A 60948-nucleotide genomic window follows, 5' to 3' on the forward strand; every position below is an offset into this window, starting at 1 on the left:
ATATGGTGTGAATAAATGAATGAGAGCCATATAGGTAAAAGAGGTTAAGATCACAGACTCTAAATTCAGAGTTGTCAGATTTAAACTTTTCCTCTCTCTCTTTCTAGGCAGCTCAGTTCCTTAATAAAATGGGCATAGTAATAACTCTCTCATAGAGCTCTTTCAGGTTTCAGTGAGATAATGCACAGTTGTTAATATTCTCATTCCATCTTTATTTTGTGCCTTTGTTTTTCCAACTAGACAACATTAGGGCCAGAAAAGGTTTGGAAGCATCACCCTCCATTTTATTTGTTAGTTACACCAGAGACATGAAACCAGCAAATCACAGCCTCAGTGTCTCTGAATTCCTCCTCCTGGGCCTGTCTGAGCAGCAGAAACAGCAGCCCCTCCTCTTTGGCACCTTCCTAAGCATGTACCTGACCACCGTGGTAGGGAATGTTGCCATCATCCTGGCCATCAGCTCTGAGCCACGCCTCCACACCCCCATGTACTTCTTCCTGGCCAACTTCTCCCTCACGGACCTGTGCTTGTCATCTACCGCGGTCCCCAGGATGCTGCTGAACATCCAGGCCCACAGGCACACGGTCTCCTACGCTGGGTGCCTGTCTCAGATCTACTTCTTCCTGGGGTTCATTGGTCTGGACGTTTTCCTCCTGGCAGTGATGGCACACGACCGGTTTGTGGCCGTCTGCCACCCGCTTCACTACGCCTTGGTCGTGAGGCCCAGACGCTGTGTGCTGCTGGTGGCCATGCCCCTGGTCCTTGCTCATTCCTGCTCTCTGACCCACACCCTCCTCCTGGCTCGGTTATCCTTCTGCACTCAGAACATCATCCCCCACTTCTTTTGTGAACTTCTCCCCCTGTTGACGCTCTCTTGTTCCAGTACTTATGCCAACCGCTGTGTGCTGAGATTCTGGGGAGGGGCTTTAACCATCTTGATCCCCTTGCTGATCATCATTTCCTACATCCGCACTGTGGCTGCCATTGTGAGAGTCCCATCAGCAAGTGGGAGGTGGAAGGCCTTCTCCACCTGTGGCTCCCACCTCTCAGCAGTTTGCTTGTTCTGTGTGTCTGCTGTCGGGGTGTACTTCATTCCCTCTGCTGCCGACTCGGCCGGCAAGGACAGGATTGCAGCCGTGATGTACGCGGTGGTCACCCCCATGCAGAACCCTTTCTTCTACAGCCTGAGGAACAAGGACGTGAAGAGCGCCTTGGGGAGGCTCCTGAGTGGAAGGGCGCTGCCGTGCCCGTGACGCCAAGGATAGCACCCCGGGAACGCAGGGGAAATCAGCTTCTGCGCCTACATCCAAATCTTGCATCTGACACGTGCTAACTTTCCAATCTGTGACAAATAAAGTAGCCTCGTTAAGGCACAGTTTCCTGACTCCTAAAAGGAGGTAATACAATATTCTCTATCATGATGTTTCTAGAAGGATTAGAAGAAGAGAAAAATACATATGTATATGTAAATTCACTTGTTCCACTTATTCTTCGATCTTCATTGTCTTCAGCAATATTCAACGTATTTCCTTTGTTACGGAAAACTGGAAAACCTGGACTGGATCCCTGAGGAAGAACCAAGCGGCACTTGGAGGTCTTGGAAGGCAGAGGTTTATTTTATGCTGGCGGGCACAGAGCAGAGTGCTCCAAGGGTCTGAGCCCTGAGTCGAGCAGGGCCGTTACTTTTATACATTTACTACAAAGCTAGGGGGGAGTTGACACCCAGAAACTGTTGCAGTAGGAGCTATTTGGTCACTACAGATGTATTCAGGATGCTAGTTATAATTTAATTTTCCTGTAAAAGTTAGTCAGATACCGTATTATAAACTGATGGGCTTCCCTGACTATGATTAACAAGCCGTTCCATACCACTGAGTCCTGGTGGGGGGGGAATATATTGTTACATTATTTCAATCCCAGGCACCCAAGCACCTTGTGGTTTCTTTACATTCTTGAAGCCTCAACAGAAACCCTGCTTCCTTGGCTTTCTTGGCTTCTCACCACACCTGCTAAGAGGGGGAGGGATTTGAGAACTTTCAGAGTATTTTCTCATCACCTTGAGGTAAATATTTTCATTTACAGAAGAGAAAATACAGACTCAAAAAAGGCTAAATTATTTGCTTGAAGGACACAGCTAACAAGAGGCAGAGCCAGACTTTGAACCCAGATGGCTCATTCCAAAAAGCGTACCCTTAAGGGTCACACCATGCCTACAGACAGGAAACCCACATATTTCCCTCCAGCACTAGTTTTCCTCTTTGGTGCTTCCTCCACATTGTTTGCATACATAGTTCCAATCCACAACTCTCAATATGAGCAGATTTGAAGATCAGGGAGGCAAATAAGCTCGAGGATGGACATGTAAACAGCCTCAGAGACTCTGATGCTTCCCCAAGAGGGAACACTCCCTCTGCCTGAGCTTGCGTCTCCAGTTAGATATTCTGAAATGACCTGTGACTCAAGCCACGTGGTCAGAGATGAGGGCACTTGCACCACGTTATTTGGGATTCTCACCGAGTTTCTTTTGCTGAACATCATTCTTCAGCACAATGACAACGGTCTGTGCTTAGATCTATTTTACAATACAATTGTGTCAATTTCATCACGGCATCTTCCCCAGGGATGCTGCTAAGGGGATAGCCTAACAACCAGCAGAGGATTTTTCAATAACCTACAGGAGAAATTTTGGGACTTGGGCTACACTCTGTCGATTTCTTCCCTACATAATTGTGACCCTGAGATCTCAATGACAAACTCAGAATTCTAAAATACTTTTTAAGTGAAAATAATACTTACATTGGAGCCAGAAATACCTAGGTTAATATACCGGTTCTACCATTTTATTCCCTTGTGACTTTCAGCAATTTATCAACCTCTCTGGGTGTCAGTTTCCAAATAAAAACAAGTGAAAAGTAATAGTAACTACAGTAACTATCATCTAAGGTTGTGAGAAATCAAAAAGATAACATGTGAAGTGCTTAGCACAGAGTCTTGACACATAATGCTGCAATCTTTAAGTTCTGCTTAAAACACAAATCACACTCAATTTTCTCTTCTCTTCTCTTCTTCACACTTCTTTTCCCTTCCTTATTCTGCCCTTCTCTTCCCTTCCATGCCCTCTCAGAGAAGCTTGAGTTTTGCCATTTGAAATGCACAAGGTGACATGTCTATCCTAACTTTTGTGCTAGTGAATGAAACTTCGCCAACAGGAAATCAGCCTCCAGCTCTGAAAAGTTATTGGAGAAATGTCTCAATACTGAGGCTATGTCATGGCTCCAACCACCTTCTCCTTGCACGGGGCGTGCAACTGCAATTTTCTGCTACTCCTTGTGTCCGTCAGTGGGTCCAGTCAGGGCGACAATAACAGCAGAAAATCCTTGACTTTTCCTGCTGCCTAAAGTCTAGCCAAACATAGACTTCACTGCTCTCTAGTGTTTGCGGATCAACTGAATCATAAGCAAACACCGACTAAGGAATTAATGACCAGGGACCATTGTAAGTGGTGGTTCCCAGTCTGCATACAATGTAAACTATGTTAAGGAAATGACTGGGGACTCTTGAGATCAGGAACATTAAATCCCCATGTCCCTTGCCTACAGAGCAGTAGCTTCCCATTTTCCTTTCTTGATATACATCTATGCATTCCTCCTGCCTTGAAAAACTTCTCCTGTTTTTTGTTTTGCAGTGGCCTACCCTCATTTAAGACCCATCACAAATGTTACCTTCTGAGTGAGGTCCCCCTGGATTCATCTACCCAGAGGGAGTTAATTATTCTCTCCTGTATGTACCCTACAGACCTTTGCAACGTTCTCTATAAAGCATTTATCTCACTCTCCTGTAAAATTCATTAATATTTATCTGTTCAGGACCATATGTTATCTGCTTGAAGATGGAAAGTGTCTTTAAATACTGTGATTAAAAAAGTGAGGGACTGGTGAATGAATAAACAAATAGACAAGTGACTAGAATAGAACAAAATATCCAGAAATATTAACTTAGTGTATGATGAAGATAGAACTTAAATGGCTGGTACAAAGAGACACTGTTTAATAAGTGTACTGGGACAAATGGGTAGCCATCTGGCCTCCAAGTATTACAAGGCAACAAGATAAATCTCTAACTTCAGTGGTGAGAACAGCTTTCATTCAAAATCAAGTGGCCATAAAAATGGATAACTTTCAAAAATTTAAAACTTTTCATGGCAGTGAAACACTGTAAACAAAGTAAAAGACAACTGAAAAACTGGAGGAAGATATATATATATGCAATGTATGTCAGAAATAAAGGCAAATAGCATTTTAACCAAAGCAAAAACACACATCACCAGTAATAAAACACACCAACACTATTTACTTCCTAACATGACTTAGTAGGAAGGATAAGATTTCACTTTTGTGATATGTCAAGATGGCATAAACTGAGTTCAATCCTGAGGAAACACCTAACAACAGCAAACAGAAGAATTTTCTACAAAATAACTGTCCAGTGTTCTTCCAAGTGTCAAAGTCATGAAGGAGACAGACAGAGGAATTATACACAATCGAAGAAAATTGTAAGAGAAACGCAATGTGAAATCCCAGATTAGATCCTGAAAAGGGACACTGCTGGGACAAGTGACAAAATTCACCTGAAATCTGATGATTATTTAATAGAATTTTATCAATACTAGCTCCTCAATTTGGATAACTGCACTGTGGTAATGGAGGAAGCTGGTTATAAGGTATATGAGAATGCTTTTTACCATTTTTTGCAAAATTTGCAAGCCTAAAATGAGTTCATAACACACAAATGTGAAAAAAAAACACAGAAAAGGAAGAAATAAAGAACTCAATACCTATAAAATATGTGGGAAGGTGACAAATATCTTAAGATTAGCCACCACTCTTCTCAAAACCGTATGAGTCAAAGAATAAATCACAAGGGAATTAAAACAATGTTTTGACAGCAAGATATTGAAAAGACAGCACATTGAAGTTAATATGCTTCAGTTAAGCCAATGCTTAAAGGGAAATTTATCACTTTAAATACACTGAGGAGACATTGATTCCTTGCTGTTCAGATGGTAACGAGGACCATACTGGTGTTAGTGAGTGGCGCAGGGTTAACACCTAGTGTGTGTACCTTCATTATCAGTAAGACTCCCCATTGTGGTGGATTGGACATAGGTAGAGATGGAAGGAAAAGCATCACATTAGGCAGTGCCTCTGCCACTTGAAAAAAGAGGCAGTTTGAATTTAGTTCGGTTTTGTTCCCTTTCCTAGACTGAAGGACAATGGCAGACTCAGGTCAGCCAGCTGTCCACTGAAGCCATCTAAATGGCTGGCTTCACATACGCATTTAAAGAAACAGCCGAAGCATGGCACATCTTGACAAGGTCCAGATTTTGACCATATGAGTTTGGGGAGCAAAGCCCTAGTAGGTCTCCTATTCTGAATTTGGTGTTTTGAGAGGGGAAGGGTGGAAATGAGATGTTACTGGGACACGTGGATGGAGTGCTTTGATCTTTAGAATCATTTAAGTCCTGCAGGTGGTTGGAAGCATTGCGCATCCCCTTGACAGAGAAGAGCAAGGACCCACTGCGTGATTACCACAAAATGGTTTTATGGTAGATTTAGCATTTGGCTACAACTTCCTTCTCTCTCTGATTTCACATCCTTGCAATGTGAGTCTGTAACTCCTCCCATCAAGAAGTGCAATTTGCACCCCTAGAATATGCATTGGCCTTCAGTCTTGCTTTTGGTGGTAGGGAAACAACAGATCTGACACAAGGAAGAACTTGAAAAAATGCTTGTTTTCTTGTTGTTCTTGGGACTCTGGCAACATGTGAACAAGCATAGGCCAGCCTGTCCTATAATGAAAGACGTGTGACCCTGTCTTGCGCCTAGTGCTCCTCAATCTCCAGTAGAGCTCCCAGGTTGATGGGCTGTTGATTGCAGACACGTCAGTGAGCCTACCCAAAAATCGCTAAACCAATAGCCCAGCAGAGAGGAATCTAAAATGCTAACCCATAGAAATGTAAACTAAGTAAATGGTTGTTGTTTCCTAAACACTAAGTTTAGGGGGACTTGTTGTGACCCATTTGATAACTGATAAAGCTCTCTTCTAAGGTGGATGATGCACACAATGTGTTAGCCTTAAAAATGCCTGCCTCCCTCATTCTCTCTAGACCAATAACCTGGATCAGATTTCAGCATAGACCCAACAGGCAGTAGCAGTCCTGGCTTCACTAATCATCAGAGGGGCGCAGGATGTGGCTCATCCGTAACGATGGGGTGCAGGAACACAAATGGAGGTGTACCCTCAGGTGCTGGACAAGGACGTCTTGAAGGTCAGGCTGGGTTGTTTGACACGGGAGCTCTCTCACGTGACTTGGGAGACAGGAACCCCAGTGTGAGTTCTCATACACTGCTGTGATCAGTGATAGGGGTGGAAATAATGGTGGCCTAGGGTCAGGGGCATGCAGATGCTAGAACACGTTGGCAAAGCACTGAGAAAGGGGTCAGAATATCAGGGATGTTGCTGTAGTAGCATGCATTTATTATCTGACTCTAGAGAGACTGCCAGCTAACTATGATCCCCAGCAAGGGGCAGAAGACACTCCCTTCACTCCAGTGATAAAGGACATTAGTGAAGAGGACCACAGAATCACTGAAAAGTGGACTAGGGGGTCCTCCTCCCTGGGACAGAATTGATAGAAAATGTTAACATGGAGCTTGGCTGCCTGGAATCAACGGGGATAAAATTATTCTGGGGTATCAGAGACCAGGGGGCAGCATTTAGCCATGAGAAGTCATGTGAATGAAAATACTTAATACGGAATTGTGCAGCAAGCCAGATCTCCTAAAGGGACCTGTTGAAATGGCTAATAGACCATGTTTCTAGGGCTGAGATAAATGGGAAGTCACAGAGGGAACTGGTTAAATTATATAACAAAAAAAATTTTAAATAGTATATAGAAAGTTGATGGTTGCTTTTACAATAAAAAATCATAATCCGTCACTCAGCCTCAGCCAGGTGTAAGGTGCAGAGCAAGCCATTAAACAACGGAAATGCTCTGTTTGGGACTAGGCTGGAGCAGGTCCAAGGAATGAAAGGGATCGGCAGCCCAGATCCCCATGTTCTCCACCTCGGCTTCATCTTCCTTTCATTCAGCTCACACTGTTGGCTTGTTGGGGTGAAACACGCCTGAACCTGGGATACGGATTAAATCAGGACCCGTTGTGCTGAGCTGAAAATGGATGGATGGATACCGCCAAGAATGTATTCTGCCATGCACAATCCCACCCAGGGGTGGCTCTAAAGAGCAGCGGTGAAGGGAAATCCTTCCAGGGGGCAGAGTGTTAAGCAATCCACTTGCTTATCTTTTTTGAATGTGGGTAGAAGCAAAAAATAAGAATATAAACCGACTCTTTGGAAGTGATGAACGCCTCACTCTGATAACAGTGTTAGTATAATTTAAAATAATGCCTAAATGTGAACTAAGCATTATCCAGGGATAGAACTGTGCATAGTATGCAGCAGGTCCTGAAGGACTTTTACGGAGAGGTAGAGTATTACAGCAGACCAAGAATAAAACATTGAATTAGGTATAAAAGGATTAAACCATGATTAAGTAGTCAGGGATTTCTTGATGCTGCCAACATGCTCTATCCTACACTGATTTTTATCTCAATAGCATAAATAATGAGCTAGATATCATCATACCTATTTCATCTGTCCTTTGGCTGCCAGGAAGGAAATCCTACATCAGTATTCTCACATTTGGTTGTACTAGGACTACCTGCTTTTTTCTGTTCTTATGAAAGATGCTAGAGTCTTTTCTCTAAAGAGTTCTGGAACTCCAAGATTCAAAAGCATTAATCTGCAGCCAGAATCCAAAAGCACTGGCAACAGAAAATTGGGAGAGAGAGCCACAAAGAACAGAATTGATTAAAATGCTTTAAGGAAATGGAACTCGGAAAGAAAAGGTAAGATCCACATTCAGAGAGAGAACCACTATGAAATGAAACGTTTCCAGGATTGGGCTGGGATGGCTCCAAACACTAGCATGACCTCTCATGGTGAATGCCTTTCCCTATGGAACCTTCACTCTTCTTTTTGCACCAGTTTAAGTGAGCTCAGATTTTAAGGCTCAATAAAATGTCACCTTGTGGGTAAAACTGCACCTGAGCACATTCGGGCAGATTATTTTCCTTTCTTCTGTGCTCCAAAATTTATTATGGCAACTATGACCATCTGACTTCATTAACACTAAATTGAACACGTATAGGCATCAGCACATGTGTATTAACTTAATACGAATGTCTCTCAGTACAAACATTAGCCCTGAGAGGCAGGATTCTAAAGCCTGTGAGAGTTTGGACTCCAAAGTCAGACAAGAAACAAATCTCAACTTTCCCTTTTTTTTTACTAGCTCTAGTTCCCATCCGTAAAACATGATAATCATAGTACCTAACCCAAGATAGTTATGATTGGGGAACTAAATGGCATAATATATTTAGAGAGTTAAAAACATGGAATGAAATAAATAGTATGACTTAAGGACAAGCCATCATGATTGGACCTGCACCATGGTTAATATACATGCAACTATGTATCACATGGAAAGGTGTGACTGACACTGTACCTGGCAAATGGGAGCAATGAAAAAATTCTGATTGATTTTATGTTAAAAGTAATCACAGCTTAGAATAACAGAAAGCAAAAGAAGTTTTAATTGAGCTTGCACCCGTTTAGCTAGGATCACCCTAACACGAGTGAGATATTTATATTGACAAGACAGTACAAGTCCTTTATGAAATACACTGACCACATACAATATCAGCTTTTGAGGTTTAAGTGAATGAGTTTGGATCACTTTTCCAATAAAACCTAAGCAAATATGATAGGGGATGATACTACTTCATAAACACATGGATTGGCTAGAGTATAGCTTCAAAATATGGGTATGAGATTAAAGCCCTTGAGAAGACAATGTATGAGTCACAAAAAGCTTCCTCAGTGCTGTCTTCATATCATTGTTCCTGAGGCTGTAAATGAAGGGGTTCAGCATTGGAGTCACCACAGTGTAAAATACAGCTGCAACCCTGTCCTTACCCGCGGAGTGTGGTGCAGGAGGACACAGATAGACACCGATCGCTGCGCCGTAAAACAGGAACACAACAGTGAGGTGGGACCCACAAGTGGAGAAGGCCTTTTGCCTGCCAGAAGCAGCTGGGCCCCTGAGGATGGTGGAGATGATGTGTGCGTAGGACAAGATGATCAGGGAGAGTGGGGCAGTGAGTATCAGGGAGCCCACAGTGAACAGGGCTACCTGGTTGGTGCTGGTGTCTGAGCAGGAGAGCTGCAGCAGAGGGACCACGTCACAGAAGAAGTGCCGGATGGTGTTGCCTGCACAGAAAGAAAGCCCAGCCATAAGCAGAGTGTGTAAGAGGGCAGCGAGGCTGGTGAGGACCCAGCACGTCACAAGAAGGAGCACGCACACAACAGGACTCATGAGTGTGGAGTAGCGAAGAGGCCTGCAGATGGCCACATAGCGGTCATAGGCCATCACCCCCAAGAGGAAGTCATCCAGTGCCCCAAACGTCATGAAAAAGTGCATCTGGGCCAAACACCCCCCATACGGTATGGTCTGACTATGTGTCTGGATGTTCACCAGCATCTTGGGGACTGTGGTGGAAGAGAAACAGGCATCAGCAAAAGAGAGGTTGGCCAGGAAGAAGTACATGGGGGTGTGGAGGTGAGGGTCAGAGCCGATGGCCAGAATGATGAGCAGGTTCCCCAACACGGTGACCAGGTACATGCCCAGGAAGGTGCCAAGTAGGAAAGGCTGCTGCTCTGGCCTCTCAGAAAGACCCAAGAGGAGAAATTCGGTGATACTGGACTGGTTGCTTTGGTCCATGACACCATTCGTTCTAGAAAGGGCAAAAAAGAGGTATAGGAAATTTGTAGAAACAGGTATACTTGTGGCCCTCAGTGACAGTCATCTTCTACTCAGTAGACATGACTATATCAGGTCCCTATACCCTCCCTCCTGGATCACCCCTAACTCTTCCCTACTCCTTGATCCACTCAGGGAGGGAGAGCAAGCAGACAATGGCATTAGAACACGAAAGCAGAGTGACAGGTACTGGTTGGGGAGGTCAGCTCCAGGTTCCTTCCACCTTGCTAGGCAGCACGTAGACATTAAGAGCTGCCATTCGTTGAACCCAAAGCACTGTGCACTGCAACACCTAACTGAAGGCTCTGCGATGAGCATGCTTTCTTACCTGCGTATCACAAAAGGATAATACAAGGCTCAGTGATACAAAGTCAATTGCAGAAAGTCACAAAGAATACAGTAAATACAGTTGGGATTCTGAGGCCCATTCCCATGCCCTTGAACACCCTGCATCACGACCACCTCCGAGTTTAACCTCTTCTTCTGTAGGTGGCAGACAGGTGACTCACTCTCCAAGGAAGTAGCTCCCACCGCTTAACTCAGGATGAGCTGAGAGACAGGAGGCAGGCATTTTCGGAGAGAAAATATACCCCTGCCCCTTGCAGCTCTCCCCATATTCATCTGGCCCAAATAGCATTTACCACCCAAGGAGCCCACCCTGCTCCCGGGCTCTCCCTCTTGATCTCACAGGACCATGCTTCAGGCTCTTCTTGGCTTCTGGTAAATGAGAAGGGTGAGGGGACCCTGGGCTGCAGGCTGCACTGCGCCAGCTGAGAGCAGCCACCCAGGTTGAGTGACGGTATTAGACGTGCTTTGTGCATGTTGTCACAGAAGGGTTTCCAGGTTCTGGGCCTCTGGAGTATGACTTTCCTGGCTGGTCCTCAGAGACAAACATGAAATAATTGCTCTAGCTTCATGCTTTGGCTCCCAAGGAGCAGGGGAGGAGGGAATGCAGAGCACAGCTGGTGGTTTCGCATTTGATAAGTTTTGTCCCCAGGGATGTTTGTGGATCTCTATTCTTAGTGTAGTGGTTGCTCTGGGGTATCTCCTGGGAAAGCTGGAAACTGTGGCAGAAGGGAGTCAGAACAGGAACTGGAGCACAGCACACTCGGATTCCAAATCTGGCCACATGATTTCCTGGCCCTGCTACCTTGGGGTGGATTGTTTGACTTGGATGAGCTTTAGGGATTTCAAATTCTTGCTAAGATGGTGATTAGCTTAAACTGCTAGCTTCCATCTACCAAAATAATCTTTGAGAAACAGTTGAGCAAAAAAATATTAGGAAATCACAAGAATATCAAAACAGGAGAAACTCATGGGGATAAGAAAGAACATTATGAAATGGAAGTAATGTGGCGGCAGAAAGCTAGGTTGAGACTTTGATTATGGAGGAGTTCTATTGCTTTTCTATGAAAGGATATTGGGAAAAAGATTAATTCAAGTCTGCTCTTGCCTCCCTCTGACTCTGCTTGGGTAATTACACTCTTCCCCTGACGTATGAACGGTTGACAGAAGTTTAGACTTCTACACCAAAGTCCTTCAGGATAATGAAATTGAGGAAAGTAGATGTCGAGTGACTAGTCTAAGTCATTCCCTCTTCAATCTCCCCACAAAATACCCAGGGTTTAAGTATTACTATGAGGAGACTTCTTTCAAATCATTTCTGTTTTATCCTTGTGGTTTGAAGGTAAAGATATGTCAGAAAATGTTGGTGAATGGGATGCTAAAAAACAGGAGAAAATAACTGTTGTTCATGATAAAGGCAGCTTTCCCACTCAAGGCTCATCCTACCTTCTTCTTAAATTCCCAGGATTGACAGGGATTGTTATCCATTCCATCTGCACATTTCCAGAAAGAATACCCAATACTCCTTGGGGAATGTGAATGTACAGGATAATAATCAACTATCTCAAAAGCAAAACAAGAAGTAACACAACATAGAGTATGAAACCAGAGGACCAATAGTTTAAAATGCATGCAAGGAAACAAAAATGCATTCACAGGAAAAACCTAATTAATAGAAACTATCCCTAAGTAAAGTATAAACGTTGGTGTTACTAGATAAAGAGCTTAAATCAACTGTCTTTAAATATATTTGAAGAACTCAAGGAATGCAGGGAAGTAATATGTCAACAAATAGAGAATATCTAAAAACGGATAGAGTTTAAAAAGGAACTAAATAGAAAGGCTGGGGATGAAAAGCCCAACATTTGAGATGATAGATAATAAATACACTAGAGGGGTTCAACAGGAGTTTTAAGCAGGCAGAAGAAAAAATCAGCAAACTTGAAAAGACGTCAAATGAAATCATCCAGTCTGAGGAACAGAAAGAGAAAAGAGTGAAAAACAAATGAAAAGAGCTGGAGAGACTCGTAGGACACCACAGAACATACCAACATATGCATGTTGGGAGTCTAAGAAGGAGAGAAGAGAGAAAAATAGGCAGGAAGAGTAGTTGGAAACATAATAATTTTAAAAACTCCCCAAATTTGATAAAAGTCATAAATCTACACATCCAAAAAATCTCAAAGATCTCCAGGTGGGTAAATGTTTAGAGACCCACACTGAGACCGATTACAATCAAACTGTTGAATACGAAGAGTCTTGAAGGCAGCGAGAGAGAAGCTGGCCATCATGTACAAATGGGCTTTAATAAGAATAACAGCTGATTTTTCATCAGAAAACATGGAGTCCATAAGGCAATGGGATGATAAAGCTAGAATTCTTAGAGAAAAAAATGTCAACCAAGAATTCTCTAGCTGACATAAACAAACAAACAAACAAAAAATAAATAAATTTCAAAGATGAAGGAGAAATTAAGAAATTTTCAAATAAGAAAAAGGTTAGGGTGTTTCTTTAAGCAGTCCTGCCCTATAGAAATGCTAAAGAAAGTCCTTTAGGCTGTAATGAGAGATAATAGACAGTAATTCAAAGCCATATGAAGATAAAGCTCACTGGTGAACATAACTACATAGTTAAATATAAAAGCCAGTATTATTGCATTTTTGGTTTGTAAGTCTTCTTTGTTTCCAATATGATTAAAAAACAATTTTATAAAACATTAACCATAAATCTATGTTAGTTGACACACAATCTATAAAGATGTCATTTGTGACAATACAATATAAAAAGGGAGGGATGGCAATAGATAAGAGCAGGTTTTTGTATGCTATTGAAGTGTATGTGGTACTAACTCAAACTACATTGTTTTAAATTTAAGATGACAATTAGAACCTCCAAAGTAACCACTGAGAAAAATATTTAAAATATATACACAAACTAAAATATACACTACATTAAACACCAAAGGGGGCACTATTAGAAAGTTTACCAATAAAAAATAGCATGTGAAAACCAAATAGGAAAATGGCAGAAGTGAGGACTTCCTTATTGATAAGGTAAATGATAATTATCTAAAATGGAAATGGATTATAATCCTGATTAAAAGGCAGAGATTAAAAGGCAAAATGGATTTTTAAAAAAAGGGTGATCCATCTATATACTGTTTATGAGGCACTCATGTTAAATACAAAGACACAAAGGAGTTGAAAATTAAAAGATGGAAATAGATACTCCATTAAATCATAACTGAAAAATAACTAGGGAAGCTATGCTAATATCAGACAAAATGGACTTTAAGTCAAAAACTATTACAAAAGACCAAGAAGAATATTTTATATTGATTAAAATGTTAACTGTGAAGATGTAACATTATCAACATATGCATCTAATAACAGACCATGAAATATATGAAGCAAAACTTGACAGAATTACAGGACAAATGAACCTGATATAAGTTGAATAGACATTTTACTAAAATAGAAAAGATGCCCAATAAGAGCCTTTAGGAAAATGCAAATCAAAACTACATTACATATCCACTAGGATGGACATAATTTTTTTTCAATGGAAAATATGAAGTATTGGCAGCCATGGAGAAGTTGGAACCCTCATACCATGTGGGTGAGAATGCAAGTAGTGTGGCCACAGTGGCAAATGGTTTGGTTCTTCCTCCGTTAGATAAACATAGAACTGCCATATGATCCAGCCAACCTGAGCCTTCTGGCATATTCCACCAATAAGAGGTCACCTCTGTTGTCCTAAGTCCCTTGCCAGGTGTCATGCCAGAGGAGGTCACATGTCTCCTGGATCCTCTGGCCACCAGAGGAGCCCCTTGGACTCAACTAAATAAACAGCAAAGGGAGTTCATATATGTCTGAACGGTAGTGCCACAACCACACAGGATGGAGCTGCATGAGGGATGCTGTGTCACTCCTCAACTGGGATATCCCGGATCAAAGATGGGACCCAAGGGTCAGTACAACCGGCCAAAACCCAGGCAGCCATCTTGGCATTAAAGGTTGCTCTGAGACAACCTGCCCCAGTTACACATCTGCAGCAACTGGTTGTTGCCGCTAGTCTGGTCATTGGGTCTAGCCAATGGGAACAATAATTTCTTATTCAGGGTTGCCCTTTTTTGGTAAAGGACTCTGGGAATTCCTTGCCTTTCAAATATCAAAGGAACAAATTAAGATCACACATGTCTCTGCACACACCTAGACTCAGACGACTTAAGACCAATACGATGCTTAAGCTGATAGATATGCACAAATTTTAGAGCCCAAGGCCAAACTTTCTCAAATGACAGTCTGGTTTCCATTTCTTTCCTTTTCTTTCTTTTCCATTTCTTTCCTTTCAATGGGCCTCTGAAATGCCAGGTCACAGAGGAGCCTCTGGTCTTCAGTCTCGGGCTGCATGGCAAAGAGAAATCCTTTTCCTCTGTCGTGGCTCCAATGGCGACAAACCCATGCCCCTGTGTGAAAAGGCCCATCACTAGCTATACAACCACTGGAGGGACATCCCTGCAGATTCCACAGTGTACTGGGAGGTAGGTTTTATTGGGCCACTGACACCGAACTGCCAGGGCCAACTGATAATGCCTTGACTTGATAGATTTCTACCCTGGCATCTTACCCAGCCCCCCAGACATTGACAGCACAACCTACTGTACAAGGCATCCCTAAAGCACTCCTTCCGCAGTTCCAAACAATGCTGATAATGACCAAGACACTAACTGGACTCAAAATGCACCATACTGGGCTCTTGAACAAGTCATTCAATGGGACTTCTCCTTCCCTACTGGCCCCTGGCTGCCGGTTTCAGAAAACACCACAATGACCTGCTTACTAACAATTATGAAATAACATAGGCTTCTAAATGGGTATGCCTGGTGTTAATGGCCCTCTTTATACTAAGTTCTGACCCTTGAGCCTCTCTACTTCATATCAAAATGAAATAAAACACTCTAATCACCTATCCTTGCTCTCTGTAGTGATATCTAGCACGTCAGAATTTGTGAAGACAGTTTTGAACAAGGCATTCCCCTGTTAACTCCCCTTTCTCATTCTATCCCCACTACAATTGGGATGGAAGCCAGACTGAGGACAGACTGTGAGTTATGAACCACTCACACATGTCCATGGCAAGATGCTATAGCTGTTCTGCCACTCTGATAATATGCTTAGGTTGCAAGCTCTGCCAAAATTTTCAGGCTCTCTTATTTCATTAATAATGCCAATCATAATCTCACTCAGAAAGTGGAGTTCACTGTTCCAACCTACACCTGCGACAGTGTAGATCGCAGAGAGGCCAAGAAATATTAAAATTGGTCTTATCCAAATGTACCTTCCTTTAATGAATGCATGCTCCCCTCAGCCAAAGACATCTGGAAAGAGGGTATCAACTAGTCCAGACTATCCCCTTTTTAGCCAGCATCCCCAAGTGCCACAGGTCATAGCACCACATAGTACAGATGCTGTTACTTAGACTTCATGACTTTAATAGCCTGGAAACAACCACTTTGGATAATAGCTTTGGCCTAGTACACTGCAAGCTGTTGGGTAGACCCCACCTAGCAATATGACAGCCTCTGGGCTATATTTCAGCCATGCTGCCTCCCACAGTTATTTGGACTGTTCAACACCACGGCCATACCCAGTCATTAGCTGATGCCATAATTGCAGTTCCATGTTGCTGGTAAATTTTCTACAGAGTTGAAAGCAGTTCCTATTGGTCATTCTAAACTCACAAGGCAGCCACATCACACAGGATGCTTATTCATGCCCCAGTGTTAAGTCTCTTGATTTAATGTCCCTATTTCCAGACCTCATCTTTCAAAACACATGTCAGAGCATAATTGAAAGGGGAATGGGAAACCTAAGGTTGGGATGCAAACAACAAGCCCCTGTAGAATTATTTTGTCTCCAACGTCTTGCCAATATAGCAGCAGCTTTCCTGCATCAAGGGGTGTGTCATTTTCTAGCTGCTTTTATACATTTCTGCACTTCCCTGAGCAGTGAGGCTTTATGCCTCAAAGATTGTTACACACTCAGTGAGATCCATGACCTCAACCAACACCGTGACAGCCTGAAGGGCCACCAGATGACATCATATGACATTAATGAGATCTGCAGCTGGGCCCTGCCTGAGGATGTCATCACAACTACGTCTGGACTTAACACTATTGATGACATCAGACTCAGCTGGATTCATCCCTGCATGTAGCAGCAAACCGCAGCTGGGCCCATGCAGTATGATGACGTCAGCCCTACAGCTGGACCCATCCCTGAAAATGAGGTCAGACCCCCAGCTGCCCTCATCTGCGATGCTGACCTTGATCCACCCACTGGCCTCACCCAGGTGGAAGTCTCTGTGATCTGCAGCCCTCTGTGCGTCTCCATCAAAGCTCCCTTCACCCTCTAACCCCTCCTGCTCTTCTATCCCTTCTTCACCATCCCCACCCCAACCCCAAACATCACAGGCTACTTTCCCCTCTCCTTCCACCTCTGCACCTCAAGCTCCTCCCCGAGACTCTGCCTTTCTAGCCCGGCTCTCTGATAATACCGCTGTTACCGCTGTTATTGAAGGATGCATTACACAATAATTTTATGTAAGCCATTGTGAGTGAAAGCCATGTTTTAGAGCATAGGAATCTTGGGGTGTGCCACAGAGAACCCTCTCAACTGCCAGGCCATGTTGAGCCTATCCGACTGGTCTCAAAGAAGCCTTCAGATTAACACAGCCCACCCTCTCTCCATCTCTCTGGTGGGCCTCATTTCTGAACCTAAACCCTGGAGGGTCTCCTGGCCTTGCCCTTAGACACTAACCCCAGCTACCCGGAGCAGCCCCGTACTTCATCCTTATCCAAATGCTCCCTGGCAGCATATTGGCTCTTGGCTGCCCATGCGAAATGCTAAGTGTGAGATTGTAGTCCATGAAGGATTTTTTTGTTTTTTGGCTAACTATCCCTCACTCCTATGCTAATTTATTCTTCCAACTCAGGCTTTTTCTCATAATTTGATTTACACTCTGCATTTTGAGTTCTTGCCCCTAAACAAAGTTCACCAACATTATTCTCACCTGCAGGCCCTCATGCAATCCAATTACTCAGTTGCCCTTGTTCTGCTGACCAGTTGGGGGTCACGGGTGCTGCCGTGGAGGCCACAACATTACACGACAAATGAAATCATTGATGCCAATCAGGAACTGTGCACAATAACATCCAAGTTGCCACAGCCCTCAGAGCCCCGAATGAGGGCAATGCTCCCTGGCAGCCTGTCTGCTGGTAGCGCCTAGCCTTAGGTCATCTGCTGGCCGGCCAAGGGGGCTTTTGTCTCCTTAGAGGTCTCTATTGCTACATGTGGAAAACAGTTAAGGCGAAATTGCTCAGGTAGCAGAGCACACGGTCTCTTTCTCCAGAGGAAACCTTTACTCTATCCCACCTCTTAGGCACTACAAAGTCCAAAAGCCAATCCCTCTGCTTTTACTAACCCAACTCAGACCACCCAGCTCTCCCCGAGGTGTCCTTTGTGTGAGTAATAAACATTCTCCTAAATTCTCTCCCTGCTGAAGAGTGAAGAGCTTCTGACACATGAACTAAATCATGTGCCTTCTGATAATGTGCGCGGTGGTGTGCCTACTGAGATGTATAGTCTGAATCTAGAATTCATGCACACACACACACACACACACACACACACTCACACACTAAAGCAAACATGGTAAAACGTTAGCTGTCACGCAGTGCGGAAGAGGGGATACAGGATTTCCTACTATGATCCTTACAACTTTTTTCTAAGTACGAAATCATTTAAAAATTAAGTTAAAAATAGTCTGAGTCACAGCTAGAATCATGTCCAAGAAAAGTTTGAACTTGGAATTGTGCCCGAGAAGAAAGGAGTCCAAGACATATCTGGCATTAGGGAGCCAGTCCCATGTGACTCCAGTTCCCTCTGGCTCCTGGACACACGGCTCCCGACCAGCAGTACGAAATTGGCCAATTAACCTGTGGTGGCTCCTCCTTCACTACGAAGATAAGCTGATGGTCCAGGAGGCAGTCTGCAAGAGGGGTGTAAACTCCCCAACCATGAGAAAGGTGAGAAGAAGCTGAAATTCTGTACTTGGTGATGGATCTGCCTGTGTGCTTGTGGATTTGGGTACGAGTATGTCTGTGCTCATGAGTATGTGTGTCTGCATGTGTGTTGTAAGTTTGTGTACATGATGTTTGCCAAATGCATGTGTGTGTGTACTACATTAGACTACAGTCTGACTTTTTCCTGAGTTAGATCCAGTCTGGGGTCTGTGTTAGTGCAAGTACACAGGTCATCAGTCATCTAACGTGTGACGAGGGACTCTGGATTCATGCCTGTGACGCTGAGTATTTGCGTATACATTTTGCAGGACTGGGGCATTTCCCAATCAGGCAGGAGTCACAGCTGAGCGGGTCAGAGCCCAGCCCCGGGGGTAAGATTGCTGTCTCTGCTGTTGGAGAAGAAGCCTCCCAACCTTCTGAGGAACAGGGTCAGGGGGCTCACACCTCTGCTTGCAGCGGGTGCTAGTGCCATGTGACTGTGTGTCGGGAGGCGTCCGGGTGTGAGAGCAGGACATGTCCTGTGTGCTGGCCTCTATGTATCTGCACCATGTGTGTGTTACCACGTGCATGGATGCAGGTGGTGGTGTAATGACGGTGCCTGTGACTGAAGAGGCTTACCTGCCCCCGCTGACAGCCTCCTGGGGAAGGGGGTGGGTCAGAAGTGGTTGAAACTCGCCTCTCAGTGATGGGAGTGTGTGCACTGCTTGTTGTAGTGAGTGTGTGGTGTGTGTGTGTGGCTGTTGTTGAAGCATGCTTCTTGTGAGATTTTGCTACCGTGTGTGATCCTGTGTGTTTTTGTGATGTGTATGTACAGTGATGAGTTATGTATATGTGGTGTGTGACTTGTGTGTTTCAGTAGATGTGTTGTGCTTTTCTGTCAGTGGTGCATTGTGAGTGTATATGTGGGTGACACATTATTGCATATTGTGCATGTGTTAGCTTGTCTGTAATTTATGACTTTTACACAAATGAGTGTTTATGAATGAAGCACATACTGGTGTTCCTTCCCTCACAATGGGAATCAGACACACATGAATGGAATCCTCATCTCGGAAGTGTACATGTGTATGTGTGTGTGTGTGTGCATGGTTGGGGTCTTCTAACTTGCAACCATAATCTCAACTATGTCCTATGCACCCTCCCTGTGGGGCCCACCAGCTGAGATAACCGATGCCCCAGCACTCTTTCCTGATGAGGACCTGCTGTCACTGTCATACATCTGCGTGTGACTGAGTCCCTCAGAGTCTCCTAACCCTTCATGTGCACTTACCATCCCAGGCAAAGATAGGCACCATGCTGGGTGAAGTTAGACGGCAGAAGCCACACAAAGTAGCTGCAAGACCTTCAGAAGGTCCCTAATCCCTGTGGCCTCACATTAAGGTCTATAGAATGGAAGCTTACAGGCCCTCATAAACATCTGTGGCTAGAATTAAAGTTAATGTATCAGAAGGCCTTTTCTCAACTGGAAAATATACAGATATGAATGAAGGAATTACCTAGCCCGAGCACTAGGCAATTTTGGACTTCAGGTTTCTTGCAGCCCTAAGATAACACATGGTATAGGTGCTCATAACCACCAAAATGGGAGAGTTTCATGTTAAAGCATGGGTTCTAATCACACAATAATATTAGGTTGAATTACACTAAATAGCAATACTTAATCACTTTTAACCACAGAAAATGGCAGTGATATATAGTCCTATATTTGTACACATATATACGATATTCCATACATATAAAACTATACTTTAATCTATACATATCAGGAAATATACACATATATATTTTATGTTATATATGTGTGTATGTGTATATATATATATGCTTCATATGTTTTGATATATTCCATCCATATATGTATACATATAAACATTCATATAGAGATGGAATGTATATATAGAGATGGAATGCATATGTGTACATATATCCCCATCTCTCTATATATCTGTGTATATGTATTTATATATCCCATCTCCAAAAACTGCTGTTGTATGTCTATGGAATTTATATTATTTATGTTTCTTTTTCCTAACAGCTTAAATGGGAAAAACACCCAATCTTGCTGTAGCAGTGAGATTTTATCTGGTAATGGATGCTGATGTTGCATTTTTTTTTCATTGTAGAATCTTGGCTGTGTGTGTGTGTGTGTGTGTGTGTGTGTGTACATATATACATATTTTATTAAGCTATCATTGATATACACTCTTATGAAGGTTTCACAAGAAAAACAATGTGGTTACTACATTCACCCTTATTATTGAGTCCTCCCCATACCCCATTGCAGTCACTGTCCATCAGTGTAGTAAAATGCCAGAGTCACTATTTGTCTTCTCTGAGGTACACTGTCTTCCCTGTGACCCTACACACACCATGTGCACCAATCACAATACCCCACAATCCCCTTCTCCCTCTCTCCCCACCTGCCCTCCCCCAGTCCTCCTCTTTGGTAACCACAAGTCCGTGCTTGGAGTCTGTGAGTCTGCTGCTAAATTGTTCCTTCAGTTTTTCTTCATTGTTATACTCCATAAATGAGGGATATAATTTGGTATTTGTCTTTCTTTGCCTGACTTATTTCACTGGGCATAATACCCTCTAGCTCCATCCATGTTGTTGCAAATGGTAGGATTTGTTTCTTTCTTATGGCTGAATAGTATCCCATTGTGTCTATGTACCACATCTTCTTTATCCATTCGTTTACTTATGGACACTTAGGTTGCTTCCATTACTTGGCTATTGTAAATAGTGCTGCAATAAACATAGGGGTGCATATATCTTTTTGAATCTGAGATGTTGTTTTCTTTGGGTAAATTGCTAGGAGTGGAATTCCCGGGTCAAATCATATTTCTATTTTTAGTTTTTTGAGAAACCTCCATATTGCTTTTCACAATGGTTGAACGAGTTTACATTCCCACCAGCAGTGTAGGGGGATTCCCCTTTCTCTTCATCCTCACCAGCGTTTGTTGTTCTTAGTCTTTTCAATGCTGGCCATCTTAAACTGGTGTGAAGTAATATCTCTTTGTAGTTTTAATTTGCATTTCCCTGATAATTAGTGATGTAGAGCATCTTTTCATATACCTGCTGGCCATCCGAATTTCTTCTTTGGAGAACTGTCTCTTCATATCCTCTGCCCATTTTTTGATTGGATTATTTGCTTTTTGGGTGTTCAGGTATGTGAGTTCTTTATACATTTTGGATGTTAACCTTTTGTTGGATATTTCATTTACAAATATATTCTCCCATACTGTAGGATGCCTTTTTGTTCTGCTGATGGTGTCCTTTGCTGTACAGAAGCTTTTTAGCTTGACGTAGTCCCACTTGTTCATTTTTTATTTTGTTTCCCTTGCCTGAGGAGATGTGTTCAGGAAAAAGTTGCTCATGTTTATATTCATGATATTTTTGCCTAGGTTCTTTTCTAAGAGTTTTATGGTTCCATGACTTACATTCAGGTCTTTGATCTATTTTGAGTTTTCTTTTGAGTATGGGGTTAGACAATAATCCAGTTTCATTCTCTTGCATGTAGCTGTCCAGTTTTGCCAACACCAGTTGTTGAAGAGCCTGTTGTTTCCCCATTGTATATCCTTGGCTCCTTAATTAACTACACATGCTTGGGTTTATATCTGGGCTCTTTAGTCTGTTCTATTGGTCCTTGGGTTTGTTCTTGTGCCAGTACCAAATTATCTTGATTACTATGGCTTTGTAGTAGAGCTTGAAGTCAGGGAGCATTATCCCCCCCACTTTATTCTCCCTTCTCAGGATTGCTTTGGCTATTTAGGATCTTTTGTGGTTCTATATGAATTTTATAACTATTTGCTCTAGTTCATTGAAGAATGCTGTTGGTATTTTGATAGGGATTGCATTGAATATATAGATTGCTTTAGGCAGGATGATGTTGGATTTCATTAGGAAATAAATGTAAAGCCCTTAGCATAGTGCCCAACACACAGAATAATCCCCAATATGTTCACCATTTTCATAAAAGATTCTTTGTGGATATTCTGGGTTAGGAGTGATTCTGACATGAAGGGGCTCTCAATGATCACCCATTTCTAGAGCACTGATGAATTCAAGGCTGTGGGCTGATGGGACAGGCCAGCTCACAGGGGGAATGTGACAGCGCGCCAACACCACCTCAGTACGGGAGTCTCACATTACTTTAAGGTAGAAACAACTGATACGACTTTGCTGGGGTTCATCTACTATTTCTGCCACAGTGAACTATTAGAGGTTCGCTCTGACACAGTGTCATAAATTACCCAGTAAGCCCATGAAATAGCGTATTACAGAGGGCAAGGACCTTGTATTTTTCTTCACTGCTGCATTCTCAGTTCCTAGTGGAGGGCAGGGTTCAGACTCAATGTTCAATAATAAATAATGGTTGGATGAAACTGTGAATGTCCTCTTGTTTCTGTACATCTTCCTCACTTAGTGTGATATTTCCCGGAGCAGACTGGGATGCAGTGACAAAGCATGCAATCACAGGTGGGACTAATGAACAGGAATATAGTTAAAAAGTCACTCTTTAGTCAGAAAAGTACAATATGGAACATATCCCCATCATCTTTTCTGACATTCCTCTCCCTCCCTTATCCCCAGCAGGTAACAGCCCAGCATGAGGCCTGGGAACCAGAGCAGCGTGTCCGAGTTCCTCCACCTGGGGCTCCCCGTCCCCCCGGAGCAGCAGGGCGTGCTCTTCGCCCTGTTCCTGGGCATGTACCTGACCACGGTGCTGGGGAACCTGCTCATCATGCTGCTCATCAGGCTGGACTCGCGCCTCCACACCCCCATGTACTTCTTCCTCAGCCACCTGGCCCTCTCTGACGTCTCCCTTTCATCCATCACTGTCCCAAAGATGCTGACGAACATGCGTAGTCAGAGCCGATCTATCACATATTTGGGATGCATTTCACAGGTGTATTTCATCATATTCTTTTGTTCCCTTGATGACTTTCTTCTCACAGTGATGGCGTACGACAGGTATGTGGCCATCTGTCACCCTCTCCACTACACCACCATCATGAGGGACAAGGTGTGTAACATTTTCATGGTCGGGTGCTGGCTCTCCTCCTGGGCCCAGGCTCTGTTGCACACCCTCCCTGTGGGCCGGTTATCCTTCTGTGCAGGGACGATCATTCCCCACTTGTTTTGTAATCTTGCTGTTGTGCTCAAGTCCTCCTGCTCAGACACCTCCCTCAATGAGCTGCTCATCCACATGGAAGGTGGACTGTTATTCATCGTGTCGGTGAGTGGGATCTTGGGCTCTTATATCCGCATGGCAGTCATCATCCTGAAGGTCCCATCTCTCAAAAGAATCTCCAAAGCCTTGTCTACTTGTGGCTACCACCTCTTCATAGTGTGTTTATACTATGGGACACTTGCAGGTGTTTACTTTTTCTCCTCATCAGGAAAGTCCAAAGATAAGGACATCATTGCTTCACTGATGTACGTTATGGTCACCCCCATGCTGAACCCCTTCATTTACACCCTGAGGAACAGTGATATGAAATGTGCTCTTCTGAAAATTATCAGAGGCAAGGTTTCCACTTTAAGTCATTAATGCAGTCCTGCTGTCATGGGCACTCATGGGGGCTATAAAATAGGTCTCCTTTATAAGTTGCTAGGTGAATAATTTGTATTGCTATCACCATTCTTCTCCCAGTCTCATTTTATGCTTCCTCACCTTCTTCTTCTCCTGATTGTTTATTTTCCCTGCCTGCTCTTGGAAATCTGTGTATGGATGAAGTTTACTACAGTGAAATTCCAGTCCCTCCTGTATGTTCACTGCAAGCTTGTGAGTCTATGATCCCATATCCCTGGACTATAAGAATTGTTCTTATCTCTATCTTTTTCTTCAATGGTACTGATCTTTAAATGGTACTGATATCAATACATATTCACATGAATTTCTTAATACCACTAAACTTCATTCATTTCATGTTTGGGAAAATCAGAAGAACTTACCACACTGTTTTGTTTACTGAATAGTGTCTATCACATCTGGTCCTAATTAATCATTTACATTTTATTTAATCCTCAGCTCAAGCCACTTAAAATGGTGCTAATATGTTGCAAATTTCCAGATTAGAGATTAAGTAAGTAGCTTCCCTAAGATTTCATCTCAAACATGTGACTTTGAAACCCTGTATTTAACCAGTTTATTATATTGCCACATGGTCAATGTACATCATGCCACTGAATTATATGGCTAAATGAATGAACTATAAATGGCTAAAATGATCAATTTCATGTCATGTACATTGCCATTATCCTGGTTTCTTATATCATTTAATATCATAACCCGTTTGGATGTTTTTGATCCTTATAGATAGCACTCAAAAGTACTCTGGCATTCCATTTTTAAAATTCAGTATATTTAGGGTTAACTCATTCTCAATGTTTATAGTTTTCAAATGTTCTATATATATTAATATATTCACTTTAGGCTGAAATGAAAAGATATCTTATGGTAACTTAAAGTCATTTGCAGACATAAAGATAAGTGGGAAACACAGCTATATAAGTAAAAAGCAAAGCCAGTATTACTTTATTTTTCACTTTCATTTCCTGCAATATGAAAACACAGATTCATAAAGCAATACTTATAAATCTATGCTAATTCTAGTCACACAATGTGTAGCAATGAGACGTCATTTATGACAATAACAATATAGAGGGGGAGACATGGAGGCAAACAGGACCACAGGTTTGTGTGCTATTGGAGCTTAGTAGTACTAATTCAAACTATGGTGTTTATGTTTAAGATTATTATTGGAATCTCCAAGGTAACCACTGAGAAAACAACTAAGATACACACAGAAAAAAGAAATTACATAAAAATAAAAAATACACTAAAATAATTAAACACAAAAGAAGGAGGTAATGGATAATTTAGTAATAAAATATATACTAAGCATGTGGAAACCAAATAGCAAAATGGAGAGGTGAGAACTTTCTCATCAATAATTGCCTTAAATATATGTGGACTATAGTCTTGAATTTAAAAGCAGAGACTGGAAAAAAGGTTTTTTAAAAAAGCATCATCCTTTTGTATATGCTTAATAAGATACTCATTTCAAATCCAAAGACACAAGGAGTTGAAAATGAAAGGATGGAAATAGATTTTCCTTGCAAATAGTAACTGAAATATAACTTTAACTATACTCATGTCAGACAAATCGACTTGAAATAAAAAACTGTACCAAGAGACTAAGTAGAATATTTTATACTGGTTAAACTGTCAACCACTAGGAAGATGTAACAATTACAAACATATACACCTAATAACAGAGCCCCCCCAAAATATGAAGAAACCCTCAGAACTACAAGACATACTACTCCAATAAAAACTGGGCCAAAGAAGTAAATAGACATTTTCCAAAGAAGATATTCAAATGGCCAACTAACACATGAAAAAATGCTCTACATCCATAGTCATTAGGGAAATGCAAATCAAATCCACAATTTCACACCTACTATGATGCTCATAATTTTGTAAATGAAAAATAACCAGTGTTGGCTGGGATTTGGAGAAACTGGACCCCTCACACATTGCTGGTGAAAGGTAACTGTGGTGCAGCCATTGTGCCTCCAACCAAAACATTTTGGTTCTTTCTCAGTAAGTTAAACTTAGAATTACCACATGATCTAGCAACTCCACTTGTGGCTATAGATGCAAAAGATGTGAAAACAGGTAACAAAACAAACACTTGTACGTGAATGCAGCAGCTCTGTTCAGCACTCACAAGGTAGAAATAATCCCAATGTCCATCAACAGATAAATGGATAAACAAATGTAGTGCATTTGCACAGTGAAATAGTTGTAAAGGTCTGAAGTACTGACAGATGCTACAACACGGATAAGCTTTGGAAATATGCTAAGTGAAAGAACCCAGACTCAGCAGAGCACATATTACATGTTTCTGTTTATATAAAATATCCAGAATAGGCAAATCCATAGAGACAGAAAGAAGACTACTGGTTGGTATGGACTGTGGGGAGGAAGGAATGGGGAACAACCTCTTAAAGAGCACGTGGTTTCTGTTTGAAGGAATGTAAAATGCTGGAACTCAATATTGGTGGTGGTTGCACAACATGGTGAATGTACATCATGCCACTGAATTATATGGCTAAATGAATGAACTATAAATGGCTAAAATGATCAATTTCATGTAATGTACATATTACTGCAATAAAATAAAATAAAGAGGAAATAATATACTTAGTATCTATTCACTTGAGTAAAGGGAACAAGAATAATGTACCAGAAAATAATGACTCTGAAATGGATTCTACAGCCAATTCACTTGAGAAGGCCACGTCATTTCTTGATTAGATGACGGCTGGGGCGGCTTTAGAAACAGCTTCCCTGGGTCCGCTGTATCCTGCCTTATCTATCAACTGATTCTTACTGACAGGGGCAGCTCCTCAAATTAAAAGACTACATAAAAGTGGGTCTAAATGCAATGTCTTTTCTGAAATGGATCCTAGAACACAAAAAGGACGTGAATGGGAAAACTAGTAAAAATCCAAAGAAAGATTGTAGTTTACTTAGTGGTAATCTACCAATGCTAATGTCTTGATTTGCTGAATGACCATGGTTATGTAAGATATTAACAATAGCAGAAACCTTGTGAAGGGTATAGGAAGTCTCTGTACTATTTTTATAATCTTTCTATGAAACAAAAATTATAGAAAATAAAAAGTTTATTAAAAAATAAACCACTGAGTTTGATTATTACAAGTGTGGGTGCAAATGGGGTAGAAAAGTTGGGAGACGAGCACACCTATCTGGATAATTTGGATGATGTTATCTTTCAACTTTTCAAACAAAGAAGAAATGAACCAAGAAGAGTAGAATGAAAAAAAAAACTTATTAACCCTCCCGGCATTTCAGATAACTTGATTCTTCAAAGGGCAAAAAGTAACCCTAGTAAATCTACTTACATGCCCTTTGGATAAGCATTCATGAATGAGCCAGTGTTTGTGAAAAAGAGACAAAAGGGGAAAGAAGGGGAAAGGGAGAGAGAGAGGGAGAGAGAGAGAGAGAGAGAGAGAGAGAGAGAGAGAGAGAGAGAGAGACAGCAAGGTCTGTGTGACTTGTGAGCCAAGAGGAAGGCTCACCAGGTCCTGAGAAGCCACGGCTGCTGCTGCTTTCTGTGCCTCTGTTGCAACAAGGACCGTGGTCCTGAGCTGTCCTGGGCCACAGACAATTATGAAAAGGGTTCCCCTAAAGCCACTGAGGTAACATCTGCGGCGGTTCTCTAAGTGTGACGGTACTGATGGGGCCTGCCTGGAGGAGGAAGCTTACCACCAGGTTCTGGGTAGAGAAGACCCATGAATGTATATCCTATAACCACTCACACAACAATAAGGGGAGGAAACCAAAGCAGATGCCTAAGATATCACTCAACTGGAAATGCAAATTTATTAATTATTTCATGCAATTATCATATGAAAAAGATGCTAAATGGCTCTTGTGCATACACAGTGCTGGCTCATATTATCATTACCTCCTGACAAGGTGTGATAATTGGGGGGCATATCTGGCCTTCCACAATTAATAAGGGATCCCATCAGATTCTCAAGGAATAGCAGGATCCAATAGACTTCTGGAAATGGGAGCACCTCCTACTGCAACACCCGGGCCCATCCGCAGACTTTCCTCCGCTGCACTGGGATCCATGGCCTGGAAAACAGCCCACCCTCCTCCCGTACTCATTAAAGCACATGTCCTCACCAAATGGCAACTTCAGAAGAGGGACACCGAGTATTAAGGAACATTGATATGGTCAAGGGGTGTTTCCCTTTGCTGAGCGCTCCAATGGACAGGAAGTTCTATCCAGTCCGGAGGAGACAACTGCTGACGCTTACACCTGGTAGCTATTCCTCAGGGAACACCAGCAAATTCTAAGGCTTCCCTGCCCCCTTTAATTAGTTAAATGCCTATTCTTAGAGAGTCACTTGATGGCCTAAGATTATTGGCTGCTCTGAGGAGCACCTGATCCCCAGGTCAAAGCTAACCACAGTCACAGAGCCTACTATGGACTCAGACCCCCATTCCTGACTTTCCAGGACCAGCTTCCCCCACTGCAGGACCCTCATCAAAAGATCTGGAATTGGTGGCTCTGGAGTTGGCTTCCTAGTTATGATTCCCAGTAGGAAGCCCAAGGAGCTTCAGGCTCTTCTGACAAGCTACACAGGGCATCCAATCTCTTCCTCCCCTGAACCCAGGTCCCTGGTGCAGAACCCAATGTGCATTCCCTGATCTAACACAGCCTCATTAGGGACATGGCATGCCCCTGGGCCTGGGTGCCACCTAGGGACCATCACCCTTACGCCACCCAGGTGGCCCGTTCATTACCTCACAGTAACCAACCTTTTTTGGACTTGACTGATCCCAGTATCAACCACAGCAATCTCAGGAGCCCACTGAATTTCGGGAAGGAGCTCTCCATGGTCTCCAGGTGCTATTACACACAGATGGAAGGAAAACAAGCCTGCCTTACCCTGACCACTGGCCGAATAACCTTGTCTAATTTTTCAGATGTCATAGTTCCCAACCTTCTTTGATTTCCATCGCTGGTATGTATGTTCTAGATGGCTACGTGGACCCTGCAATTAAGTAAAAATAGGCCAAAACTGTTGCCTTCACCAAATGGGATGCCATTTTCTTGCCGCAACTCTTCAAGTTCTTAGTATGGCTCAGTATAAACTGAAACAAGACTCCCCAGGCTTGAGAGCAATTATCCAAGATCTTTTAAGAGAAGGGATAATTATTTCTTTTGTTTTTTAATTTAAGATCCCAATTTGGCCTGTTCTGAAACTTGGATGTACGAATGGTCACTTGTGTTGGATACAATAACCTTCACGCTGGGGTCCCATCCACTAAGTCTCCTCTACATAGCAGAGTTGAAATGACCAAGGCCATTCCATCCTCACTGACAAGTACTGGGCAGTTAACAGTGCACCTCTTACATGGCCACATATATTAATAGCCAACTTTAATAGCCTCTCAGATTCAATTTCCATTCACTTTTGAAGGGACATGATACACCTGTACTTGGGTGCCTGTGGGGAGCCTCAACAGTCCACTCATCATACACACCTCCTGCTGGCAAGGTTTGAGCAGATCTAGCTGTCCCCAGGCACCCAGGGGTGTCAATATATGGATCACATCCTCTTAGGGGGAGATTGACTAGACACATACAAGCTACTCAAACACTTGCTACGGCCTTTCCCAAAGGGTCTGGCATACTCCCCACCTAAGGCTCAAGGACCTGCCACTCCAGTTAAATTCTTAAGCACCATCTGATCCACTGAGGGATACTGCATATCTGGTAGAATTTAAAGCCTACTCCCGTCTTTGTCAGCTCTCAAGCAGGCCGACACCTGTTAGATCACTTAGGCTTCGGCAGGTGGCATATTTCCCATTTACAATTAGTACTGAGACCTATTTACATGACCGCCAGCAATCAGCCAGCTTGGAATGGGGCCCATTACAGCAAAAGGCACTGGGGTTATGAAAGATGGTCATGATACAGACACTTCCCTTAGTGTCTCCTGGAGACCCCTTTACAATTAAAGCTCAGGACATGACCTAGTATGTTCTTTAGTGTCTAAGGCGACCCATAATGGATAAGAGTTGCCTGTGGGGTTCTCGTCTAGAATATTGTCTCCTAAGGCCCCATTCCACACACCATCATAGCAACCATTGCTGGCTGCAAACGGGGCTCTCACTGAGACTGAGATTCTCAAAAGTCCTGAACATGTGATGCTCTGCACACCTTTGGCCTCTGTGTCCTGGTCATGGAGGCAGCACCCGGCAAGCTCAGCATAGACATGGGGTGCACCCAGTTAGATGGAGACGGCATCTACAGGACGGAGGAAACCTGAGCCTCAGGCATATCCCCCCTGCAGGAGGCCGCCTCCCTGGCCAAAAATCACTTCTGATGTCACAGTGCTGCAGGAGGCCACCCCTCTCCTTGATCTCTGGGATTCCTGGGACCCTTTGGGTTCAATGAAATGAACTTCAAAGTGAGATTAGATATTTTCTGAACAGAGTGCCACCAGCAACCTGATGGAGGCTGGTGGACGGAAGCTCGTTTTCATCCCTCAACTAGGATGCCTCCAAGGCTCAGTGCAGTTGGCCAAACCCAGGCAAACATGCTGACTTCAGAAGATGCCCTTGCCAACAAATGACCCCATTTCACATGCTCAGTTGTTGGCCATTGCCAGTGGTGTAGCCATGTGTCCTTACCAATGGTCACAATGATTTCTTATTCATTATTTACTTTTCTTGGTAAAGAACTCTGAGAATTCCTTGCTTCTCAAATACCAGATACAGATTTAGAGCACACATGTCTCTGTCCACACAATGATTAGGACTACTAAGGCCCAATCTTTGCTTAAAGTGATTATTATAAACATATATGTATAGACACCAGTCCCAAACTTCCTAAGATCACAGTCCATGTTCCATTTCTTTCCCTCTGGCTCAGTAGGCGTGTGAAACATCAGGTCACGGAGGAGCCTCCGCCCTTCGGCCCCGGGCTGCGTGCAGACAGCATTCCCTCTCCTCCGCCATGGTCCTCCCAGCAACAAGCCTGATCCCTGTGTGCGAGGGCACAGCACTGGGTGTGTGATCACTGGTGGCATCATGGGGATTACGTAGTGACATGGACACAGTTTCTGGGTCATTGAGGCCAAACTGAAATGCCTCTGAGGAATGCCTTGACCTTGGCAGGTGACTCCACTGGCATCGTGCCCACCCCACCATTCCTGACAATGCCCAACGTACAACACGGGGTCTCAGGAAACACGCCTCATCCCTTCTGGAGTTCTAGGCAGTGGTGACAGTGACCAGCACTCACGTTGCTTCTTAAAGCTCATCAGCCTTATGCTCACCAGCCAGCCCGCGTTCAATTCAAGCTCCATCACCCTTATTGTGCTGACTGACTGGGGGTCCTGGTGCCACCATGGAGGCCACAACGTCACACAACAAAATGAAATCACTGATGCCAGTCAGGAAATGTGCAAAATATTATCCAAACATGTGATCCGAGCTGCCGCTGCCCTGAAAGCCCGGAGTGAGAGGCAGGGCTCTGTGGCAGGTGTGGCTGCTGATGACCCCTGGCCTCAGGTGTTCTGCTGGCCGGTCAAGGGGCATTTGTCTCCTTTGTGTGTTTTATCCTGTATGTGGATAAGGAACACAGGCAATATGCTCGGTTACCGCAGCACACGATGTGTTTCCCCAGCACCTCCCTTAACCACTACAAAGTCCCAATACCACTCCCTCTGCTTCACCAAACCTACTCAACCTCCCGCACCCACTCAGCTCTCCCCAGGAGTTCTGTGTATGAATAGCAAACTTTCTCTTAAATTCTCTTCCTGAGTGAAGAGTGGAGAGCTTCTCACAACGGAAAGAAATGTGCCTTTTGATAACACACACTGGGGCATGCCTACCAAAGATCTACAGCCTGAATCTCTATCCTCGACCCCCTGCCATATACACAAAATGTAAATTAGTAAAATATTAACCTTCATGGAGTGTCAGTGAGGGTGGTTCAGAAATTCCTACTATCATCTTTACAGCTTTTCTAAGCATGAAATCATTTAAAAATTAAATATAAATATGAGTCGCAGCAGGACCCTAGCCAAGAAAAGTTTGAGCTGGAACCGTGCCCAGGAAATATGGATTCAAAACATCTCTATTAGAGACACCATCTCCTGTGACTTCAGTTCTCCCTGGACACACTCATCTACACTGGAGGTAAGAAATTGGCCAATTAACCCATGATGGATCCTGCTTTCCCGTGAAGAGAAAATGAGGGTTTAGGCCACTTCTGGAAGAGGTGTCTACACACAAAGATGAGTGGAACAGGTCAGAAGTGCTGGAAATGTACACTTCGCAGTGGATCTGCGTTTGTGCTTGAGGGTATGCGTATGAATATCTGTGTGTATGAGTGTGGGTGTGTGCATGCATTATTGTGTATGTTTGGACAGTAGCATGTACATGCGTGTGTGTCCGGGTGTTTCTGTGTGTGTCGTATCTGACGACAGGCTAATTCTTTTCCCGAGTTAGATTCAATCTGGGCTCTCTTTAGCACATGCACACCAAGTGATCTGCCTCCCAGCATGTGACTATTGACTCCTGCTTCATGCCTGTGAGCCTCAATATTTGCTTCCTGTTGTCAGGATTCCCCACTGGGCAGGTCACAGCTGAGCCAGTCAGAGCCCAGCAATGGGGGTAAGACTGTTGTCTCCACTGTGGGAGAAGAAGCCTCCCAATCTGCTGAGGAACAGGGTCAGAGGGCTCACACCTCTGCTCACAGTGGGCGCTAATGCTGTGCCACTGTGTGGGGTGCACCCGGGTGTGAGAGCAGGACATGTCCTGTGTGCTGGCCTCTGGATGTCTGCACCATGAGTGTGTTACCATGTGCATGGATGCTGGCAGTAGTTTAATGATGGTGACTGTGACCAAAGAGGCTTAACTGTCCCACACTGATGGCCTCCCCAGGAAGGGCGTGGGTCATAAGGGGCCAAAGCTTGCCTCTCAGTGATGGGAGTGTGTGCACCACTTGTTGTAGTGAGTGTGTGGTGGGTGTGCATGAGAGTTGGAGTGGGTTTCTTGTGAGTGTCTTCTATTGTGCGAGGCCTTGTGTGTTTTCCCTGACATGCATGTATAGTTATGAGTTAGGTATTTGTGGTGTGTGAGTAGCGTGTTTTAGCTGATGTATGGTGCTTGTGTGTCAGTGGTGCACTGTGAGTGTATTTGTGGGTGACACATTATTGCATATTGTGCATGTGTTAGCTTGTGTGTAATTTATGATTTGAATGCATGTGAGCGTTTATGAATGAGGCACATACTAGCGTTCCTCCCCTTAGAAAGGAATTTGACACATTGGACACAGATGAATGGATCCTCAAGTCACCAATGTGTGTGTGTGTGTGTGTGTGTGTGTGTGTGTGTGTGTGTGTGTGTGTGCATGGTTGCAGGCTTCTAACTTGCAACCATGATCTCCAGTATGTCCTACCCACCCTCCCTGTGGGGCACCACCAGCTGAGATAACCGGTGCCCCAGCACTCTGTCCTGAAGAGGAGCTCCTGTCACTGTCACATACCTGCATGTGACTGAGGCCCTCGATTTCCTGACCCTTCACGTGCACTTACCATCCAGGCAAAGAAAGTTAGGCACCGTGCCGTGCAGAAGTTTGCTAGTTAGATCTAAGTCCCACTTGTTTATTCTTTCATTTCCCTTCTCTGGGAGACATATCCAGGTGGTCAATACCCAAGAGTTTACTGCTTGTGTTTTCTGCTAAGAGTTTTCTGGTTTTACATCTTGTACAAAGTCTTTAACCATTTCCAGTTTATTTTTGTGTGTATAGTGTAAGAACTGGTCCAGTTTTATTCTTTTGCATGTAGTTGTATAGTTTTCCCAACACCATTTATGAAGAGACTGCCTTCTTCCCAGTGTGTATTCTTGCCTCCTTTGTCATAGTAATTTACCAGATAAATATTAACTGTTCAATAAATTAGACTGAGCTACATGAAATAACCAGTATTTCGTCATTTTTAACTTACAGAAAATTGCATGGAGAGAGTCACATAGACACAAACAGACATTTTTATTTAGCACTGTAGTCGAATTTCAATATATATGTATATATATGGGGATATATACATACATATAACATATCACACACATGTGTGCTCCATATATTTGGCATATATAATCTTCCCACGTATACATATATAACTGGAGCCAGACTGGGATACATGATGAGGCACCACCCACAGGCAGGACAAATTAAGAGGAATGTAGTTTAAAAGTTGTTGATTTCACAAAAGTTGTAACTTGGAATGTATCTCCATTGTTTCTTCTCATATTCCTCTCCCTCCCTTATCCCCAGCAGGTAACAGCCCAGCATGAGGCCTGGGAACCAGAGCAGCATGTCCGAGTTCCTCCTCCTGGGGCTCCCCGTCCCCCCAGAGCAGCAGGGCGTGCTCTTCGCCCTGTTCCTGGGCATGTACCTGACCACGGTGCTGGGGAACCTGCTCATCATCCTGCTCGTCAGGCTGGACTCAAGCCTCCACACCCCCATGTACTTCTTCCTCAGCCACCTGGCCCTCTCTGACGTCTCCTTTGCATCCATCACTGTCCCAAAGATGCTGACGAACATGCAGAGGCAGTGCCGAACTATCACCTATTCTGGGTGCATTTCTCAGGTGTATTTCTTTGTATTGTTTGGTTCCCTTGACAGCTTTCTCCTCGCAGTGATGGCGTATGACAGGTATGTGGCCATCTGTCACCCTCTCCACTATACCAGCATCATGAGGGACGAGGTGTGTATCCTCCTTGTGGTTGGGTGCTGGCTCTCCTCCTGTGCCCAGGCTCTTCTGCACACCCTCTTTGTGAACCAGCTGTCCTTCCGTGCAGGGACGACCATTCCCCACTTCTTTTGTGATCTTGCTGTTGTGCTCAAGTCCTCCTGCTCAGACACCTCCCTCAATGAGCTGCTCATACTCACTGTAGGAGGACTGGTCTTCATCCTGCCATTGAGTGCGATCCTGGGCTCATATATCCGCATGGCAGTCATCATCCTGAAAGTCCCCTCCCTCAAAAGAATCTCCAAAGCCTTGTCTACCTGTGGCTCCCACCTCTCTGCAGTGCTTTTATACTATGGGACAATTGCAGGTGTTTACTACTTCCCCTCATCAGCTGACTCCAAGGACAAGGACATCATTGCCTCTGTGATGTACACTGTGGTCACCCCCATGCTGAACCCCTTCATCTACAGCCTGAGGAATAATGATGTGAAACATGCTCTTCAGAAAATATTCAGAGCCATGGGCAGCCCTTGGTGCCACTAATTCAATCCCATTGTAATGGGCATTCACAGGGACTGTAAAATAGGTCTCCTTAAAAGTTCTAATTTGGATATCTCATCACTGGTACCAAACAATCTTCTCCCAGTCTCATTTTCTGTTTCCTCGAGTCTTTTCTATGCCTGGTTTTGTTTTTCCCTACCTGCTCTCTCAATTCTGTGTATTAGTGTTGCTACAGTGAAATTCCAAGTCCTCCTGTGATGTTCACTGCAGCTTGTGAGTCTGTCTGTCCATGTCTCTGGCATTAAGAAGTGTTCTTATCTCCATCTTTCTCTACCATGATGTTCTGTGCGTGGTTGTTTTAGCAGCACATACTCACAAGGATTTTCTTAATAAAACCAAGCTTCATTTATTTCTTATGTGGTGAATTCACAGGAAGTTATGAAACTCTTTCATCTGTGGAGTGGTGTCAGTCATGACTTCTTTTAACTAATCAATAAAATGCATATTTTGTTTAATTATCATGATAAGTAGATTGTAAGGTGCTAATATTTTCCATATTTGCAGCACAGCAAACAAAAGTCCAGATGGATCAAGTAAGTAGGCTCTCTATGACTGGATCTCAGATCTGTGAGACATTAGGACCACGTGTTAATGAGATTACTTTATTGCCATTACATGGTGTCTGACCCCACTGACTAGTGTTGGTGTCCTTGACCCTTACATAAAGCATGTGACAAGTACTCTTTTGTGTTCCCCCTTTTAAGATTGTCATGATAGCTAACCCATTCTCAGTGTTTATTGCTTTCAAATGTGTGTATATGCATTCAGATATTCATCCAGGGAGTCCACAGGCTGAAATGAAAAGACACTGTTTGCTAGCACTAAGCCAGATGACATCATGAAGATCAGGGGCAAACAGTGCTACATAGGTAAATGTAAATCTAGTGTTACTGTATTTTTGTTTGTGAGTTCTCCTTCTGTTTCCAATATGATTAAGAAACAATACCATAAACAGTAACTATAAAACTATGCTAACAGGCACACAATGTATAAAGATGTTGGACATGAAAACAATATCGGGTGGGGGCATGGAGATATGCAGGATCAGAGTTTGTGATCCATTTCCAGTTTACTTTTGTGTATGGAGTTAGACAATTATCCAGTTTCATTCTCAAACATGTAGCTGTCCAGTTGTACCAACACCAGCTGTTGAAGAGGCTGTCATTTCCCCATTGTATATCCACGACTTCTTTATTATATATTAATTGACCATATATGTTTGGGTTAGTATATGGATTCTCTATTCTGTTCCACTGTGGGTCTGTTCTTGTGCCAGTACCAAACTGTCTTGATTACTGTGGCTTTGTAGTAGAGCTTGAAGTTAGGAAGTGAGATTCCCCCCTGCTTTAGTCTTCCTCCTCAGGATTGCTTTGGCTATTTTGGGTCTTTTGTGGTTCCATATGAATTTTAGAACTGTTTGTTCCAGTTTGCTGAAGAATGCTGTTGGTATTTTTATAGGGATTGCATTGAATCTGTAGATTGCTTTAGGCAGGATGGCCATTTTGGCAATATTAGTTCTTCCTAGCCAAGAGCATGGGATGAAATTCGATTTGTTAGTGTCCTCTTTAATTTCTCTTAAGAATGTCTTTTAGTCAGGGTATAGGTCTTTCACTTCCTTGGTTAGGTTTATTCCTAGGTGTTTTATTCTTTTTGATGCAATTGTGAATGGAATTGTTTTCCTGATTTCTCTTTCTGTTAGTTCATCATTAGTGTATAGGAATGCAGCAGATTTCTGTGTATCCTGCAACTTTGCTGAATTCAGATATTAGTTCTAGTAGTTCTGGAGTGGATTCCTTAGGGTTTTTTATGTACAATATCATGCCATCTCCAAATAGTGACAGTTTGACTTCTTCCTTACCAATCTGGATGCCTTGTATTTCTTTGTTTGTCTGATTGCTGTGGCTAGGACCTCCAGTACTATGTTCAATAAAAGTGGGGAGAGTGGGCATCCTTGTCTTGCTCCCGATCTTAGGGGAAAAGCTTTCAGCTTCTTGCTGTTAAGTATGATGTTCGCTGTGGGTTTGTAACATATGGCCTTTATTATGTTGAGGTACTCGCCCTCTATACCCATTTTGTTGAGATTTTTTATCATGAATGGATGTTGAATTTTGTCGAATGCTTTTTCAGCATCGATGGAGATGATCATGTAGTTTTTGTCCTTTTTTTTGTTGATACGGTGGATGATGTTGATGGATTTCGAATGTTGTACCATCCTTGCATCCCTGGGATTAATCCCACTTGATAATTGTGTATGATCCTCTTGATGTATTTTTGAATTTGGTTTGCTAATATTTTGTTGAGTATTTTTGCATCTATGTTTATCAGGGACATTGCTCTGTAATTTTCTTTTTTGTGGTGTCTTTGCCTGGTTTTGGTATTAGAGTGATGTTGGCTTCATAGAATGAGTTTGGAAGTTTTCCCTCCTCTTCTATTTTTTGGAAAACTTTAAGGAGAATGGGTATGAGGTCTTCTCTAAATGTCCGATAAAATTCAGTGGTGAATCCATTCTGGCCCGTGAGTTTTGCTCTTGGGTAGTTTTTTTATTATCAATTCAATTTCATTGCTGGTAATTGGTCTGTTTAGATTTTCTGTTTCTTCCTTGGTCAGTCTTGGAAGGTTGTATTTTTCTAGAAAGCTGTCCATCCTTCTAGATTATACAGTTTGTTAGCATATACGTTTTCATAGGATTCTCTAATAATTCTTTGTATTTCTTTGGTGTCCATTATGATTTTTCCATTCTCATTTCTGATTCTGTTTATGTGTGTAGATTCTCTGTTTCTCCTAATAAGTCTGGCTAGGGCTTATCTATTTTGTTTATTTTCTCAAAGAACCAGCTCTTGGTTTCATTCATTTTTTTCTATTGTTTTATTCTTCTCAATTTTATTTATTTATTTTCTGATCTTTATTATATCCTTTCTCCTATGGACTTTGGGCCTCATTGGTCTTCTTTTCCTAGTTTCATTAATTATGAGCTTAGACTATTCATCTGGGATTATTCATCCCACGGATTTTGGGGTGTTGAGCTGTTGTTTTCATTTGTCTCCATATGTTGCTTGATTTCTGTTTTTATTTGGTCATTGATCAATTGATTATTTAAGATGATTTTGTTTTGTTAAGCCTCCATGTGTTTGTGAGCCTTTTTGTTTTCTTTGCATAATTTATTTCTAGTTTCATATCTTTGTGGTCTGAGAAGCTGGTTCATACAATTTCAATCCATCTGAATTACCTTAGGCTGTTTTTGTTTTCTAGTATGTGATCTATTCTGGAAAATGTTCTGGGTGCACTTGAGAAGAATGTGCATCTCGCTGCTTTTGGATGGAGTGTTCTGTACATGTTTGTTAGGTCCATTTGTTCTAATGTGTTGTTCAGTGCTTCTGTCTCCTTACTTATTTTCTGTGTGGTTGATCTGTCCTTTGGAGTGAGTGGTGTGTTGAAGTCTTCTAAAATGAATGCATTGCATTCTATTTCCACCTTTAATTCTGTTAGTATTTGTTCCACAAAACTAGGTGGTCCTATGCTAGGGCATAGATATTTATTATGGTTATAACTCCTCTTGAACTGACTCCTCTATCATTGTGTATTGTCCTTCTTTGTGTCCTGTTATTTTCCTTGTATTGAAGTCTATTTTGTCTGATACAAATACTACAACATCTGCTTTTTTCTCCCTATTATTTGCATGAAATACCTTTTTCCACCCCATCACTTTTAGTCTGTGTATATCTTTGGGTTCCAAGTGAGTCTCTTGTAGGCAGCAAATAGATGGGTCTTGTGTTTTCATCCATTCTGTAACTCTATGTCTTTTGATTGGTGCATTCAGTCCATATATATTTAGGGTGATTATCGATAGATATGTACGTATTGCCATTGCAGGCTTTATATTCATGGTTATGAAAGGTTCAAGGACAGCTTGTTACTGTCTAACAGTCTAACTTAACTTGCTTATTATGCTATTCAAACACTATACAAAGGTTCTCCTTTTTTCTTCCCTTCTTTTTCTTCCTCCCCCATTCTTTATATATTAGGTATTATATTCTATACTCTGTCTATTCCTTGACTGACTTTGTGGGTAGAGGATTTAATTTTGCATTTGCTTAGTAATTAATTGATCTACTTCCTTTACTGTGGTTTTATTTTCTCTGGTTACAACTACTTAGCCTTAGGAGCACTTCTACCTTTAGCAGTCCCTCCAAAATACACTGTAGACACAGTTTGTAGGAGGTAAATTCCCTCAACTTCTACTTATCTGGAAATTGTTTAATCCCTGCTTTAAATTTCAGTGACAATCTTGCCAAGTAGAGCATTCTTGTTTTGAGGCCCTTCTGTTTTGTTGCATTAAATATACCACGCCACTTCCTTCTGGCCTATGAGGTTTCCGCTGAGAAGTCTGATGATAGCCTGATGGGTTTTCCTTTGTATATGATATTTTTTCTCTCTCTAGCTGCTTTCGATACTATATGTTTCTCCTTGATTGTTACCATTTTAATTATTATATGTCTTGGTGTTGTCTTCCTTGGGTCCCTTGTGTTGGCAGATCTGTGTATTTCCATGGCCTGAGAGACTTTTCCTTCCCCAGACTGGGGAAGTTTTCAGCAATTATTTCCTCAAAGAGACTTTCTATCCATTTGTCTTTCTCTTCTTCTGGTATGCATAAAATGTGAATATTGTTCCGTTTGGGTTGGTCACATAGTTGTCTTAATATTCTTTCATTCCTAGATATGTGTTTTTCTCTCTGTGCCATAGCTTCTTTGTATTCCTGTTCTATAATTTATATTTCATTTACTATCTCCTCTACCTCATCTAATCTACTTTTAAATCCCTCTATTGCATATTTCATTTCAGTTACTGTATTTTCCAAGTTTTCATCCCTTTCTTGAAGTCCTCCCTGAGGTCTTGTATATGTTCCTGTAGCTCTGTGAGCATGTTTATGATTTTTATTTTGAAGTCTTTATCAAGAAGATTGGTGGTTTCAGTATCACTTCACCCTCTTTCAGGTGTTTGAGGGATTTGGGTTTGTACCAGGTTCTTTTGCCATTTCATATTTCTAATGACTACTATGGAATCATAATTTTGTGTACACAGCACTCCCTAGTGCCCAGAAGATCTACAATCTGGAGCTCCCCAGCCCCTGGAGCAATGGCGGTGGTCACAAGCATGCGGCACCAGTGCCTGCCTGGAGGATCGAGCTTTTCCTGCTCACCAGCTGCAGTGCTTGCCTGGACTGCGAGGCCAATGTGCTCACCGTGCAGGGAGCAGCCTCTGCACTATTCACTTGTAGCTGCCAAAGGCAGGGATGCCCTCCAGCTAGCCTGTCATGATGGCCGGGGAGCAGGTTTGCCAACTGGTGCCGGCCAGGAGGAAGAAGCAGCAGGCTGAGTACTGCAGTGGGGGGCCTCAGTGCTGTGTTGCCAGCCAGGGGGATGGAGTATGTGATGCTCCTGAATGTTCCCAACATGCTGGGCTTAGTGTGCCGGGACGATTTTGTTCACCTGTCCTCTCTCTTAAACAGCATGCTCTGTGAAATCCTTGCCCCTTTATCAGCCCTCTCACTACTGGGAAGTATTTCATTGTGCCTGCCTTTCTTTTGTCCTGGAGTGGCAGATGTGGGTACCTGTTGTCCACCAGCAGCTGGAATCTCAGTGTCTGAGTATTCTGCCTTTCTTTGCTTTCCAACCACTCTAATCTCAAGAGCACCATGTAATGTGGGTTTGTGCTCCCAGAGAAGGTGTTCAGGTGTTTAACAACAGCAGGCGTGGGTATTTAGCAGTGCTGGGCTTCTACTCTCTCCCCACTCCATTTCTCTTCCTCCCACTGGAGAGCTGGGGTGGAGGGGGGGTCTTGGGTCCCACCGGATCATGGATTTGCTACTTTATCCTCTTCTCTGAGGTCTTCTCTTTTACCCAGACATAGGCCATCTATTGCAGTCTTCTTCCTAGTTGCTCTTTCAGGATTAGTTGTATTTCCTCTATTTTCATGTTACATCGGGTATTTGGAGGAGGTTTCTGTTTCACTTCTTATGCTGCATTCCTTTTTAACCACTCAACACCAGTTAATTCTAAGTCTTTGCTGCTTCCTTTAATTATTTAAGTGACTACCATTAGAGAGTCACTTGATGACTTACAATTATTGGCTGCTCTGAGAAGCACCTGATACCAGGGTCATCACTTATGAAAGTCACAGAGTCTACTACCTACTCAAACCCCTCTCTCACAGTATCCGGGGCTAGCATTCCCCACTGCAGGACCCTCTCAAAAGACCTGCTATTGGTCACTCTGGAGTCGGCTTCTTAATTATGTGATTTCCCCTTAGCAAGAGATTGACTAGACACACAAAAGCTACTCAAACACTTGCTACAGCATTTCCTAAAGGGGACTGCATATTCTTCAGCAAAAGATCGAGGACCTGCCACTCCAGTTAAATTCTTAAGCACCATCTGATCCACTGAGGAACACTGCATATCTGATAGAGTTTAAAAACTACTCCCAACTTTGTCAGCTCTCAAGCAGGTTAACACCTGTTAGAGCTCATTGGCTTCTGCAGGCAGGATATTTCCCATTTAGAAATACTACTCAGACCTATTTACATATAATCACCAGTAATCAGACCACTTGGAATGGGGTCTATTACCTAGAAGGCACTGGGGTTATGAAAGATGGTCATGATACAGACACTTCCCTTAGTGCTTCCTGGAGACCCCTTTAGAACTAAAGCTCAGGACATGACCTAGTTTGTTCTTTAGTGTTTAAAGACCACCCACAATGGCTAAAAGTTGCCTGTGGGATTTTCGTTTAGAACATTGTCTCCTAAGGCCCCATGCTGCACACCATTAAAGCAACCATTGCTGGCTGCAAACTGGGATCTCATTGAAACAGAGATTCACAAAATATCTGAACATGAGATGCTCTGCACACATATACCCACTGTGTTCTGCTCATGGATGAAGCACCTTTCAAGCTCAACACAGACATGACATGCACCCTGTAAGATGGAGATGGCAACTACAGGATGGAGCAAACCTGAGCCTCTGGGATATCTCCCTTGCAGGAGGCCGCCTTCCTGGACAAAAATCACTTCTGGTGTGACAGTGCCACAGAGTCCACTCCTCTCCTTGATCTCTTGGATTCCTGGGAAGCCTTTGGGTTCAACTATATGAATTGCAAAGCGAGTTTATATGTTTTCTGAACAGAGTTCTACCAACAGACTGATTGAGGCTGATGGAGGGATGCTCGTTTTCAACCTTCAACTTGGATGTCCTCAAGCATCAGTAAAATTGGTCCAAGCTCATGCAAACATCCTTTCAGTTGAGGATGCCATAGGCAGCAATTGGCTCCATTACAGATCTTTAGCTGTTGGCCATTGCCAATGGTCTAGCCTTGTGGTCTTACCAATGGTCACAATGATTTCTCACTCAGGGTTGATTTTTTGGGTGCAAAATTCTGAGAAGTCCTTGCCTCTCATATATCAGAGATACAAACTAATATCACATATGCCTTGTCCACACAATGATTCAGACTACTAAGGCTCAATCTTGTGCCTAAAGTGATTAACATAAACATATACTTATATACACACTAGTCCAAAACTTCCAGTGATCATAATCTATTTTCCATTTCTTTCATTTGGCTCAATAAGCCTATGAAACATCATGTCATAGAGGAGACTCTGCCCATCAGTCTCGGGCTGCGCACAGAGAGCGTTCCCTTGCGTCTGCCCTGGCCCTCATGGTAACCATCCTGAGCTACCATGTGAGGAGATGCATCACTGGCTGTCTAATCACTGGGGTGACATCCCATGGGGATTCCACAGTGTCATAGGAAGACTTCCTTGGCTCATTGATGCCAAACTGACATTGATACCATTTAGGAATACCTTGACCTTGGCAGATGTCTTCACCAGCATTGTACCCACCCCATCATTCATGCCACTGCCCAAGGTACAATACCAGGCCTCAGAAAACACTCCTCATTCCTTTTTGAGTTCTAGACAATGCTCATAGTGACCAGGAATGCATGCTACTTCTGAAAGCTCACCAACCTTATGCTCACCAGCAACCCCTCATTCAATTCAACCATTCCATTTGCCTCCGCAGAGGCCACCACATTACACAATAAAATGAAATCATTGATGCCAATCAGGAAATGTGCAAAATAATATCCATATATGTCATCCAAGCAGCCACCACCCCAAAAGCCAGGACTGAGAGGCAGGGCTCTGCAGCAGGTGTGGTTGCTGATGACCCCTGGCCTCAGGTGTGCTGCTGGCCGGTCGAGGGGCATTTGTTCCCTTGGGGTGCTTTTTGCTACATGTAGATAAGGAACACAGGCAGAGTTGCTCAGATACCACAGTACATGATGTGTTTCTCCAGGAGAAATGTTCCCCCAGGCCTCCCTTAATCACCTCAGAGTCCCCAAACCACTCCCTCTGTTTGACCAAACCCACTTGGACCTCTTGTACCCACTCAACTCTCCCCAGGAGTTCTATGTATTAGGAAACAAGTTTTTCTTAAATTCTCTTCCTGTGTCAAGTCTGGAGAGCTGCTGATGACTGAACCAATAGTGCCTTTTGATAATATGCACTGCGGTATTCTTATCAAAGACCTACCACCTGAATCTCCAAACCAAACCCCCTGCCGTACACACATAGTAAAAATTAGTAAAATATTACCCTTCATGGTGTGTCAGTGAAGGTGGTGTAGGAATTCATATTATCATCTTTACCACTTTTCTAAGTATGAAATCATTTAAAAGTTAAATTTAAATATCTGAGTTTCCGCAGGAACCTAGCCAAGAAAAGTTTGAGCTTGGAACCGTGCCCAGGAAGTAATGGTCCAAAACATCCCTGCTCTTAGGGACACTGTTCCCTGTGGCTTTAGCTCTCCCTGGACACACTCTCCCAAACTGGTGGTAAGAGATTGGCCAATTAACCCACAATGGCTCCTCCTTTCCTGTGAAGAGATGCTGAGGATTTGGGTCACCGTCTGGAAGAGGTGTCTAAATGCAAAGACAAGTGGAACAGGTCAGAATGCTGGACATGTGCACTTGGCAATGGATCTGCCTGTGTGCTTGAGGGTGAGCATATGAATATCTGTGTTCATGAGTGTAGGTGTGTGCATGCATTATTGTGTATGTTTAGACAGTAGCCTGTGTGTGTGTGTGTGTGTGTGTGTGTATGTTATGTATCTGACTATAGCTTGATCCTTTTTCTGATGTAGATCCAATCCGGGTTCTGTTTTAGCACATGCACCCCAACTTAACAGCCTTTTAATGTGTGATGCTTGTTGTAGTGAGTGTGTGATGGGTATGCATGTGTGTCGTTGGACCCGGTTTCTTGTATGTGGGCTTGTGCATTTTTGGTGACATGTATATGGTAATGAGTTATGTATATGTGGTGTGTGGGTTGTATGTTTTAGTAGATGTGTGGTGCTCAAGTGTCTGTGGTGCATTGTGAGTATATTTGTGGGTCACATATTATTGCATATTGTGCATGTTTTAGCTTGTCTGTAATTTATGATTTGTATGCATATGAATGTTTAGGAATGAGGCACATACTGGCTGGCGTTCCTTTCCTTAGAATGGAAATCAGACACAGGTGAATGGAATTCTCAACTCAGCAATGTGTGTGTGTGTGTGTGTGTGTCTGATATTGCATGGTTTGGGCTTCTGACTTGCAACTATGATCTCCAGTATTTCCTATGCACCCTCCCTGTGGGGCCCACCAGCTGAGATAACCAATGCCCCAGAACTCTTTCCTGAAAAGGACCTCCTGTCACTGTCATACACCTGAGTGTGACTGAGCCCTCAGAGTTTCCTAACCTTTCATGTGCACTTACCATCCCAGGCAAAGATAGTTAGGCACCGTGCTGGGGGAAGTTTGAGGGCAGGAGCCGCACCAAGTGGCAGTGAGACCTTGGGAAGTTCACTGATCCCTGTGGCCTCAGGTTACATGTCCATAGAATGGAAGCTTACAGGCCCTCATAAACATCTATGGCTAGCATACAAGTTCATGTATGTGAGAGCCTTTTTTCAATTGGAAAATATACAGATATGAATGAAAGAGTTACCTAGACAAAGTGTTAAGCAGATTCTGGGCGTCAGGTTCCTCGTATCCCTAAGATACCACAGGGTGTAGATGCTCAGATCTAGAGAAGTGGGGGAGTCCCATGTTAAGGGCTGGGTTCTGATTTCACAATAACATTAGATTGAACCACAAGACATTACCAATATTTGATCATTTAGACAGAAAACTGCTATTTTATATACAGAGCTATTATTGTATATATATGGAATAATCCATATATATAACTACAACTAAATCTATATAAATATGGGGATATATACATATATATCCCACATATGTGTATATATCTCATAGTTATATACATATACACATACAAATATCCCCATCTGTATATATGTATGTGTGTGTGTGTGTGTGCAAGTGTGTGTTCCATCAGTGACAGAGACTGTTTTTATCTGTGGAATTTATATTTCAGTTTTCTAGTAAGTGAGAAAGAACACTAATTCTTTGTGTAGCACTGAAGGGTTTAGGTGGTAATGGAGGTCTGATGTTGGATTTCATCAGGAAATGTATGTAAAGCCCTGAGCATAGTGCCTGCAATATAGTTTTATCCCCAAAATGCTTGCCATCATTGCAGAACATACTTTGTGGGCTATTTCACCCGGGGTGTTATTCTGGCATCAAGGGTCTCTAAATGACCACCCATTCCTAGAGTGCCAACGAGTTTACAGTTATACGCCAAAGGATTAGTCAGGTTGCAGGAGGAATGTGACAGTCCCCCAAAACCACCTCTCCTCTGGAGCCTCACGTCACTTTAAGGCACAAACAAATGACACTAGTTTGCTAGGACTTATCTATTATTTCTCCTGTGGTGAACTATTATGGTTTTCCCTGTCATAAATTATCTGAGTATGCTCGTAAAAATATACTCATAGAAGTTAGCTCACCTTGATTTTCTTGTTCACTGTGCATTGTCAGTCCATAGTAGAGGGTTGAACTCAGATTCAATAATCAATAAATAATGGTTGAGTAAGACCCAGCAACTGTACTTCTGGGAATTTGCCTTGAAGAAAAAAAAATCTCTAATTTAAAAATATATGCACCCCTTTGTTTATTGCATGATTTAAAATCTCCAAGATGTGGTAGCAACCTAAGTGTCCATCATTAGGTGAATGGATAAAGAAGAGATGGTATATCTACAATGAAATATTATTCAGCCATAAAAAAGAATGAATCTTGCCATTTCTTACAACATGGATGGATGGAATGTGTTATGCTAAGTGAAATAAGGCAGAGAGAGAAACACAACTTCTGTATTATTTTACTCATGTGGAATCTGAAAGACAAAACAAACAAATGAAATGGCAGAAATAGAAGCATAAACATAAAGAACATATTGCTGGTTGTCATAGGTTAGGGAGGTGGCAGATGGGGAAAATAGGTGAAGTAAGTAAAGATGTACAAATTTCAAGTTATAAATTAAATGAGTCCCATGAATGGAAGTACAGCAAGGGAAATTAACCAATAATACTACTGTAATTCCCTTCTATGCTGACAGAATGCAACTACATGTAGCATGGTGAGCATTTGATGATCGCATAATTGTGAAATTATTTAGCTGTACATCACAAAGCAATATAATATTGAATATGAACTGTATTTCAATTAAAAATTATACACATACCTCAACAAACTAAAAAATAAATAAATAATGGTGAATGGCACAGTGAATGACCTGTCTAATTAGGTCTTATTGGCTGTTCTGGGGTGCAATGTTTTTCTGGAGCCTGTCTTGGATAGAGTGCAGAGATAGGTGTGACACATAATACAGTTAGAAATAACTAGAACATAGTTAGAAAGTCATTGTTTTCTCATAAAATTACAGTGTTGAATGTATCTGCATCTTTGTTTTGAATATTCCTCTCCCTCCCTTATCCTCAGCAGGTAGCAGCCCAGCATGAGGCCTGAGAACCAGAGCAGCGTGTCCGAGTTCCTCCTCCTGGGGCTCCCCGTCCCCCTGGAGCAGCAGGGCATGCTCTTCGCCCTGTTCCTGGGCATGTACCTGACCACAGTGCTGGGGAACCTGCTCATCATCCTGCTCGTCAGGCTGGACTCGCGCCTCCACACCCCCATGTACTTCTTCCTCAGCCACCTGGCCCTGTCTGACGTCTCCCTTTCATCCATCACTGTCCCAAAGATGCTGATGAACATGCAGACTCAATGCCTGTCTATCACCTATTGCGGGTGCATTTCGCAGGTGTATTTCATTGTATTGTTTGGTTCTCTTGATAGCTTTCTCCTCGCAGTGATGGCATATGACAGGTATGTGGCCATCTGTCACCCTCTCCACTACACCAGCATCATGAGGGACGAGGTGTGTATCCTCCTTGTGGTTGGGTGCTGGCTCTCCTCCTGTGCCCAGGCTCTCCTGCACACCCTCCTTGCGAACCAGCTGTCCTTCTGTGCAGGGACGACCATTCCGCACTTCTTTTGTGATCTTGCTGCTGTGCTCAAGTCCTCCTGCTCAGACACCTCCCTCAACGAACAGCTTCTCTTTGCTGAAGGTGGACTGGTTTTCCTCGTGTCGGTGAGTGGGATCCTAGGATCATATACCCGCATGGCAGTCATCATCCTGAAGGTCCCCTCCCTCAAAAGAATCTCTAAAGCCTTGTCTACATGTGGCTCCCACCTCTTCGTTGTTTTTTTATACTATGGGACGATTGCAGGTGTTTACTTTTTCTCCCCCTCCAGCAAGTTCAAAGAGAAGGACGTCATTGCCTCAGTGTTGTATATGATGGTCACCCCTATGCTGAACCCCTTCATCTACAGCCTGAGGAATAACGATATGAAATGTGCTCTTCAGAAAATTTTCAGAACCAAGGACACCCCAAGGATTAAATCAATCCCACTGTAATGGGCACGCATGGGGCTTGTAAAATAGGTCTTCTTAAATGTTGGACATGTCGTCACTGATACCAACCTTCTCTCAGTCTCACTCTGTGTCCTCTTCCCTCTTTCTTCATCAGACTGTTTTTCCCTACCTGCTCTTTAAATCCTGTATATATTTCCTCAGTGAAATTCCAAGTCCTCCTGTGATGTTCACAGCAAGTTTATGAGTCTCTGAGTCCACGTCCCTGGGATTTAAGAAATTTTATCTCTGTCATTTTCCTCAATGAGGCTCTATATACCCACAAGGCAGTCATCATCCTGAAGGTACTCTTAGCAGCACACACTCACACAGATTTTCTTGATACAAGCAAACTTCATTTATTTCATATGTGAAGAATTCATAGGAAGTTATCAAAATCTTTCATCTGTGGCATGGTGTCAGTCATTAATGGAATTAACTGATCATTGAAATGCGTATTTTGCTTAATCGTAAGAAAAAGTCCCTTGTAAGATACTAATTATCTTCCAATTTTTCAGTAGAGCAAACTAAAGCTCAGAGATCATGTAAGCAGCTTCCTTAAGACTTGATCTCAGACATGTGACACATTAAACCATGTGCTAATTAGATTATTGTCATTACCTGGTCTCTGACACCATTGACCAGTGTGGGTGTTCTTTACCCTTACATAAAGCATACAACAAGTACTCTTTTGTGTTTCCCCTTCTGAAACTGTAATTATGGCGAACACATTCTCAATGTTTATAGTTTTCACATGTGTGTATATGCTTCAGTGTATTCATCTAGGGAGTCCTTCAGGCAGAAATGAAAAGATGCTATTAGGTAACTCAGGGCCATGTGACATCATGAGGTCAGTGGGAAACACTGCTACACAGGTAAATGTAAAGCCAGTATTATAATATTTTTATTTGTATGTTCTCCTTAGGTTTCCTGAATGATTAAAAAACAAATTCATAAACAGTGACTAAAACTATGCTAACAGAAATGGGATTAAAGATGGTGGTGTGAGAGGAGAGGCAGAGGCTTCCTCCTAAAATTGGATACAATTAGAAAATTTAATTGGCGCAACTAATCCTGAGAGAGCAGCAGGAAAGAGGATGGCGCCAGACTGCACACACCTGGAGAAGAGAGCAGACCTCACCAAATGGGGTAACGTACCAGAGCTGTGGCTCCACGGGACCCGAGCCCCTCCCCCACCCCAGCTCACCTGCGGGAGGAAGAGAAATGGAGCAGGGAGGGAGTGGAGGCCTGGGACTGTTGAATACCTAGCTCCGGAGATCTGTGCTGGGAGCACAAACCTACATTTCATGGTGCTTTCATGAGACTCGCATGACTACTGGGTTGGAAAGTTAAAACAGGCAGAGTTCCTGGGGAGGCTGGGATTCCGGCTGCTTGTGGAAAGCAGGGATCCATATCTGGCTGCTCTGGGACAAAAACATACCTGTCTGACCGGCCCACTGGCTCAGGCAGTGGAGACAGGCACAGCAGACGGGAAGCAGGGAACAGCTCTTTCCTCCCCACAGGCACGAGTACCGCTCCCCTGTGACCCCCAACATTGCTTCAGGGGCTCAGCAGCTCCAGAATAGAGCTTCTGGACACTAGAGGGCGCCATATACAAACATGAAACGCCAAAGGAACCTTGTCCACAGTAAAATTGTTAATACAACTCCCGAGAAAGATTTAAATGATATGGACCTCGTGACTCTTCCTGAAAGGGAGTTCAAAATAAAAATCATTAACATTCTAATGGAGGCACAGAAAGACATCCAAGAACTCAGGAATGAATCCAGGTCGGAGATCCAATCGTTGAAGAGCACGATGGAGGGTATTAAAAGCAGGTTGGATATGGTGGAGGAGACGATAAATGAAATAGAAACTAGAGAAGAGGAATACAAAGAAGCTGAGGCACAGAGAGAAAAAAGGATCTCTAAGAATGAAAGAATATTGAGAGAACTGTGTGACCAATTGAAGCGGAACAATATTCACATTATAGGGATACCAGAAGAAGAAGAGAGAGAGAAAGGGATAGAAAGTGTCTTTGAGGAGGTAGTTGCTGCAAACTTCCCCAGTCTGGGGAAGGAGATAGTCTCTCAGGCCATGGAGATCCACAGATCCCCCTACACAAGGGACCCAAGGAAAACAACACCAAGACACATAGTAATTAAAATGGGAAAGATCAAGGATAAGGGCAGACAGTTAAAAGCAGCCAGAGGCAGAAATAAGATCACATACAAAGGAAAGCCCATCAGGCTAACATCAGACTTCTCAGCAGAAACCTTACAGGCCAGAAGGGAGTGGCATGATGGATTTAATGCCATGAAGCAGAAGGGGCTGGAACCAAGATTACTTTATCCAGTGAGATTATCATTTACATTGGAAGGAAGGATTAAACAATTTCCAAATAAGCAAAAGCTGAGAGAGTTTACCTCCCACAAACCATCTCTGCAGTCTATTTTGGAGGGACAACTATAGATGGAAGCGATCCTAGGGTTGGATAGCTGTCACCAGAGGTAGTAAAACCATAGTCAGGAGGATGGAGCAGCTGATTGTGAGGCAAATACAAAATTAAATTGACTATCCCCAAAGTCAATCAAGGGATAGACAAAAAGTACAGAATTTGATACCTAATATATAAAGAATGAAAGAGGAAGAAAAAGGAGAAGAAATAGAAAAGAACCTTTAGATGGTGTTTGTAACAGCATACTAAGTGAGTTAAGTTAGACTCTTAGATAGTAAGGAAAGTAACCTGGAACCTTTGGTAACCACGAATCTAAAGCCTGAAATGGCAATAAGTACATACCTATCAATAATCACCCTAAATGTAAATGGACTGAATGCACTAATCAAAAGACACAGAGTCACTGAATGGATAAAAAAACAAGACCCATCTATATGCTGCTTACAAGAGACTCACCTCAAACCCAAAGACATACACAGACTAAAAGTCAAGGGATGGAAAAAGATATTTCATGCAAACAACAGGGAGAAAAAAGCAGGTGTTGCAATACTAGTATCAGACAAAATAGTCTTCAAAACAAAGAAAGTAAAAAGAGATAAAGAAGGACATTACATAATCATAAAGGGCTCAGTCCAACAGGAGGATATAACCATTATAAATATATATGCACCCAACACAGGAGCACCAGCATATGTGAAACAAATACTAACAGAACTAAAGGAGGAAATAGAATGCAATGCATTCATTTTAGGAGACTTCAACACACCATTCACTCCAAAGGACAGATCCACCAGACAGAAAATAAGTAAGGACACAGAGGCACTGAACAACACACTAGAACAGATGGACCTAATACACATCTATAGAACTCTCTACCCAAAAGCAAAAGGATACACATTATTCTCAAGTGCACATGGAACATTCTCCAGAATAGACCACATACTAGGCCACAAAGAGAGCCTCAGTAAATTCCAAAAGATTGAAATTCTACCAACCAACTTTTCAGACCACAAAGGTATAAAACTAGGAATAAATTGTACAAAGAAAGCAAAAAGGCTCACAAACACATGGAGGCTTAACAACATGCTTCTAAATAGTCAATGGTTCAACGACCAAATTAAAATGGAGATCAAGCAATATATGGAAATAAATGACAACATCAACACAAAGCCCCAACTTCTGTGGGACTCAGCGAAAACAGTCTTAAGAGGAAAGTATATAGCAATCCAGGCATATTTAAAGAAGGAAGAACAAACCCAAATGAATAGTCTAATGTCACAATCATCAAAATTGGGAAAAGAATAACAAATGAGGCCTAATGTCAGCAGGAGGGACATAATAAAGATCAGAAAAGAAATAAACAAAATTGAGAAGAATAAGACAATAGAAAAAATCAATGAAACCAAGAGCTGGTTCTTTGAGAAAATAAACAAAATAGATAAGCCTCTAGCCAGACTTATTAAGAGGAAAAAAGAATCAACAGACATCAACAGAATCAGAAACGAGAAAGGAAACATCACGATGGACCCAACAGAAATACAAAGAATTATTAGAGACTACTATGGAAACCTATATGCTAAGAAGCTAGAAAACTTGGAAGAAATGGACAACTTCCTAGAAAAATACAACCTTCCAAGACTGACCAGGGAACAAACACAAAGTCTAAACAAACCAATTACCAGCAAAGAAATTGAAGTGTTAATAAAAAAACTACCAAAGAAAAAAAACCCCCCAGGCCAGATGGATTTACTTCGGAATTTTATCAGACATACAGAGAAGACATAACACCCATTCTCCTTAAAGTTTTCCAAAAAATAGAGGAGGAGGGGATACTCCCAAACTCATTCTATTAAGGCAACATCACCGTAATACCAAAACCAGGCAAAGACACCACCAAAAAAGAAAAGTACAGACCAATATCCCTGATGAACATAGATGAAAAAATACTCAATAAAATATTAGCAAACCAAATTCAAAAATATATCAAAAGGAGCATACACCACAACCAAGTGGGATTCATCCCAGGGATGCAAGGATGGTACAACATTCAGAAATCCATCAACATCATCAACCACATCAACAAAAAGAAAGACAAAAACCACATGATCATCTCCATAGATGCTGAAAAAGCATTCAACAAAATTCAAAATCCATTCATGATAAAAACTCTCAGCAAAATGGGTATACAGGGCAAGTACCTCAACATAATAAAGGCCATCTATGATAAACCCACAGCCAACATCATACTGAACAGTGCGAAGCTGAAAGCTTTTCCTTTGAGATCAGGAACAAGACAGGGATGCCCACTCTCCCAACTGTTATTTAACATAGTACTGGAGGTCCTAGCCACAGCAATTAGACAAAACAAAGAAATACAAGGAATCCAGATTGGTAAAGAAGAAGTTAAACTGTAACTATTTGCAGATGACATGATATTGTACATATAAAACCCTAAAGACTCCACTCCCAAACTACTAGAACTGATAAATGAATACAGCAAAGTTTCAGGATACAAAATTAACACACAGAAATCTATGGCTTTCCTATACACTAACAATGAACCAATAGAAAGAGAAATCAGGAAAACAATTCCATTCACAATTGCATCAAAAAGAATAAAATACCTAGGAATAAACCTAACCAAAGAAGTGAAAGACTTATACTCTGAAAACTATAAGACACTCTTAAGAGAAATTAAAGAGGACACTAACAAATGGAAACTCATCCTATGCTCTTGGCTAGGAAGAATTAATATAGTCAAAATGGCCATTCTGCCCAAAGCAATATACAGATTTGATGCAATCCCTATCAAATTACCAACAACATTCTTTAACGAACTGGAACAAATAGTTCAAAAATTCATATGGAAACACCAAAGACCCCAAATAGCCAAAGCAATCTGAGAGAGAAGAATAAAGTAGGGGGGATCTCACTCCCCAACTTCAAGCTCTACTACAAAGCCACAGTAATCAAGACAATTTGGTACTGGAACAAAAACAGAGCCACAGACCAATGGAACAGACTAGAGAATCCAGACATTAATCCAGACATATATGGTCAATGAATATTTGATAAAGGAGCCATGGACATACAATGGGGAAATGACAGTCTCTTCAACAGATGGTGCTGGCAAAACTGGACAGCTACGTGTAAAAGAATGAAACGGGACCACTGTCTAACCCCATACACAAAAGTAAATTCAAAATGAATCAAAGACCTGAATGTAAGTCATGAAACTATAAAACTCTTACAAAAAAATATAGGCAAAAATCTCTTGGACATAAACATTAGTGACTTCTTCATGAACATGTCTCCCTGGACAAGGAAAACAAAAGCAAAAATGAACAAGTGGGACTATATCAAGCTGAAAAGCTTCTGTACAGCAAGGACACCATCAATAGAACAAGAACGAACCCTACAGTATGGGAGAATATATTCATAAATGACAGATCAGATAAAGGATTGACATCCAAAATATATAGAGAGCTCATGCACCTCAACAAACAAAAAGCAAATAATCCAATTAAAAAATGGGCAGAGGAACTGAACAGACAGTTCTCCAAAGAGGAAATTCAGATGGCCAACAGACACATGAAAAGATGCTCCACATCACTAGTTATCAGAGAAATGCAAATTAAAAGCACAATGAGATATCACCTCACACCAGTAAGGATGGCTACCATCCAAAAGTCAAACAACAATAAATGTGGGCGAGGTTGTGGAGAAAGGGGAACCTTCCTACACTGCTGGTGGGAATGTAAATTAGTTCAACCATTGTGGAAAGCAATATGGAGGTTCCTCAAAATAGACTTACCATTTGACCCAGGAATTACACTTCTAGGAATTTACCCTAAGGATGCAGCACTCCAGTTTGAAAAAGACAGATGCACCCCTATGTTTATTGCAGCACTATTTACAATAGCCAAGAAATGGAAGCAACCTAAGTGTCCATCAGTAGATGAATGGATAAAGAAGAGGTGGTACATATACCCAATGGAATATTATTCAGCCATAAGAAGAAAAGAAATCCTACAATTTGCAACAACATGGATGGAGCTGGAGGGTATTATGCTCAGTGAAATAAGCCAAGCTGAGAAAGACAAATAACAAATAATTTCACTCCTCTGTGGAGTGTAAGAACAAAAGAAAAACTGAAGGAACGAAACAGCAGCAGAATCACAGAACCCAAGAATGGACTAACAGTTACCAAAGGGAAAGAGACTGGGGAGAATGGGAGGGTAGGGATGGATAAAGGCAGGGAAGAAGAAAGGGGGTATTATGATTTGCATGTATAGTGTTGGGGGGTGGGGGAAAGGGGAGGGCTGTGAACACAGAGAAGACAAGTAGTGATTCTACAACATCTTACTACGCTGATGGACAGTGACTGTAATGGGGTTTGTGGGGGGGACTTGGGGTAGGGGAGAGCCTAGTAAAGATAATGTTCTTCATGTAAAAACAAACAAACAAACAAACAAACAAAATTGTATCTATGAGCATAAAAAAATTGGTTATGGGCCACGTATTAGTTCTTGGTTGCCCATGTCAAATACTAAGTCTAATAAATTAGGCCTAAGCCTAAAAAATTAGGGTTTTTCTTTTATTCTCCAAGCACTTGTCACTCCTGTGTAATTTATTCCTCTAACTCAGGCTTCTCCCCATAGTTGACTCACACTCTCTGCATTTGGGGCTCCTGCCCCTAAACAAAGCTCTCCAACCTCGTTCTCACCGAGAATATAAACAGGTTACACTCATGTCAATTGCCCTTATTCTGCTACCACATGCGGGGTCACTGCTTCTGCCTTGGAGGCCACAATACTACACAACAAAATGAAGTAATTGATGCCAATCAGGAAATGTGCAAAATAATACCCAAATATGTGATGCAAGCTGCCACCGTCCTGAAAACCTGGAAAGAGAGGCAGAGCTCTGTGGCACCTGTGCTTGCTGGGAATGCCTAGCCTCAGGTTACCTGCTGGCCAGCCAAGGGGCATTTGTTCCTGGTGGGTAGTCACTGCTACATATGGGAAAACAACACAGGTAAGGTTGCTTGGATAGCACAGCACATGGTATGTTTCTCCAGCAAGAACTTTCCCTCAGTCCCTCCCTGCTCTTAACCACCAGTCCCAAGCCCATTCCATCTAGTTTGCACCTAACTACCTCTCCCCAGGGATCCTTCTGTGAGTGACAGATTTTCTCTTAAATTCTCTTTTGTGAAAAGTGTCATCAGCCTCTGACATACGAACCAAATCATGTGCCTTTTGATTATGTGCTATGCCTACCAAAGTTCTGTAGCCTCAATCTCTGATAGAAACACACACACACACACACATGCAAACATAACAAAAAAAATGTGGTAAAATGTGGGCCTTTGTGGAGTCAGTGAAGGGCATATAGGAATTCATTCTATCATCTTTACAACATTTTTTAAGTATGAAATCATTTAAGAATTCAATATTTAAAAATTCTGAGTCCCAACTGGAACCTAGTCAAGAAAAATTTGAGCTTGGAACTGTGCCCAGGAAGAAAGGGTCCAAGACATCCAGGCATTAAAACACTGTCCCCTGAGTCTCAGTCCCCTCTGGCTCCTGGATACAGACTCCCAGCCAGAATGGACAAATTGGCCAATTAGCCACAAGGGGTCCCCCTTTATTGTGAAGAGATGCTGAGGGTTTGGAGAACAGTCTAGAAGAGGTGTCTGGACTCAAAGCTGAGCAGCACAGGTTAGAAGGTGGTGGGAATCTACTCCTGCAGGTGGATCTGCCTGAGTGTGTGTATGAGTATCTCTGAGCTCATGTGTGTTTCTGTGTGTGTATGTTGTCAGCTTGTGTATGTGTTGTTTGATAGTTGCCTGGGTGTGTGTGTGTGCCATGTGTACTATGTGTCTGACTACAGCCTGATTTTTTTCCTGACTTAGATCCAATCTGGGGTCTGTATTAGTGCAAATGCACCAGGTTATCAGCCTCCTAACGTGTGACTAGGGACTCCGGATTCGTGCCTGTGATCCTCAATATTTACATCGTGTCGTCAGACAGAAGCACTTCTCCACTGGACGGGAGTGACAGCTGAGTGGATCACAGCCCAGCAGTTGGGGTAAGATTGTTGTCTCTATCGTGGGAGAAAAAGCCTTCCGACCTTCCAAGGAACAGGGTCAGAGGGCTCACACCTCTGCTCACACAGGGTGCTAGTACCATGTCACTCTGTGTGGGTACACATCCAGGGTGAGAGCAGGACGTGTCCTGTGTGCTGGCCTCTGCATGTCTGCACCATGTGAGTGTTACCATGTGCATGGATGCTGGCGGTGGTTTAATGACGGTGCCTGTGACTGAAGACGTGCTCCTCGCTGACGGCCACCCGGGAAGGGGGTGGGTCAGAAGGGGTCAAAGCCCGCCTCTCAGTGATAGGTGTACGTGTGCTGTTTGTTGGAGTGAGTGTGTGGTGGGTGTGCGTGGGTGTTGCTGGATCAGGTTGCTTATGATATTTTTGAATTGTGTGTGGTTCTGTATGTTTTTGGTGGTGGGTCTGTATAGTGATGAGTTATGCATAAGTGGTGTGTGAGTTGTGTTTTTCCCCAGATGTTTGGTGATTGTGTGTCAGTGGTGCATTGTGAGTGTATTTGTGGGTGACACATTATTGCATATGGTGTATTTCTAACAATGTGTGTAATTTATGGCTTGTATGCATATGAGTGTTTAGGAATGAAGCACTACTGGCTTTCCTTCCCTTGGAATGGGAATCCGACATGGGTGAATGGAATCCTCAACTGAGCAATGTGTATGTGTGTGTGTATGTGTGTGTGTGCACCTGGTTGGGGGATTCTGACTTGCAACCATGATTTCCAGTATGTTTTATGCACCCTCCCTGTGGAGCTCCGCCAGCTGAGGTAACCGGTGCCCCAGCACTCTGTCCTGAAGAGGACCTGCTGTCACTGTCACACACCTGCATGTGACTGAGGCCCTCGGGTTCCTGACCCTTCACGTGCACTTACCATCCCAAGCAAAGACAGTTAGGCACTGTGCTGGGTGAAGTTTGAGGGCAGAAGCCACACCAAGTGGCAGTAAGACCTTGGGAAGGTCACTAAACCCTGTGGCCTCAGGTTACATGTCCATAGAATGGAAGCTTACAGGCTCTCATAAGTACCTATGGCTAGAATACAAGTTCATGTATGTGAACCTTTGTCAGCTGTAGAGTATACAGATATGAATGAAGGAGTCACCTAGCCTGAGCTCTAGAGTAGTTTTGGACTTCAGGTTCCTTGCAGCCAAAGATAACACAAGGTGTAGGTGCTCATAACTACTGAAGTGGGGGAGTTCCATGTTGAGGGCTGGGTTCTGATCACACAACAACATTAGATTGTAGTACATAAAGTAAGCAATATTTGATTATTTTAAACTACAGAAAATATTAATTATATATAAATTCCTATGTACTTATATATACACACACATATACATATATTGATATATAAACCACCATATTTAATCTATATATGTGGGGTGCATATATATGCATAGTATATATATTAACCATATGTATGTTTATTTACATATATACTAGAGCTATATACACACACATACATTCCAAATACACATACACAGATGGAATATATATGTATACTTGTATAAATATATTGGATACATACTGAGGGGTGGCATATATAGGTATAAATATATTTTCATCTATATATGTGTGTGTGTGTGTAACTATATATATGGATATATACGTATTCCATCTCTGACAGTTACTGTTGTATGCTTATGGACTTTACAGAATTTATGTTTCTGTTTCCAACAGTTGAAGTGAGAAAGGACACTACTTCTTTGTGCAGCAATGAAGATTTCATGTGACAAAGGAAGACTGATGTTGGATTTCAGTAGGAAATGCATGGAGAGCCCTTTGCATATTAGACGCCACATAGTTTGATCCCCAAAACATTCACCATTATCATAAAAGATCATTGGAGGATATTCTGGGTTGGGAGTGATGCTGGCATCAAGGGGTCTAAACGACCACCCATTTCTAGAGCACTGGTGAGTTCAGGGCTGTGGGCAGACGGGACGGGCCAGCTCACAGGAGGAGAGTGACAGCGCGCCAACACCACGGCAGCACCAGAGTCTCACGTTACTTTGAGGCAGAAACAACTGACACCAGTTTGCTGGGGCTCATCTACTATTCCCGCCACAGTGAACTATTAGGGACTAGCTCTGACACAGTGCCATAAATAACACCCATAAGCTCATGAAATAGCATAGCACAGAGGGCAGGGCCCGTGTATTCCTGCTCCCTGCTGCATTCTCACTTCCTAGTGGAGGGCAGGGTTCAGATTCCAAGTTCAATTCAATAGATACAGGTTGGATGAAACCGTGAATGTCCTCCTGCTTGTGTGCGTGAGGAGTTCTTCGCTGCTTTTAGTGTGATATTTCCAGGAGCCAGACTGGGAAGCACTGACAAGGCATGTATTTACTGGAGGGACAAATTAATAGGAATGTCACATAAAAGATGCTGTTTTCACCAAATATAATGGAGACGGTACCTCTATCATTTTTTCTCATATTCCTCTCCCTCCCTTATCCCCAGCAGGTAACAGCCCAGTATGGGGCCAGAAAACCAGAGCAGCGTGTCCGAGTTCCTCCTCCTGGGGCTCCCAGTCCCCCTGGAGCATCAGGGTGTGCTCTTCGCCCTGTTCCTGGGCATGTACCTGACCACAGTGCTGAGGAACCTGCTCATCATCCTGCTCGTCAGGCTGGACTCACGCCTCCACACCCCCATGTACTTCCTCCTCAGCCACCTGGCCCTCTCTGACGTCTCCTTTGCATCCATCACTGTCCCAAAGATGCTGATGAACATGCAGAGGCAGTGCCGATCTATCACATATTCTGGGTGCATTTCACAGGTGTATTTCTATATATTCTTTGCTTGTCTAGACAGCTTTCTTCTCACAGTGATGGCCTATGACAGGTATGTGGCCATCTGTCACCCTCTCCACTACACCAGCATCATGAGGGACGAGGTGTGTATCCTCCTTGTGGTTGGGTGCTGGTTGTTTTCTTTTGCCCGGGCTCTGATGCACACCCTCCTTATGAACCACCTGTCCTTCTGTGCAGGGACGATCATTCCCCACTTCTTTTGTGATCTTGCTGTTGTGCTCAAGTCCTCCTGCTCAGACACCTCCCTCAATGAGCTGCTCATCCTCACTGAAGGCGGATTAGTCCTCTTCCTGTTAGTGAGTGGGATCTTAGGCTCATATATCCACATTACAATCATCATCCTGAAGGTCCCCTCCCTCCAAAAAATCTCCAAAGTCTTGTCTACATGTGGCTCTCACCTCTCTGTAGTGCTTTTATACTATGGGACAATTGCAGGTGTTTACTATTTCCCTGCATCAGGGAAGTTTGAAGACAAGAACATAATTTCTTCTGTGATGTACATGGTGGTCACCCCCATGCTGAACCCCTTCATCTACAGCCTGAGGAATAATGATATGAAACGTGCTCTTCAGAAAATATTCAGATCCAAGAATGCCCCCTGGGGTCATTAATTCAATCCCCCTGTGCTGGGCACTCATGGGAGCTGTAAAGTAGCTCTCCTTTAAAAGATGTAACTTGGACAGCTCTTGTGCCCACAATCTCCCATTCTCAATTTATGTCTCCTCTCACCTTCTCTTCACCTGTTTGTTTACTTTCCCTACCTGCTCTCTGAATTCTGTGTATTAATGTTGTAGAGTGAAATTCCAAGCCAAGGTGTCCTTTGATGTTCACTTCAAGCTTGTGAGACTTGTGTGTTCCACCTCCCTGAGCTTTAAGAAATCTTATCTCCCTCTTTTTCTTCAGGGGTTGCCTTTATCTGTTACATAACCACGCATCTTGACATGAATTTTCTTTTTAGTACCAAACTTCCTTTATTTCATTTGCGAGGAATTTGGAAGAAATTACCAAGCTTCTTTACCAAAGAAGTTACCGAACTGCTTTACCTACTGAATGGTGTCTGTCACAGGTGGCATTAACTTATATCATTTAAATGTGTATTTTATTTATTCCTCAGCACAAGCCACTGATAAGGCTCCTAATACTTTCCATGTTTCCAGAGGACCAAACTAAACCCCAGTGACACCAACACATCCCAGTATTACAACTTAATGTAAGACATGTAAGATTTTAAAACCATATGTTAAACCATGTAAGTTTATTGCCATTATCCTGATCTTTAACACCATTCACCAGTTTGGAAGTTTTGATCCTGGAGTAAGGCATAGAATAAGTACTCTTTAATGTTTCATTTAAAAATATTATTATACTTATGGTTAACTCATTCTCAAA

The 60948-nt window shown here is 42.7% G+C and overlaps 5 protein-coding genes across 5 annotated transcripts; 4 read left to right on the forward strand and 1 right to left on the reverse strand.

The window, feature by feature from the left end:
• Nucleotides 1–308: 308 nt before the first annotated feature.
• On the forward strand, nucleotides 309–1253 carry LOC118927339 (olfactory receptor 1G1-like). Its single transcript, XM_036915402.2, has one exon. It carries the CDS (start codon nucleotides 309–311, stop codon nucleotides 1251–1253), a length of 945 nt encoding a protein of 314 aa, XP_036771297.2.
• A 7700-nt stretch (nucleotides 1254–8953) lies between these two features.
• Nucleotides 8954–9916, reverse strand: LOC118927338 (olfactory receptor 1N2-like). Its single transcript, XM_036915401.2, has one exon. The coding sequence runs from the start codon at nucleotides 9899–9901 to the stop codon at nucleotides 8954–8956; it is 948 nt and encodes a 315-aa protein (XP_036771296.2). The 5' UTR covers nucleotides 9902–9916.
• Nucleotides 9917–22980: 13064 nt separating this feature from the next.
• On the forward strand, nucleotides 22981–35238 carry LOC118927350 (olfactory receptor 1J4-like). The gene is made up of 3 exons (XM_057498999.1): nucleotides 22981–23474; nucleotides 32619–32621; nucleotides 34292–35238. Exons 1-3 carry the CDS (start codon nucleotides 22981–22983, stop codon nucleotides 35235–35237), a joined length of 1443 nt encoding a protein of 480 aa, XP_057354982.1. The 3' UTR covers nucleotide 35238.
• Nucleotides 35239–47078: 11840 nt separating this feature from the next.
• On the forward strand, nucleotides 47079–48585 carry LOC130683036 (olfactory receptor 1J4-like). The gene has a single exon (XM_057499000.1). The coding sequence runs from the start codon at nucleotides 47227–47229 to the stop codon at nucleotides 48181–48183; it is 957 nt and encodes a 318-aa protein (XP_057354983.1). The 5' UTR covers nucleotides 47079–47226; the 3' UTR covers nucleotides 48184–48585.
• Nucleotides 48586–59210: 10625 nt separating this feature from the next.
• Nucleotides 59211–60310, forward strand: LOC130683039 (olfactory receptor 1J1-like). Its single transcript, XM_057499003.1, has one exon. It carries the CDS (start codon nucleotides 59226–59228, stop codon nucleotides 60168–60170), a length of 945 nt encoding a protein of 314 aa, XP_057354986.1. The 5' UTR covers nucleotides 59211–59225; the 3' UTR covers nucleotides 60171–60310.
• The last annotated feature ends 638 nt before the right edge of the window (nucleotides 60311–60948 follow it).

The sequence above is a fragment of the Manis pentadactyla genome, chromosome 3 (assembly GCF_030020395.1).
Source record: "Manis pentadactyla isolate mManPen7 chromosome 3, mManPen7.hap1, whole genome shotgun sequence".
Classification (NCBI taxonomy): Eukaryota; Metazoa; Chordata; class Mammalia; order Pholidota; family Manidae; genus Manis; species Manis pentadactyla.

Excerpts from the sequence above, each read along its gene's own strand:
- LOC118927339 (XM_036915402.2), top strand. The coding sequence starts at position 309 with ATGAAACCAGCAAATCACAGCCTCAGTGTCTCTGAATTCCTCCTCCTG.
- LOC130683039 (XM_057499003.1), top strand. The coding sequence starts at position 59,226 with ATGGGGCCAGAAAACCAGAGCAGCGTGTCCGAGTTCCTCCTCCTGGGG.
- LOC118927338 (XM_036915401.2), bottom strand. The coding sequence starts at position 9,901 with ATGGACCAAAGCAACCAGTCCAGTATCACCGAATTTCTCCTCTTGGGT.
- LOC118927350 (XM_057498999.1), top strand. The coding sequence starts at position 22,981 with ATGAGGCCTGGGAACCAGAGCAGCGTGTCCGAGTTCCTCCACCTGGGG.
- LOC130683036 (XM_057499000.1), top strand. The coding sequence starts at position 47,227 with ATGAGGCCTGAGAACCAGAGCAGCGTGTCCGAGTTCCTCCTCCTGGGG.